The sequence below is a fragment of the Parasteatoda tepidariorum genome, chromosome X2 (genome assembly GCF_043381705.1).
Source record: "Parasteatoda tepidariorum isolate YZ-2023 chromosome X2, CAS_Ptep_4.0, whole genome shotgun sequence".
Taxonomy (NCBI): Eukaryota; Metazoa; Arthropoda; class Arachnida; order Araneae; family Theridiidae; genus Parasteatoda; species Parasteatoda tepidariorum.
This window is the reverse complement of record NC_092215.1, coordinates 28,379,835-28,451,923: the sequence shown is the minus strand read 5'-3', so window position 1 is coordinate 28,451,923 and position 72,089 is coordinate 28,379,835. Positions and strand designations below refer to the sequence as shown.

Sequence of the window (72,089 nt, the reverse complement as noted above, 5' to 3'; positions counted from 1 at the left end):
TCTTAATAGTTCTAACATAGTAATCATACATAATAATTGCTTCCCTTCATCTCTCAACAATAACCTAACTTTTGAATAAGTTATTTAATAGCATATTTTTGATTATCGTACATGAAATGTAAACAAATTTCGAAAGATTTCTCTGGGAAAGAAATTAAAATAACTAATGCATAAAGTTGGGCAGAAAAAAGAAATCAAACCATGTCGGAGGAAGGGTGGCGCCAGACTTTGCCTGACAGGGGGTCAAGCACCCCCCGATAGGAAGGTCAAACAAATTCATTCAAAGTATTTAAATTAAAACGCATTTAATACTTCATGCTTTTCTCACATCATTTCTTTCAGAAGTGTGCTTCTAAGAAGTAAAAATCACTAATTTTGATACCATAATGTGCAGATTCACGTTAATGTAAATCTAAATCGTTTTTTTTTTCTTTCTGTTATTAATGTATTCTGTACTGTATGATGCAATTTACCACACACTGTAAGCTTAAAAATTATTTCTGTAATGAAGAAAAATTATTGTCGTAGACTCCGCTCTTTCAGAAAATTTCCACGCTTCGGACTCTCATAACGTAAAAATTATTCGATAATAAAAATTTCAAATTTCACGTACATTTAACGAAACGTTTAAAGGACATTTTGATACGAAAATATTATTAATGCATCGATTGGCATTTGAATCATTTAAATGTTCAGTTTTGCAAATAAAAATACAAGTACATTTTTTGCACCCTCGTATTTAATCTGAAGATATCATGCCCCGTATTGGGAAAACTTTAAAATGGTTTTGCCAATTAAATTGTAAAATTCGTCTTTTTTAATTGCTCCACAGTATACTTTTACTGACAAAAAAAGAGTTATGTTAATTAGGGGGCTCGATGCTAATATGTATGTAAATAAATAGAGAAACTTTTTAAAATTCTTCTTATGATACTTTTTTTTCTTCGAAGATGCTTTTAAAGTGAACATCTGTGTTCGGTAAAACTCTAATTTCTCCATTTGTGAAAAAGAGTGAGTCCATCGGCTTAAAATATAAAATTCAAACAAAATAGCTAAAATTTTTACTAATTTTCCAATTAACAAATTTTAAATTTGCATCCGAGAAACTAATATTAATCAACATACATTTTAAAAAATTTGCCACACATGGCTGCTGTTTGTCTACCTATATCTTCTTTTCTCTGCAGAGCTGAAAACAGACTTTCCACCAAGATTTCTGTTTCGATCTGCAGAACTCCTTCACATATTCATATGCGCCTGCAACGAATAAAATTTCACACATCTAATTAATTACTGTTTACGGCATATCAACGAGAAACATTTCTTCCTCTACGATTTGAATCAACTTTTGCTTATATAAAAAATACTACTTTTTCGAAAATCGATTTCTCAGGAACCATTCTACCAATTTTGCTCAAATTTTGTATTTTGCTATTTAAATGATTTATTAATTTGCAAAATTTTTCATAATTTTCATCAATTTATTAATTTTTTATTAATTGAATTTGAATGCAAAAATTTTTCAATTCGCTTAAAAAATTGTTGGGATATGGTGAAATACGCAAAAAGCAAAATTAACATTAAGGGGTCCAAACTTTGAACTTCTCTCCTGACCAAACTATTAGGACCATACTCCCAGTTTGCAACTACTTCATATATTTTGGGGGTCAGTAATCCGAATCCGTCAAAAAAAAATTATGTTTAATCAGAGAAAGTACATTTTTCTTTCTTATTTCCCAACTTTAGGTATTGTTAGCACTAGTTAATTAGTATAATTGAACGTCACCCTCTCGAACCATTAGCAATGTGGTATTAAGCATTGGAACATCAAAATAATATAAATTGTAGAAAAACGTTTTTGTTAATTCTTATTCAGATGCCAAAATTTGAGTGAAAAGCATTTACCTTTAAAAATAAAATTACATAAAGGTGAATTGTCAAGAAACACCTCACGATCTGTAAATGCAAGGCATAGAAGGAAGAATCATTTGCAAATTACACCTAACCAACTCTATAATCATTTATTGTTACACTTTGAAGAAATTAACTGTAAAACTACATGAGTTCGAGGGATTTTTCAAATTAACAATGTTTGCTTACCGGTCAAATCAGATACAACATACACCAAAACTCCCACAGCACCCAAAAAAACAAAATGCAAAAAGGTTTGAAAGCATTCCCTCAAATTTATCTGATACATTTTCTTAGAAAACCAAAGTATATTTAAAATCATTATAAATAATGAAAATTCAAACTTGTCTATGAAGACAATTTAAAAACCACATAATCAAAGATGAAAGTTGATAGAATTTTCTTTTTTTCTTCTTTTTTATGATAAATCATAAATTAACACCGAAATTTTTGAGAAATTGAAGCAGATTATTCTTTAATGGGCCCCGAGTAGGAGGGGGGAAAGTCAAATATCCTAGTAAACCATTCCAGAAGCAGTTTGCAAAACCGCTTCTAAGCATTCTCCTCCAATTTGAAGTAGCAGTGAAGAGAAAAAGAACTATGAATTGAAGATCAGCAGATGATTTTCAATATTTCCGTTGTAAATTCTTTTAACGTAATAAAATTATTTTCGAAATTCCCTAATTCTTAGTTAAATAAATTTTGAAAGAAAAATATCGCAAATATTTTATAAGTAAACCCTAGTAAACAAAAAGGATGAAATGCTTAATTGGATCTAAGATTTATTATTAAAATCTTTTTTTAATTCCCATATCACGAGAACAAAGCAGCAGATTTGAACTTTTTAATTCTTTTTTAGCATAGTAACATACCACTAGAATACTAAGCATTTGATTTAGTGAAATATTTTCTCTTCTATTTTGTCACAAATGGCAGCAGGATACTGTACTTCCAAGTTTCTTCCTTTCTAATCTCGGTCTCGTTTCTGTCAAGTGACACCGGTGTTTTGTTTAGGTGTGTGTCAAAATTTTTATAGTGGGTATGTTGAAAAATAACTAATTTAATAACTTTTCTTGCAATTAAGTAATGTTTTCTTCCGATTCAGTACTATGACATTTCTTAATTTGCTTTATTGTTTTTTTTCGATTGATGGGATGTGTCATTCTTATGTGATATTCATTGAAAATGTTACATTACATTCTATGAGTGGTTTTGATTTCAATTAAATTACATTAAAGTGTTATTGTGTCATATTGGTTAATTTTTAATATCAATTTGCGTATCTGTGTCCCAAATTTTAAAATAATTTTATGAAATGATACTGAGATTGATCGTAAACTTCAATTATTTACCTATTTATGAAAGAATAACATGAGAAATTAAATTATGATCAAGTTTTACCTTATTGCAAGATATTTACTGTAATTAAAATCATTTTACTTGAAGTGTTCCATAAATTGAATCTGATTATCTACATACCTAAATCGAATCTGAAAGTAATCAGCTAATTTATGTAATAAACAAAAAACATACATGAGCGAGATCTTTTAAAATGTAGTCAAATATTGCATTATTACTTAATAATAATTATGAACAAAAGTATTTTTCAATATACTGTAACTCAAAGCTTATTTCTGAGGATTTATCACTTAGATGATGGTTTTATTTATTTTTAATCTAGCATAGCCTTTCTTTGTATTTTTAAATATGTTGTAACTCAAATTATCCTCATATACCATGACCTGTTCAAATTTATAAAATCATATGTGAAACTCAAAAAACTTAGTTGTTTCCTGTGAAAAGGACATTAGATTTACAGATAAATGAAAAAATGTCATAGTGTTAATAAATTTTTTATATATTTAAGCACGTATTAGCTATGACTAGACTGAAAAAAACTTTTCTTTCATTAAAGTGTTTTGTCATTATAATGTTCCTTTTTATATTTTTGCTGTTCTCTTAATAAAAAAGCTATATCTTATAATATAATAAATTTTAATGAAATTTTCATTAACTTCGTGGATTTTCTATTTCTTACAACATGGAGTTATCAAATTTTCACAATATGTTATGTTTATTTTTAAAATTTTCAGACTTGCTTTATTATAAATGTTAAAATTTTAACACATTTACCTAATACATTGTGCTCATTAGTCAATTTAATATTTTTTCTAATTAAATTTATGATTTCATATTGTGATTCTTTGTAATTTGCTTTATTCTGTTTCAATTGTAGTTTTTATTGAAATATAATATTTTTATTTACAGAAACCCGAGTGAAAACTAGTCTGCAACATGAGTGAGGTAGTAAAGTATTTTGCTTTTATTTTTGTAATCTGTAGTTTATTAAAAAACAAAATATATTTTTATTTAATCATTTATATGAGCAATATATTTACCCATTTAATTTTTATATTTAGCTATTATTATTTATAGATTCTGCTTCTTTCTCTCACAAAATTTTAAGGCATAATGAAAACTCATTTTACTTATTATTAAAATTAGTGTACAGTGTGTAAAAAAGTGAACATCATAATAACTTTTGATCTTATTTGGATTTTCACGTTCTAGGACTAGTTTTTAACAGTTTGAGGACCTAACCTTAAGTATGCTTATTAATTAGTCCAGATAATATTTAAGTTAAGGAATCAGTCACAAAATTATACTCTTTCTTAATAAATTATTTTTATTATTATTTTTAGGAAAAGTTGTACTTCTTGTAAGGGTCACCTCAAAATAGGAAACAATCCTTATTTTTATTCCAAGGACATTTCTGTTTTTCCGGCTAAGGACATGTTATTTAATACACACTGAAAAAATTTAAAAATAAAATGTTAAACACAAAATAACTATTTAATTTTTTGTGATCAAGGTGAAGAAGAAAGTGCTAGTTTTATTTATTTGAGCGAGCTAAGGAAAAAAAAAGCACCATATATAAAGTTATACTGTAGTTCCAGTTCCATGTATAAGATCTTTACTTAGTATTTACAAATTACAACTGTGTTTGGCACAGCATGGTATTTTTTTAATCTTGTTCCAATAAACTCTATATTTTATCAAATCAATCTGGTAGGGAAAAAATTCAAACAAGTTAATCTAATAAAAGTGCTTGTATGAACATTTTTCATGTTTTCTACAATTTTTAAACAGATTAATTTAATAGATATTTTAAATTACTTTCTGTAAATACAAAACTGAATTGTTTATTTTTGAAAAATTAAACTATTTTTAATTAGTAATTTTATTTTTAATTTATTTCAAATAAGCATCTGTGACTATCCAATTTTTTTACATACAATTTATTTTAATCTTAATAGAACCTAAATTTTCTAATTAAATTACATTGATTTCACTTTATTTTTCTCTTTTTATATTATTATAAATCATAAGAAAAAGTGCGTTTATTAAGGTTTCATTTAAGATGGTTAAATATTGTAATAATTGAAATCTAAAATATTACTGAAGCCTAGAAAAACTTAATATAGATATCTGTTATTATTATTATTATTTTATTTATTTTTTTAAAACTCAGTTTCAGAATGGAACAATTTGTTTTATATTCTGTCATTACATAATTCTGTCTGTTCATTACATAATTGCAAATGATATTCTGTTTTCATCTTAAGAATAATGATCTTTTACAATTTTTTCCAATAGGTTCCTATTCAGGTCCTGGCATTTGATGATATGATGAGGTGCAATGTTGAGGACTTTTTGGCACTATCAACTGAACTGGGTGAACCAATGATTGAATTTGTAAGTTTTTATTTATTTTTTTACATAATTTTTAAAGATGCAATAAATATTTAATCAACATATTGAATCTGGCATATCTGGCCACTATATTGGATAATCAGCAATAAATCTGGTCGGAATTTATATTCTTGAAAATAAGATATTCAGAATTCATTAATAGAATTTGATTGCAATTTAATCAGAAATTAAGCTGTTTCCAAGAAGTGGGTCGCTCTGCTTTAACTGTCGACTGGTATAAAAATGTATTTTGGTTATGTAAGAAAATTATTTTGGTGGATTTTAAACCAATTAAATGGAAATTTATTGTAGATTCATGCAGCACTATGCATTGAAGCATTATGGATTTGACTAATTAATATATTTATTTTGAAAAAATAATGCTTCAAATTTTAATATAATTAGTGTGTTACTTTTAGGGATTATTAGAAAAAAAGCTTGTGTTATGCATTTCATGAAATTCTGATATTTATCGTTATGTATTCTAATCATAAGTTGTCTGCTTGTGTGTAAATTTTTTACCCAAAGGATGATTTACCAAGACTAAATTTTTTCTTTATTACTTTTTTTGCAAAACTCCTTGTTTTTATTCAAGTCTTAGTTCTGAAATTTCATAAATTTATATAGCATACTCATACCTGCCAAGTCTCCTGTTTTTTGAAGGAAAGCTCCTGTATTTTACAACTATCTCCTGTTTACCTGTATATTCTCAAATTTCTCCGTATTTGTTGAAGAAATTTGAAAAAAAAAAAATTGGCGATAAAATATCCACTAATAGCAAAAATACTTCTCTTATTCCTCAACAGATGGTGCTATTGCCAGTATTGTAGTATGTTGTGTGTTAATAGTTTAAGTTATTATAAATAAAGGTTTAAAAAAATCTTCTTTAGATTAAGATTTATATAAAAAAATTTTACTTTGCTAAATATAAGTGCTTATATTATTTCCAATTTTGAATTTCTCTTTTTGACTGACATGATTATGCATGATGTATCAAAACTTTACTCGTAGCCTAAAAAATCTGCATTAATGAATGTTTGTAATATAATGAATAACTTTAATATCATGCTGCATTTATGAGATTCTAGTTTAGTTCTGATTTACAATATTAAAATATTTTTTTTTTACTCGCTGAAAATAATAGAATTGTTCTAAGCATCATTTAATGAAGATATGCAAAGCCTATTTTTTGCCAAGTTAATACCATAAAATTTATTGATTTTTGCTTTGAAACTTAAAGATATTAGAATATTTAAATTAAAGAAGAGTAAACTTGGTTCTACATATAAATGAAATCTGAACTACTTCTTAATTATTATAGAAAGTACAATATTTACTAGCGAATTTTTATAAAATATTAAATCTTCCTGTTGAAGAATTTATTTTTTATCATTGTTGTTCATTAAGTATTCAAGTTTGAAACTACCAACAGAAATGCTAGAAATTTTTATATTTATTTTGGTTTTATTTAGGTTTTTCTCTGCACCTCAATTCACAACATACCATTTTAATTTCTTATTATAGTTATAATATTAATACAATGTCTAGGCTTCTATTGCAGAATCACATTATATAATAACTTCATGAAAATTGTTTTTTTTTTGTTTTTTTTCTTTTTTTGAAGATTGTCTCTTATTGTTATGAGATTGGGAAACTTCAACATTCATTTAAAGATAAAAATTTGCATGTTAATATTCAATTACAAATATCAGAACTCATCACTAAATTATAGGAATAAATATTAATGTAATGATTTTTATTGCAGGCCTTTATGGTAAAAGATGCTTTTGACAAGTCCCGAATGTTAATTGAATTTTGCCTCTACAATTCAGCTCCAGAAAATGTAAGACTATTTTCTTTCTGTTTTTTCTTTTCTTTTTTTACAATTAAATAATTTCATTTGTCAGCTTTTTTTTCCTCTTTAGTTTGTAGAAGTACTTACTGTTTCTATACTATTTATCCTATGTTTAATAAATGCCTCTATACTATTATTCGTTGAATGTGAAATTCAGTGAAAAATTGTATTGTACCATTAACCTTGATTAGAGGGTACTCTAAACACCCTGTGGAGAAAAAAGATGAAAAGTATTTTTTTGTAGTTATGTTAAGGTTTTTTTATGATGTTGACTATAAGATGTTCAAACACTTTCTGATGTTGAGTAGGTAATATCAAATTAAATTTTTGATCTATCTTAGGATATAGATAAAAACTGTTCAGTGGCAGTCTAGAAAAGAAGTACTGTGAAATCTTGGTTAAGCAGACCCTCTAAGGACTGAAAAAATTCTCTGTTAATGGAAGGCATGCACTAATTCGAAATTTCCTTTAAGGGAGTATTACTTATCATGTCTTCATGATGCATTTTAAATCATTTAGCATTTTTATGCCAATCTCATCCTTTTTAGATAGATAAAAATACCAAATTGATGTTTTTAATCTTACTTCACTTTCTTCGTTGGTTTCAATCAATAGATCCCTAAACACCTCTACATCGCTTTATAGGAAACATGGCATTATCTCCTTAAATGTAAGTTCTCTTATGTTGTATCGAGAAAACGAACATGACACTAACATTTAATGTGTCATTTCACCTTGTGGGGTCTTGTAACCATCTTCTCTAAATGAAAATATCAAAAGATGTAGCTGTTTGAAATATTTCTCATGAGCAGTATAATTTTCTCTCCTTTTTTTGCAACGACAAAGGATGGTTACAGGAGAATGATTATTTAGTAATGAAATAACTTAACATTGATGACATTATTCAAAATAGTTAACGACAAAATGTTATTGACATACTATACGTTAACCTTTTCTTTCAATTTTTGAAGACTTTATTTGATAATTTCTTTATAAAAAGTTTCTTTTTCTTTGTGAAATTTTTAAAAATGTTTTCTTGATCTGAAATGTATTTTTGATTTTAGGAGAATGAATTTTTTCTATCACAGCCCCTTACCAAAGCCCTTGAAGTTATTCAGGTATAGTTTTTATTTATTACATTATTGTTCTTAATATTTTTTGGTAAAGATATAAAACAATTAAGCTATTTATTAACAAATCTCAGTTTTCTTGCTAGGAAGGATTGTAATTTCTCAAATTAATAACTCTTTTAAACATCAAGCCCATAACATATAACCATTGTAATTTTAAGAGTTTTTTTAAGCTTGGTTGATTTTATTTTTAGCCAATGTCTTACTGTTCACACTGCTCATGCCTAGTATTTTGATATTAATGTAGGGATTTATTTGTATTCTTAGGAAATTGATATAACTATAATAGTGGGCAGTCTCATAAAAAATTTTCATAGTAACATTTAAATTAGTAATGTAGTTCAATTGATATTTATTAATTATTATTTTTAAAATAAAAATTATGTGAAAAATTTTTTAAATCTAAATAGTTTGAATTTTAGAAATATAAATTTTTTTAGATTGTCAAATAATGTTTTAATCTTATATGATAAATTTTTAAAGATATTGCTATAAGTTTTAGATAAATTACAGCCATCACTGCTGACAGTAAGTCTCTAACCTGTGTCGATCATTCTGATCAAGCATTTTTAAATTTGTATCTTGCAAGCAGTCCTTAATTATCTAAAGTGTTTTTTTTTTAAGTGTCAGTGTCTCCGAAGTAACATTTACATTCTGAACATGAACTAATAAACAATTTATAAGATGTTATGCAATGTGTACAAAAAGTAAAGAAATATGTGCATCAAATTAAAAATCAAAACTGAAATTAAGCTTGACCCCTGCCCTAAAATTTGAGGCTAAGGTGACTCCAAAGGATGGGGTAGAGGTCTAGTTTGATGTTATTAGATACATTTTTCAAAATATCACACCAGAATGACCACAAAATTGGAAAATCAGGGATAATGTAAAAAAGTAGGAAAATTTTATAAATCTGGAAAAGTCGTACTTTTTCTGAATGTTATAGCCCCCTTGCAAACAAATTAATCCCGAGTTCCTCTTATTTAAATCATTTTACACCATTTTTAATTTGCAATTATAGCGTCATCTATGAACAAAAAGGCAAAACTCTGTAGGTCAAATTAGGTTACTCTTTACTGATTAATCATAATTTGCATTTATAAATGGGACTACTAGTAAGGATTTTGAAGTTAACCTGCCCTACAGAATTAAGGCTGGAAATTCTAATTTATTGACATTAAAAATAATTCACTAGTATATTTTTGATTTATGATCCAATGCATATTTCTCAAGATATCATATTGTCATTTGATTTTAACAGTTTGATATTTATTGTTGTTTTTCATACAATTTATAGAAATTTCGTGATGCTAACCCCAAAAATTCAGCATTTTACAATCACCTCAGCATGATTAGTGAAAGTATTGTGGCTCTTAATTGGCCTATTATAGTAAGTATAGTATGTTTATTGATTTACTTTTATGAATAAAAGTTTGTTAAATCATTTACATACTTTTATGATTTGACCTGTTTTAATTAAATACAAACCTGTCTTAAATTCTGTTGTACGAGTCACAGTTGTATACATTAATAAACTTCTTACTTCATGTTTTGTAGATCATAAAAATTGCTTGCAGACGCAGACTATACTGGCACTTCTGTTAATCAACAAATAATAAGAATGCCCAAAAACCTATTGTAATCAAAATAGCATCACCTTTTAATTATTTTTCAAGAATTAGTTTTAGCTACATTTCTTGGATTGTATTATATCTTGATCTTTTTAATGACATCTGTTATGCAGCTTACATTCTGTGACACCTATTTCACTAAAGTTTTTGACTCACCTCATACTTTTTTAAGCTTAAAAATAATGTATGACTAAAGAACTTCTCTTACTGTATCGTTCAGGCCGGAGGCCAGCATATTTGTACGTAAATCTAAACTCAGACACTCACGATAAAACAACCATTACTTTAATGAACATAATAACTGCAATTGTAAAGTTTTTGATTATTAATGTCTGCTGCGCACCACTATTCGTGTCGTCAATTGACAATGTTACAATTCATGAATCACTGTTATCAAATATACTAATACTTTTCAATTTGCCAATTTGCTTGTCTTATGATTCTTAAATTTTTTACCCATTGCAGTGCATCTGTGGCATCACCAGAATACTTGGTATAAAGACACTAAAAATCATTCAGTGTTGGAATAAATAATAAATTTAAATTCTACTACAGCAGAAATATTCATATGAATCAGTATTCAATGAATTAACAGAAGTATTAATATGAATCAGATTGGGATAATTAATGTATATTCATTTTTACATGTTTTTAACTTCATAGTGATTGATTAAAAAAAATGTAATGTTAAATATGTGCATGGTTAATAATAGCTGCTGGTATCTGCTAACTGAGAGGTGAATAATTACCTCAACTTTTATTAAATTTACTTAAAAAGAAAACTGCATATGTACTTTACATTGCATATATTATTTTAATTAAAATAATAAGTTAGTTTAACAGAGGAAGTGGCTATTAAAACTACACGCAAAAGTCTTGTAGCTAGATTTATGCTTATAAATGCATTCATAAATGTAATGCCTATAAATGCATATACACGCTTTTAAATATTTGGCAAAATCAGGAAGTAACTATCGAAGTCAAGAATTGTTGCATTAAAATTAGTGAAATCTAATCTTTTTACATGATTTTAATGATCCTGTTTTTTTAACTACCATTTTATTATGGCACAAGTGTCTCTAATTGTGCATTTTAAAAAATCACTTTTTGATGCAATTTATTCGTGCATATTTCATTGTAAATTTTATTTTTTAATTTGTATAAACCTCTAATAAATCAAGAAATGGAAATAATATCTGAAGTGTTATACCAAATGAATATTGAATCTTATTTTGTACTGTAACGGTTTTGTTTTAATTTTTGATTTAGTTTTAAACCTTATAAATTTTCTTTAATTAAAATATATATTATTCATTAAAATTAGTATGTATTTTTTTTACTCTTCCATTCTATGAGCATTACAGTTTTTTGTTATATTTCTTTTCTTTAATATATATATTCATATATATGGATATTGATAAATCAATTATTGATAAAAAGGGAATATATTATAATTCTAATAATTAAAGCAATTTTCTGCAAATCTGTTACATTGTTTACTGATAAAAAATTTAGTGCTTGGAACACTTATGTTTTTATTAAAGTATCATATTTGCCACTTAACTCAGTGGCGCGACAGCCCATAGAGGGCCAAGGCCTACTGTCCCCATCTCAGTTTTCTTGACCATGGGCTCTGGGGTGCAGGAGCAGATGTTCTGGTCAGCCAAACGCGAACCCCCAGTGTTCAGTTCCCAAGCATGCTTGGTACTCTTTTATCAACCCACTGAAGGGATGAAAGGCTGAGTCAACCTTGCCCGGTCCGAGGATCAAACCCAGGACCTGTGGCACGGGAGCGCGAAGCGCTACCATTCAGCCACATTTGCCTGTAATATGACTAAATATGCGTGCGGCTCTTTGTTAGTCAACCTGTTGTGCTAATAGCCCATCACCCAAAAATGGTGTGCACCCCTACTTTAGAATATTGACTTTACTACTTAAGACACTTTTCTTGGGGGTTAAGTACCTATCCTACACTTTGTGAGGAAGAAAAAAACACACCTGGAAATTTTAAGATTTTTACCTGGAAAAATCAGGGAAATTTGAAACCTGATTTGAGAAGCCACCCTGAAAAAAATAATATTTTTCACACCTTAACATTGTTTTCAAGTTGATATATACATAATTTTTTTTACAGAAACGAACGCCAACTCAATTCATTAAAGACATGAAGGAGTCTGGACAGTTCTACGCTAATCGTGTACTTGTTTCTCATAAAGGGTTAGTATTATTTCCATTATAAATGTTTATTATGTTTTTAAATCCTGATTCTAAGCAGACTTATATAAAATAAAATAACTCAAAATATTTTAACATTACTCAACATAACATTTACTCAACATAAAATCTCAAAATATTTTTTGCTAGCAATTTATTGCCTATTGTAACTAGTTTCGATACTGTCGTCATTGCCTAATTTTGATTTAGATTAAAATTTGTTGTTTTCTAATTTTGATTAAAATTGGTTCGAAAATTGCTGATACCAGCATATATTTCTTTAAATTTAGCAGTTTTATAAAGGATAGATATAACACTAGTTTCTGATTTACCTTGCTTTATCTTTTACTTAGATTTCTTTGTATATCTAAAATCATCTCTGGAAGTCGCTCAGAAACATTTCAATGCAAACATGTAACAAATATATATATATTTTTCATGATGAGTAAAACTGAAAGATTTTCCGCGAACAGTGTTCGCGCATTCATATATATCTGATTTTAGAGTAAAAGATGTTACTCTTTTTTTCACTTCAATTTTTTAATCAAGGGGTAGTATTCGTATTCAAGTATTATTTGGTTCTTTTTGTTATTATCTTTTACAATATTTTTTTATTATTCATGTTATTATCATTTGAAATCATTTCAATTTTAAATGCATTAAGGTGCACTTTGTGCTATGGTGACTTTCAAGGTTTCTTTGCTTTTCAACCTTCACTTTCAGAGATTTTGATATTAGGTCACAATCGCCCCTGTAATCGACTTGAGATCAAACATGCTTGTTGAAGTATGTATAAAGTATATCTAAGTATGAGTAATATGCAGAGATGGGCATTTGCCATTCAGAATAATGAATAAAGAATTATGAATAATTATTCAAAATCAATTTCATTTTTTTAATTGTCATGTCATTTACTTAATTCTTTATAATTGAATAATCAATGCTTTATAATTTGGAAAACATGGTAATGGTATATTAAAAAAAGAATTTTTGAGCAGTTAAAATAGTTTACGGTAAATAGTGCAATAAAAATAGTATGATGAACATTATTTAAAATGTTGAAAAAGAGGCATTGAAATGTATTTCTTAGTTTGCGAGAAAAAACCTATATGCAATTGAAAATCCTGAACTTTCTGGATTTATACTAGTCTGAAAAACTGATTTTTCTCTATGATAGATGTTTGAGGTTAAGAAAAATAATAACATACATCGCTCCATAAAAAAATAACCATAACTAACATCAATTTTCATAAAATAATGCTTTATATTTAATTAAATGACATTTAATCCATAAAAAAATAACCATAGTTAACATCAATTTTCATAAAATAATGTTTTATATTTGATTAAATAGCATTTAATTAGTAATGTTTAGTATGAAATTGAATAATAAACTAAGCAAAGGATAACTTTCTTCATAGTTAAAGAGGTTTCTTTTATCTTCCCCCTTCTATCTGTTATGAGGAATTAGTAGTGCTGATTGTCAGATGATAATAGTATTAAAAATCAAGCTTCAAATTCCAATAATAAATCAATCTTGTTTATTAATTAAAAAAGTATTTAACAAGGAAAAGAATTAGAGATTTTTTTGTGAAAATATTTATGCCTTAAACCAGAACAAAGTGTGCCTGCTGTAGACCAAGTAACCTTTCTACTTTTATTTCATCTATTTGAATAGAAATTCTGTAGAACAAAAATATTTTTATTTTCTTTGTGAAATAATTATTATGCAACTTTTAACTTTTGCTGATTTAATAAGAAACGAAGTAAAATGCACAGAATGTTTTATATTTATTCTTTAAAATATAAGACTTTTATTTATATTTTTAATATAGACAATTTTTAATAGTATTTATTGCTTTTTCTCATTTAGCAATGCAAAACACACCAATTGGGTTAATAAATGGGCTCAAATTATGGATGAAGTTGAGCTATATGTTAAACACTACTTTCTAACAGGATTTACATGGGGAGCTGCTCAGGTATGCATTTAAAATTATTGGCATCTTTATAAAAAAAATTTTCTTTGGGTATAATAATAAAATAATAGCCAAAATTAAAGGAATAATATTAAAAATTTAAAATATCAAAAATATTTTACACAGAACGGTAAACTTTAATTCAAACATTTAAAGAATGTAATAAACCTATTAGACCTTTATGAAATTCATTATTTTGTTATAACTTAGAACTGTTAACTGTAAATCTGTTTTATGTTTAAAGATATTTGTAAAACAACATAAAATTTTGTCTTTTTTATGTTCTTTTTAAAAAGCAATGTGCCATTTTAGAATATTATTTTTAAAATATCCTAAGTATTTTTTTAATTTTTATTAAGTAGAAAAAATGCAGCTGGGAAGATTTAAAGAATATGCACATGTAGATGAGTTAAAAAGTTTATACTCTTCTATTTATCTTTCACCAAGAGATTTTATAAAAACGTTTTGAGGAGTTAAAACATATTGTAGCACATTGACATGTTTAAATCATTTTGATGCTGCCAGAGTAATTTTTTCCTGAAATTATCCTTCCAATTCATCAAATGAAAGATAATTGACCCATTTTAGTTTCATTTATGAAAAAAGAATTTTTTTTAATGTTTTAAAGGGTTTCTTGTAAAAGAATTTTTTTCATTATTGGTACAAATTAAATGATTCCAAACAGAGTTATAAAACATCTGTTTGAGTAGGTAGTTTTTTTTTTTTAACCCATTATATAATAATACGAATTAAATATAAAAGAAAAAGGTTGGTAATATTTCAATAAAAACACGACTAAGTTTTGCCACTCCTTATAATAACATGTTTTAAAAAATAAATGCGAAATAAAAATAATAAGTATGAATCTTTTCTTAACTGGGATCCTGTTAAAATTTGAATCTTGAATGAAAGTTCGAAAATTGAGCAACCATATTGTCTGAAAGTCCACCAAATCCAACAAAAAAGTTATAACAAATAGTAATGCATAAATTTAAAAAAAATTTTTTTTCTGGACCAACAATGTGATTACCTGTATTTTGAACTGAAATCTTAAAAAATTAAAAAGAAAAACAATGAAATAGAACTAAGTGTACTGTTTAATATTGAATTTTTAACAATATTCTTTATTTGAACAATTTTTATGTTATTGACATCATAGTAAATTGTTCATCTTGTATTTCTGAGTTCTGTTTTTTATTAAAGGGTGGAATGTTACAACCAAGACTTCCACCACCACCCCCTCCTCCTCCAGCACCTGAGTTCATTAAAGATTTTGAAGCTGGTGATGGTGGTAGTGATGCAAGACAAGCTCTTATCAATGAGCTCAACCAAGGAACTGGCATTACAAGTCGTAAGTTTATTACAGTATTAGTGTAAATTGTGAAAATAATTTGATACATTATATCAGTGTTTAACTCATTAATGCCTAGCCGCAAAGAATGGTTTATTTATGAAAAAAGTGGTAGTGCACAGTTGCTTATACCAAGTAATTATTTCTTACTGTTAACTATCACTTTATTTTAAAGATAACACTGTGCTTTGAATTTCAGGTCCAAATATAATTGTTTTTATTATTAATATATTATGGTAGGTAGAGCTACCTTGTTCCTGAAAAATAAATTCTAATAATGAAACACCTGGCACAAATAAGTGAATAGTAAACTAAAATAGGTTTGAACGCTTGGTCTTTATGACTGTTTTTCTTCTTTTTTTTTCTTTTTTTTAATTATTAAATGCTATACTATTGTACTATTGAAAAAGCGTGAGTTCTTCACAATTGATCCAAGAAATGTGGCTGAACAACTTTTCTCCTTCTATTACTAATGCTATGAACGCTTAAATGGAATTTCAAAAAACTGATAAAAAAATTACTTGAAATAAAATTGAAATTATTATTATTTTGCATTATGTAGCTTACCAAATGCCAAATAATTAAAAATATCAATTTAGAATTTTTGTCGCTTACATAGATTTTTAAATTGCAGGGCAGTATAGTAGTCTATAAATAAATATAAATAAGTTTGGCTATAATTTTTAAACCATTAATTTTACAAATTAATTATTTTTTTTTTTGAAGGATTGAAACCTGTCAACAAAACTGGATCAACTGGAACAAAACTTGAACCTGGTAAAAAATCTGTGGGTGCTGTGAAACCTCAGGCTAAAGTGTATCCTCCTAAATTTGTTCTTGAGGGTAGAAAGTGGGTTATTGTAAGTTTATATGGCATTAATAATCTTAATAAATTATTAATAATTTGTTTCATTCATTTTATATAAAAGGGTAAAGAAAAATCTATTTATGTTCGAGTTCTAGATGTTTATGTTGAAACTTTTTTGAAGTTTGATTTTTACATTGATAAATCTGTGCATGTGACACCAGTAATCAAAATTTAGTGGTCCAATTGGACCACCAAGATTTAGTGCTCCAAAAACTTAATATGATAGACGAATTCGAGAAAAAAAAATTTAACTTAAGAATTACATAATTCATGTAATTCTTACATGATTCATGTAGACATCAAAAATTATTAATAGCCATCTGTCCTGAAACTTATTAAGTTCATTATCCCATAATGATTGAAATATTATTAAAGTACTTATTTATTAGTATTTATTAAAATTAAGTGAAAGAAAAGGTAAAATAATATCAAATAAATTCAACATAGAAATTAAATACTAAATGAATGGGAAAAAGTAAGAACTAACAAAATACACGGGTGATTGTATTCCAGGTTTTTTGCATGATTTTTCCAGATCTAAAAACCAGAAGCATGACCTGTGATTTTCCCATGAAACCCGAAACCATTGGTTTGCAGACTTCTTCAAATTAAAAGTTTTAATCTGATGAAATTTTTAAACTTTGCTGAATTCGGATTATGAGATGTTTACATGCATGTGATTCTTCCGCCAATTTGACTCTTTTGGTTTGGTGGATTTTTGGTGTGCTGGAAACTGTGATTCGTATTCACGCGATCTGAAAATTATGCATCGTGATTCGTATCTATGAAATTTAAAAATTCTATATTGCAACTTGTATTTTTGTCTTTTTAAAATCTAACAGTGCGATTCATATTCACGCTATTTTAATATGCGACTTGCACACTGACACTGCTGAATTGCTGGAAGGACATGGTTTTACAAAAGTGCTTCATATTGCTTGCCAGTAACAGTGCAGGTAACAAGACCTGTAAGTGTGATCTTGAAGAAAAACGGGCTGGTGATAAACTGCCATTATATCGCACCACACCATTGACCTTTTCAGAGTAAAAAGGTAATGACTGTATATGGAACGGATTCTTGGTCGCCCATATCCTGCAATTTTGCGTATTTACAGATTTGCAAATAGAAGTGAGCTTCATCAGACCACAGAATGTTCCATGGCCATTCATTGTCAACTTCTGTCCAGGAAAGCTATCATAGTGCAAACGTGCACATGCTTTCAGGTCAGCAGGTAGCAAGTGCTGCACATGAGCTCTCTTGTATGAGTAACAGCTCAAGATGTTCTTTAGGACTTTACACACCATGCTGATCGGCATATCCAGCATTTGGCCAATTCCCTCTGCACTGCTGATTCCAGCATCACTATTCGCCTGTTCTTATAATGCTGTAGCCTCATCTTCTTCTGCCGAAACTAGTTTCATTCCTCTATCCTGTTTCAGGTCAAATGTCTTTTCGAATTTAGCAATCATTTTTCGCAGACCATTTGGGGTTATTGAACTCTTATTTCATTAATTTTAATGTCCGAAACTTTCTAACAGCTGTAAGTCCATGCACACTCATCGTTCTTATGAAAAAGCTTCAAGAGCAAAACTCTATCCTTTATAGTCAGAGTTTTGATGAAGCATTCAGGCAAAGAGCTGATGCTCTGTATTTTTATGGCAGAGTAATTTTGCATAGCTCCAAAAATCCCAAACAAAATTCCATTGCCTCACGATTGCTCTGTTAAAATATCAGGCCATTCTGATGAGTAGTTTTAAAATGATCAATTTTTGAAATCAGAACTTTAATTATAATCACCCTGTAGTAAAGGAATGTTTATTTGCATTATTTAAATTGAAATAACTGATTAATCAATGTTCGTTTTTTAACTGTCTACTATATAGTTCATTTTTTTTTGTTCTATTGTATTATATTTCAATTGATATATATCAGATTAAATTTTATTCTTCATGCATTTTTCTTTTTATTTTATTAGGAGCATCAAAAGGATAATCCATCACTGACTCTTGACAATCAAATGTCTGAGTCTGTTGCTATGTATAGCTGCCAAAGTTCATTCTTAGAAATTCTAAACAAAATTAACAATATTGTTATCGGTATGTATGCATTTTAAATTTATTATTGAGTTCTATAAAAGAGTAAATTGTTTACTATATGATATGCTTTTTTCTAAAATCAGTTACTGTGTTTAAATGGTTAAGATAAAAGAAATATCACATAAAATTTGTTATTAATGTTTGTTAAAGATCTAAAAGTAATATAAACTTATATACTAAAGAAAGAATTTTTCATAAAGAGTTTTATGATTAAAAGACAATTTTATTTATGTAAATAATTTTGATTTAGTATTTTTGGATTTTTATATTTTAAAAAATTATGGTACATGTAATAAATTTTTGGGTCTATATTTGTCAGTGATTAGCATGGCTGGAAAATTTTTATATTCATATGCTTTCTTTTATATACATTCAAAAAACAATGTTTGGATGTGTAAGAGTTATATTAAGGCATGTAACTTACAAACTCTATCAGATGCTTGCCTAAAATTTTGAAATTTGTTTAGTTCTATTAACTTAAATTTGAATTTTGTAGGATAAAAAGGTTGACTTTTATTTATAGAAATTCTAACCCATCAAGCTGTGAATAAATTTGGTCTTTCTCATTGCTTTTATTTTGATGTTTTGTGAAAATAAATTATGTAACAATAAGTTATGTCACAGAACAATATTTTAAAAGCTCAAATTTTAAACTTATAAATGAATAGGCAATGCAATTTCATGATGAAATTATCAATAGCAGTTAAAGATTTAGCTTCTCTTTCTCTATAAAAAAAATTGTGAATGCGAAAAATTATGCGACAATTTTTCACAGAATTGTGAAAAATTATGAATGAAAATTTTTTAAATGTTTCTTTTTCTACTCTTAGATTCTTCCAAGAAAGTCAGTATTATAATTAGAGGGGATGTCATTTCCTGTGTTGAAATAATAAGATGTGAAGGCCTCAAGATTCAAGTAAATTGCTTTTCACAAATATATTAAATACGTTATTATTTCTTTTTGATTAATTTGTATGTTTGCACCAAAGCTGCTTTATCATTAAAGGAAAATGTTTTTATAGAAGACTTAAAAAAGTTATAAAATATCTCAGAGCCTTTTTTTCCCTTCTCAGCTACAGTCCTGAATCAACTGTTGTGTATCATTTAAAAATATTTGCACTTTAAGTTATACACACTCCTTTCATTCTAGAACCAAACGAGATATTTGCATGCTAAGTTTCCATAAAGTTAACTGACTAGATTTTATTTTTAAAATTTTTAATATAATGTGTTCATTAAATGAATTGTTAGCTGAGATTATACAGAGAATTTAAATAAGTTTTCCTTTTTTTATGATTCTAGTGTGAAGGAGTTGTTCCATTAATTAACTGTGCTAATAGTGACAATATCCAAATATTTGTCAATGAACAGTCAAAGCATGTCCAGTTAATTGCATCCAAGTCTTCTTCTTTAAATATGTGTATGATGCAGCCTGATGGAGATTATGTAAGTAGATAATTCACATTATTAAAAACGTTTAATTATAAATCTTAAATGCATTGTTCATTCATTACAAGTAATTTACTATCACTCGATATTAATGTGGTTACAATGTTCTACACTACAATTTGAACATTTGTTTGGTGCAGTTGTGGTTACATCACACCTATAACTTGATTTATTAATAAGAAAATATTTATTTAATACATATAACATGAGGTTTGATTTAGAAAGCAAGATTTTTTTATGATACTAAGTATAAAATTTTGAAATGTAAAGAATCTTTAGTATAAGAATATTTTTGAGAAGTCTATTTTAAGTGAACTAAATTATAATGGGATCTTTTCTCGTATAAGCCTTTGACATATCAAACTATAATTAGCATATTAAAAGTTTGCTTGACATCGGCTCAAGTTTTCTTCATTGCCAGAACTAATAAGAATGCAATAGAAGAGTCGTAAAGGTTATTTTCTTTTTAACACTTAACTTAAATACATTGGTTAAGTGATTGCAATATTTGAGTACAGTTGGGTATAAGGTAATTAATGAACTTAGATTTTAACTTAAGGGGCTCAATGTGTGTTGTGCACTTATAAATTTGTAGTAAAAATTTTCTTTTGTTTCATTTCTCTTCATTAAATTTGATTGTTTACTTCATAATACTGGACTTCTTAATATTATGCTTCTAAGTAAATTAGCTAATGATTATTACTATGTTTTCATTTTATCAAGTTTTGCTTCTACCTTATTTATGTTTAAACATGATTCAACTGTGTGTGTATATGTTACCGTTAAAGTATGAAATCCGTTATTTTATAGAATACCTAGTTATTCCATGAAATAACTGATCCTGCCCATTAAAGTGTAAAACTGTCTTGAATTTCATGGTTTAACTAGTTATTTCATAGAATAACGATCTGCAGCCCATTAAAGTGTAAAATAATCTATATCGTATATCTCGCACGACAATCTGAAAATTGTGTTTTAATTGTCTATCATTAGTTTATTTATAGAATACCTAGTTATTTCATTTTAGATAAATTGTTTATTTTACACTTTTACTGTCTCTCATTAGTTAATTTATAGAATACCTAGTTATTTCATAGAATAACTAGTTAAAGTGTCAAATTAATAACATATTACACACTTCAACGGACACAATCAGTTATTTCATAGAATAACTAGGTATTCTATGAAATAACAGCATTATATACTTTAACGGTAACATATATATATAAAAAAAAAATTACCATTTAATAAATTTTAATGTAGATAATTATATTTTGCTTTTACTTTCTTTATAGGTGGAATATCCGGTGCCTGAACAAATAATGTCTGTAATAGAAAATGGTAAATTAAAATCCAGTGTGGTGGATAACATTTAATTTCACGTTCGTCATTTTTCATTTGTTTTCCTGTTTTGTATTAAAATGACTTTGCATAGCAGTGGAACTTTTTTACTACATTTTCCGAATATTGCTACCATGTACGAGTTTAATTTAGACTTGATTGCTGTGTTTCATTTTTATTACCTACAAAATTTTTTACTTAATATATTAACCTAATTTGCTGATGTATGATTTTCTGAAACGAATTTTGAATTTCATTATAAATGCATATGTAACTCATTGTCTTTAATAAAACTTTTTGATTAAATTTGGGAATTTTGTGCCTGTAATTCATATATTTAATTAATCGTTTTTTGTTATTCATATGATTTTCTTTGTTAAATTTACAAAAACTATCACAAAAGTGAGATAAGATTTTAAAAGTAAAATAACATTTCATCAAGTAAAATAACATTTCATCATATCAATTTCTTTATCATTGTGATTGAGGAAACTTAGTGTCTCTTTAATTTAGCATCACCCAAAGGGATCACATTTTTGATTAAAAATTAGTTAACGGAAGCAAAACTTTTTTACTACAATTAATAATTTTTTTTTACTTATGAAATCAATTAACGTTTCAAAGCAGATCAGTCTAAATTTTTCTTAAAAAATATTTAACAAATAAAATGTTACAAGAACATCATTATTTAAAATTTCAATAATTAAATCTAATCTTGACCTAGAAAATTGTTAATATGTTTATGTACAGTCAGCAAAAAAAAAAAAGATATCACCCTGAATAACTTTTGTTCTAATGATCGGATTTTCACGTACTAAGTGCAAATCTTAATGGTTCCTGGGGGTGACTTCAAATATGCAAATTATTTAGTGCTAACTATTAATGAAGCTACAATATCGGACACAAAAACGTACTTTTTCTGAATAAACATAAAAATTTCTTAAACGTATTTGGATTCTTAACCTTCAAAATATAAGGGGTAACCGCACTCTGGGAAATATGGTCCCTGTAGTTTGGTCAGGAAAGCGATCCAAAGTTCGCATTCCTTAATGTTAATTTCACTATTTGCTTTTTTAGTCATATTTTTAAAACTAATTAAACAATTCAAAAAGAAATTGCACTCACTTATAAAACTCATTTAGCCAAAGATTATGTCATGCAAAAAATAATTTTTAATTATTTATTATTACTTAATTTAATTGTAGATGAAAAGTTATGAATTATGAGGTATAAATTTTTTTTAGACCATATTAATCTTCGTATTTTTCTATTGCAAAATCTAAAATTTCAACAGTTTTTGTTTGGTAGGAGCCAAGAAAAATTAATATTTACTATTTTTAAAATTAATTTGGTGACAATGAAGAAATATTTAAATGGGGCGATTAATTTTTAAATGTGGTTAACTTACAAGGAACTTGACTTGCGCGTGCATAAAGTAAAATCTCATTCATATTTTTTTCGCTATTAACTGATTGCTAATCCTTTTTTTTTAATTATAAATTTATTTGTAATTTAATAAAGAGATTTGAATAAAGCATTTTATTGAATAAGAACATTTTATTAACGAATGTTGAGTTTTATAATAGCATGTTTCTGATAGAATGTGATTATACGTCAGCTTTTTTAAATTTTATTTGTTAGTTTGTTCTTTCAATATATATTTTATAATTATTAATACGAATATGTAGTCAGCATTTTTAAGCATCTTAAAATTGCTCAACATCTTATATATTGTCTTAATCTTAAAATAAATTTCTTACTTTCCAGTCTACGTGTGTTTCGCAGAATTATTTTTCCAACCATTTAATTAAATTTAACATTTCTTAAGATGTTATTCTTTATGCTACCGTGTATATTATTTTTCCATTAAAATTCTAATCAATTGTTTTAGTACTTTAATTTATGTTTCCCTTTAAACTAAAATTCCTTTTTAAATTATTGTTAATTTTTTATTGAAGGAAAACTTAGAATTTTATCCAGCTAGCTGAGAATTAAATCTTGTTAAGAAGTTAAAAATATTCTGCTGATCAAAATTATTCAATGCAGAACAGCTGAGTATTTACTAAGCCTACTATTGTTTTCGAAAAATGGAGATAAGTTATTGATTGTCTTTTTTATTGTTTCTTATTTGTTTAAATAATGAAAAGTAAATGCACATGTGTGCAGAGCAAAAAAATACACTTTGCTATGTTTTTTTAAATGAACAAAAAACTAAGGACATACAATTTTACTTTGACATTCCAAGTTATTCTTGCCCGCTAACGTTAAGAAAATTCCTTTTCTTTTAAAAATTTGAAAATATTTGTTTAAAAAGTTGTTAATATCCTCAACTTTAGCAATTCAAAAAAATATTGCTACATCAGGAAAATGCTCGATATGTCTCGTTTTGTTAAACAGCTACTAAAATTAAATTTTTTTAAAAAAAGATTCCAAAACCGTGCTATTTTTGTAACATTAGGATTTTTTCTACTTAAATGACCTATGATAATAGTTTTAGCCCTCACTTTGAAGAAATTATGAATACAAATTTTGATCTAATATTTCGTAATAAGGAAACAAGAATATTAATGATTCATAGATAATTGTTACATTGAACCGAAATAGCTAATTTTTTTCGAAACAATTGGCCTTGCAACTACTTAACTTCGATTTTTTGAACTAGGGGTCATTTCATGCATGTCACTCAACTTTACAATTTCAAATATAAAATGCAAAAATTTACACGAATGCATAAGCTGCCTTTAATAATAAAAAGACAAAATCATCGGCAAAAGAAGTTATCTCATGAGAAGAATGTCAAGGATGTGTAAATAACATCCATTTTTAACTGCAAACCAAGTTTACTTAGAATCATTCACAAATCTTCTGAAGTGCAAATTCTTGGACCCCGCGTAGGGTAGTAGAATATTTTATGTATGATTAATAGTTTCAAGAGTGGACTCTTATATAAGTAGGCAGCTAACTTCTTTTAAAATTCTACATTAAAAAATTACTTGTTATTTCAAAATTGTTACAAAGCATCTGTATTTTTTTAAAATGGTTATTCATATAATTTTTACATTGGCCATCAGTTTTCTCTTAATAACGCAAAAACCTTGACCGTGGTAAGCAGCCGAAAATTAAATCATTATGAATTATTATGTTTTAACTTTTTTTAAATTCTCTGACCTTACTATTAAAAAACTATGATCTGCTGCAATATGTTTATTTTGCTTGAGTCAAAATATTGACATTTTTTAAACTTAACATACATCAACATAGTTAAAGATACATATTTAAAGATTTGAAATAATTTTTTCAAAGAGTGCATCTCTAACAATACTTCTGTGAATCATAAAAAGTAATTTATCACTATTTATGAATTTGTTTACCCTCTACATACCCCCTCCCCCAATTTAAAATTAGATACCAAAATTCATGAGTTTTTGTAAAATGAAACTGTTACAAACCAACTGAAATAAAAGAAGTAGACAGGAAAAGATACATAAAAGTTTGCTACACTGCACTAAATAAATTATTTATAATAAATAATCAAAAATATAAATTTATAAAACATTTATTTGTTTTATATGATTTTTAAATTTACAAAAGCTAATTTATGTTTTACAATATTTGCAATGTTCAAAATGCTTAAAAGGTATCCACTTAGATCTTATTTGTAGAAATTCAAACATTTTTATTCTATTTAAAACTAAAACTAAACTCAGCGGCGCGACAGCCCTTGAGGGCCAAGGCCTACTGTGCCCATCTCAGTTTTCTTGACCTTGGGCTCTGGGTTGCAGGAGCAGATGTTCCAGTCAGGTGGTCAGCCGAACGAACCCCCAGTGTTTAGTTCCCAAGCATGCTTGGTACTCATTTATCGACCCACTGAAGGGATGAAAGGCTGAGTCAACCTTGCCCGGCCCGAGGATCGAACCAGGGACCTGTGGCAAGACAGCGCAAAGCCCTACCGCTCAGCCACCAGGCGTCTTTTATTCTATTTATAGTTTATTAATTAAGCCACAGATTATTTAACCAATGAATGTCACTGACTTATTGATCGAGAAGTTAAATTGTTAATTCAACTCAGTAAAACGTAAAAGAGTTATCTACTACGTACACATTTAGTTTCAGATTATTTTATTAAACATTTTTACCTTATATAAGGTGGTGGGAAGAATAGTTCCTACCAACAGGATTAATTTTTAAATATTGTTGCTAAGCTATTTTCCCCCAATAATTTCAGCGACCATCTTCGAACAATTTCAGGAAAAAAAAGAAGAAAAATACCAATAAAAGGATTTTTTTACGTAAATGCTGGAAATAGTAAAGGGTAGTGGGGGGGGGGTCACATTATTTTCTCTAATTCAACAATTTAAACTAGTATAACTCTGATTAAAATTAGCATATCTCTTAATAATCTACAACTGCAAAATACAATGAAGTAAAATTTACTTTGCAATTTATTAGAGACCTCAGGGCATCGACGCCAACTTTTGACAAATTTTAATTTTTTAAAAGATTTAAAACTTTTTTTTTTATTTGAACTTTCATTTAGAAAAATTAAGTTTTTATGCTTGTAGTTGCAAACATCTGTATTTTAATATGTACTTAATAAAGTAAGAAAACTGTAGTATCAGTATTGTAATTATAAAGTTATCGTTAAATTTAAAATTTTGAAACCCAACATTTTGGGACAACAAATTTACGAGTTTTTTAAATTAAATATTGAATGCTGTGGTGAATATAAGTGATTCTCACGAAATATGACAATCGAGCTTTTGCTCCAAGATCTAATACTATACTACTAAAAGAACTTTTTTTTTAAAAAACATTAATAAATAGCATTGCTGTTAGCATTTTAAAATGATTTTGCATTAATATTGACTATTTTGTATATTTAAAAAATTTAATTGAATTTCAAAATGTCATTTTCACAAACAATATTTCCAATAATAACTAGCTTCAAAACTTACCATAAATTTTTCAATATCTAATTTTTTTTATCTCAACCTTTGTAAGCATTTCTAGAATACATGCAGAGGCAGGGGTGATTGTGAGCCTCAGTCAAAATTCCGGAAAATTTCTTGAGTTAAAAAAAAACAAAAAACAGTTTAAATTGAAAAAAATTTAAACAAGGTTTTTTTCCTATATTTCTTAGTTTACTTAAAATATATTCAAAATTTTACACATACCTATACCATTTACACATAGCTAGGATGACCTGGAGAAGTAATTAAAATTTACAAATATGTCTTTCTTTCTTGAGTTTATGATTATAACAACTATTTACTGATAAAAAATGAATATTAATCATGAATATAAGCTTATAAAGTATCTCTCTGGCTCTCCCTTACAAACAAATAAAATAAACTGTGTTTTTAAGTTCCACCTTTGAAAATTTGATTTCCGGAAACTTCTGTGATAAATGATATTTTGAAACGTCTGGAACTTCGATCTCCGGAAACTTCCAGATCACTGTTAGCGAAAATTCCGGAAATCCGGATTTTTTCCGGAGCACAATCACCCCTGCAGAGGGTATTATTTACAAAAACTTAGTTGAAAATAATTTATTATGTCAATAATTTGTCACATGAAAATGTAATTTATAACCAAAATAGATAGGGCCAGCAATCAATATCTTAGGTTAAGAGATTGCATCCTATTAGAACATGTCTTAAGAACCAACATTGGTTCAAAATCTATTTCAAAAAATTTTACAAGGGGAGTAGGTTTTTATGTTGTCATTTTGAAATCATTAACATAAACTACATATATTTACCTGAGTTATTTCAAGAAAACATGTTTTCTGCAGAAAGTAAACATCTTAGGCCAAAATGTTAAAGTTAAATGCTGTAAAATGGCAAATTGTCATTATCCTGGCTTATGAATGCCAGTTACCAGAAAAGTTTTTAAACAGTATAATGTTAAGAAGGAAAGAAAATATTAACCTAATACCCAGTTTATGTAATATTGTAATATGCTTCTATGTAATCAGTTATTTATTGATTTATCATTATACATAAATTTATTCTGTACATATATCAACAACAAAAACATTTTTGATTCTTTCTACAGTGGATAAAAGAATGAATTTAAACAATTCATGGTCCATCTAACGCGAAGGCTTTAGGTTATTTTTTTTTTAAACACATAGTTAAAATATAAAGGATAAGCTAAGAACATCACTGTACTATTTAATTCTGTCATAGTCTTTAAACTCTACATGGGTGTATGTATTAAAGAATGTAATTAAGTTGTAAAATAAAATGATTTGAAATATTTTAAATTTAAATAATATAATAAAAAAAATTTCGGATGTAAATTATTATAATATTAATTTTACTAGGTTATTTTAAAACATGGGGCCTAAAAACAATTGAGGAAAAATGAACTGAGAAAAAAGAAAAAGCTGGGAATGTATGTTCAAAGTGTTCACAATAATTTTTTTTTTTGGAATTTCTTTCTTTGTCTTTTTGAGTTTCTTAAGTTGAGTTACTTACTATTAGCTTAAAATGACTGTTTTCTTAACTTCTAAGCCACTTACCTGGCATTCAAAATTTGGTGAATTTCTATTCTATTTTTTATTTTTTTTGAGCAAATGTCAATAAACTACCCTGCTGTCTGTAAGATATTAATAAATGCAACTAAATATATAAAAAAAATTAAAGTAGTTTGAAGACATTGAATTTGAATAATTTTTTTTTTCAAATTTTGATGTTTCCAAAGAATCACCCATTAACATAATAAAATAAATCTTAGTTTTGCCGCCACATTTTTAATTTCTTAAGGATTTTACAAGGTCTACTTAAAATGAGGCTATCATATCAGATGTCGGTAGTGATGGTGAGAATCGTAAAATAAATTTTTAAATTAAGGATTAAAACAAAGAAACATTAGTAGCCATATTTGGGGATAAATAAGTAACTGATCGCAATCGAAGAGCTTAGTGAAAGAACATGTTTGCAAAAGTCAGTTTTGGAATGTATAGAAACATAAGGATGTTATTTGCAAATCATGCTTACTCACGAAATCCATGTAACCCAAATATTTGTCAAAATTAAATGACCTTTAATAATAATAAAAATACCAGTAAAATTTACTTTTATGTATATATCTAAACGGTTTTAAAATGCCTCAACATTTACTAAGTTTTTTCAATTTTATAGAAAAGAAATACTGTGAATTTTATAAAACCTTCTGAATGTGCATCAGAATCACTATCTTTATCTGGCCCTCCAAATTTTTTGCAGGATCTATTTTTTCTTTTCTTTCTCTTACCTAAAAGACTCGAACTGAGGTGTAAAAGCAATTAGCCTTACAATTTTTCATAAATTTGGTTTTAGTACAAAATTTTCATACAATAACATTAAAACAGCTTTTAAAAAAATTTCAGATAATAAATTCAGCGTTCAGATTCTAAAAATCTTGGAAAGTCATAAATAATTGATTCAAATTTTATTTTCAAAGGATTAAAAAGAAAGCTCTGTTTTTTTTTCCCAGAAAGTAGATCCAAAAATTCAATGGTAGTTTTCAATTGTTTCACTTTCAATGGCGAGGTAATTGGGCATTATTTTTAACTTTCGCCATATACATAAATCTTTATTGCAACCCAATTTTTTCGAAATTTTTGTCTCCCTCCCCCCCCTACCTTAAGGGTCAGGATTCCAAATATGTAAAAAAAAAAAAAAAATGTTTATTCAGAGAAAACAAGTTTTTGTGTCTGATTTTGCAACTTATTAATTAGCCTATTTGAGGTCACCCCCAAGAACCATTAAGATTGTCACTTAGTTCGTAAAAATTCGATCATTAGAACGAAAGTTATTCAGGGTGTTATCTTATTTTTTTGTTTTGCCAACTGTACAAGGACTATTTATGTAAAAATGTTGAATCTTTTTCACAAGTCTTGTTTGTGTAATTTATGAAATTATTTATAAGTAATAAAAACAAATGAAATCATATTCATCAGCATTTACTAATTACAACAATAAAAAATTATCTACATATGAAAAACAGAGTTTTTACAGCAATATGAATTCCAGATTGCAAAATAGCTTGTCTAATTATTAGTGAACTGATTTTGTTCATGAAGAGCACAATACATTAATTCATGCACTTTCAATCAAGTGTCTATTTTTATATGACAAGCCATTTATATACGGAATAAAATTTAATATTTAGTCTGACTAAGAGAAGTAAACTACTCTCTTGCAGACAGCAATTTAAAATCTCTACTATATACAGAAAATAATTCTTTACATAAATTACAGTGCTTCCAAAATTCATAAGTTAAAAGATCTCCCCTGAAGTCTTAAATTTTAAGCATTTTTTTATCACTTATAAAAAGTAATTTGCACTGGGTAATTCACACAGGTGTTTTTTTTTTAATCCTCAAGGAGGAATTGCATCACTTGACAAATATAACAACAATATACAGTATGTAAGGAGATGGAAAGACAGATAAATGCTTAAAAAAAAAATGTACAACAATTTTGCTCAACAAAACGTAAAATGTGTATAACTAATTATTAAAATTAATGATGACCAGCACCCAATAAGTTTTACAATAAATGTCATTGTAAGCATACAATAGAATGTTTCAGAATAGCAATAATTTAATACATGAAAGAGGATAAAATCATATTATATAAATAAATGATTGATTTATAACTATTTTAGAGACAATATGTCTTTTGGTCCTTCTTGCAATGCTAATTATATTTTTCATCATTATACTGTTTCGTAAATTGAAGGCACAAAAATAAAAATATGATTATTAAAATTAAATGAATCAATAGTGTTTTGTAAATAAATTTTAAGCTCATGCTTTCAGATGAATAAATATATACAATCAAAACTACATTATATTTTTAAATACTTAAAATGTAGCATCAAATATTATCAATTGAATGATCAGAAGTACAATAGTTTGATTAGATAATTGAATGCTTTGGTGTATATAAGGAAGGCAAGTTCGAATTAAAAAGAAAAAAATTTTACAACTAACTTTTGACTGTGGACAATATGGCTGTTTGGTTTAGAGAAGGAACAGCGTGCAAATATAACATCAATCCCTTCTGGTATGGAAAGGATGCCTGTTCTCGATTTTAATTTAATTAGGCTCTCGCCAACAATTCTTGAATTTCGACATACGTAATTCTTGAATCTAAATTAGACAACAAAAAAGATCATTGTAAAGAAGAAAAAAAAGGTTTTCTAAGTAATACAACAAATTATTAAATGTTAAGACATTGTTTTTCAAAGTAATTTAAGCACATTAGTGAGACTATGAAGTTCTTCTTTAGGCATCCTTTCACTCGCCAAAATAGTTCAGAATAAAATTTTTTTAAAAAGCAATTGCAAAAATTTTTTTTAGTAATTTCTAATCGTATTTTTGCAAAAACTAAATCAAATTAAAGACATAAGAGATGATAAATAACATTAAAATGAAACATAATTTTTTTTTTAAAAAATAATTATGTAATAAAAATACTTTGAAATTAGCTGCACACAGATACAGGCAAGAATATAATGAAAAAATTTCATAAGAGTATGTAATTTTCTTACATACTTATTCAGTAAAATTTTTTTGTGCCGCATTTATTCCTCCATGCAATTGTTTTTAGATTACTATTAAATACCACTTTTTTTTTAAAAAAGTAATAATAAAAAANGAGACAACATTTCACACAAATTTTATGTACGTGGGAGATTTATGAAGTTGGGTACTTAACAAGTGAAAAATTGTTACATACAATAATTGAAATAAAGCAATTTTTACAAATAAAACTATAGTAAAATTTAATGTTGTACAGATAAAATGATACAATAAGAAAATCCAAGTCTATAAAACTAAACCATTATTAAATTAGTATTTATAATTTTACAATAGCATAATTTTCATTGTACGAAAAGGATGCTTACACACATTGTGGAGTCTTAAGATTTTTTCAGTAATTGTCTAATAAATTACATAAAAGACGAGTGGTCTCTCCATTCCACCAAACGCTTTGAAGCGTGAAGGTAGTGAGTCCAAATCCTGCCTAAACCCTGGATATATCTTTGTGATGTTCTCTAATTTATCTGTTTTTCAATTTATCAAAGGCTTATAAGTCTTATTTTGTAATGAGCACATAAACCTGTATATGTGTGCAGCAATAAATAATTTATTATAGAGATATTATTTGGGAAAATAAGGGCTGTCCACATAGCAACTTTTATTCAATTTTCAATTGATTTGATTAAAGTAGTTAAGGCAACTCTAAATTAGCAATACAAATTTTTTTTTATATAGAACAATTCTTGATTAAAGAATAAAAGTTAACTCTTACATAATGGTTGTATTGCTTTATATTAGGTAATGAAAATATAACCAGCTCTTAAATATTTCTATGCAAAAGAGTCATAAACTTAGTCCTATATTACACTGAGCTACCATTAAAGCTTTATTTATTAAAATATGATAAGTTGATACTTTTTCTGAAAATCTAGAAGGCTTAACTGTCACAAGATTTTTAACCCAAGAATATATTTCATATATTTATATATGTCCTACATGCCAATTTGGTAGTAAAGATTAATGAATCGTGCAATCATTTGTAATGAAGCAATTTGATATCTTTCTCTTGTATTGTACTATTACTTCTGTTGCAAAGAAAATTGTATGTAAAAAAGAAATGTCACAAAGCACAACTTAGATTAAACTACATATTTGAAATTTTTTTGTTACTAAAACTACTTTTTTTCCATGTAGTATTGCTTAATAGTCAGCAATTCATAATATAAGTATCTATCTAAATTTCTTATGGGCCTAATACTCAGAAATTTAGTCAAACTGGCAAATCAATATTGAAAAACAAAGCTTCAAAAACCTGCATATATACTGGCTTTATAATTTTGCACAGAAAAAATTATTAAAAAAAAAAAGCTAAGTGGGATTGAGATAATAAATAGGTAGGAACATTTTCTGTAATAATAAATCCATTAAACATTCCAACATGATTTTAACAAACAACAATATAAAATTTTAAATGTCTCGCCATCTCATTAACATAAAATATTTGAAATAAAACCTTATAAAATTGGCCTTGGGCCTTAATTAAATACACAAATGGACATAGTACATAACAGACGGATTAACACTCAATCCGAATTAACCGGCCAGAGTAATATTTTTATAAGCATGCCTTTACTTTTAAAGTTTCTTTTTAAATATGGTGCAACAATGGAGCTTCACTTCAGTTAAGCAAAAGCCCTTCCCCATAATTTTATAATTCATACACTTTATAAACAACTAGATAATGATTATGACACAGAGCTCCCAAAATTTGAAAAGATGACAGATATTTCTAAAACGACGAGCAGGCATATAATAAAGTTTAAAATAAAATAACTTATGAAAATAAATAAGTGAAACTTGTAAATATAATAAGATAACTATTAGGACAATTTAACAGCAATAAATTTCTTTAAAAATAGATAAAATAATAAACCTATGAAAGTTTGATTTCTAACATAAAAGCATTTCAGTCGCTAAAAAAATACAGTGATCATAAAATAATTTCATTCTACAAGAAGCTTATTCTTACACATAATTGCATATTTATTTCATTGCAAAGCAATGAAAAACAAAGCGCAGACATATACATTAGTAGAGTAATCCCAGCCGCATTATAAACTACAGTAAAATTTTTTCAAATGGAAAATGCAGTTTTTTTTTCTTTTTCTTTTTTTTAACAGGCAACAATATTTTTCACAATGACATATAAAAGCAGTGAAGCCCCAAAGCAATGAATTAACATTAAAAACATATGAAATCATTAGCTGCTTAGGTAGCACCAATGTGATATTTGTCTGCCATTTGTGAGCAATGGAATTTGAGTTTGCTAATCTGTGACTTAGAAAAAGTGTTCAAACACATGTGTGTTCATTTGCTAAGAAATTGGAAGCTGATTACAAACGTCATTTACATCTTCTGAACAATAAAACAAAACATCTGCTATGATTGCTGCCAGTTCTTGATCCATCACCTGGGACATAACAAGAGAAAGAAGACGGGGTTGAAACCTCATGAATAAAGATTGATTCTCAGGAACTAAGGCTAAATTTTTTAGTGTTTTGGCTGCTCTTTGCACCATCCCTGGAGTAGTGCCCATTAGTTCTGGTTTATCCCGGAGTTTTTTTGTACCCTGAGAACTGGCTATTTGGAAAGCATTAGCTTCAGCCTCTTCAATGAAAGAAATTAGATAGGGAATACCACAACCTTGTTCAGCAATAGTCCTAGCTGCAACTGTGTCTGCTTGTGAAATATTTGAGAGCAAAATAAGAGCAAATTCTCTCATAATTTGATCTTGTCCAAAACTTAAACATTTTGTCAAAAAGGCTAATAAGGATTCAATACGAGACCATGGAGGCGTAGCTATAATGAGATCAAGATTATTTGAAAGCACAGAAAGTTTGCAAAGAGCTTCCAAGCATAGTCTTTGAGGCGACAGGACGGAGGATGGTGAACGAGATGGCAAGGGATCTTGAGCATAAGATGATGGGCAAACAACCCAGTGCAATAAACCATCCAAAATAGGAAGGCTTACTTCCTCTGGAAATGGTGACAGATCTAGTTGACCTGATATATTAGATAATATCACCAAAGTATTGTCTCTTAGCACATTAAGGGTGCTCCACCACCATTCTTGTTCATCCTTTAAACTAGTGCATGAATCATTCCACGACATATTTAAATCAATGTCTCTCTCATATTTATGATATGGTTTAGAAGGTTTGTGTTCGTGGTGTAAAAGTAGCAAACGTCCTAAAAGCACTAAAACTCCAGGATTTTTACCCATAACTATATCATTATTTGGAACAAATGAAAGGTTACGCAAGATAGTTGAAACACAAACACAACGTCGAGACAACATTTCTTGAGAATCATTTGTTGTACACAAAGCAGGCTCATCAAAACAATAAGCTTCATCTTCCTTTTCTTCACTAAGAAATCTCTTGCGTGATGAAAGTGATCCTCTCAAGCGAGGATTAGACTCTGATGAGCACAATGATTCCTTAAATTCATTACTATCAGTTTTACATTCTTTATTATTCAATACATCTGCCTCACACTTTGCATCTGTTATTAAAGCATCACCATCTGAAGTCAATAACTGATTAGAAATAATGTCTACAGCTTTAGAAGAACCATCATTAGAATCAACTGAATCTTTTTCGAGATCTTCTTTTTTAGAATTGTCCGTTTTTTTGCTTAAAATAGATGATGAGCTCAATATTGAACAGTTGTCTTCAATATCCATTTCTGAATCTGATTCATTTAAAGAGTTTAGTTTATTAACAAGGAAATTAAACTTTTTAAGAACAACTATTGGCTCTTTATATAAGCAAGATTTTGAAGTGCATTTATCTTTTGATAAAATTTTCCGACTTTTAACTTTTGTTTTCTCATTTATAAGTTCTCGACTAAATTTTATTTTCTTCGATTCACTCGCAAATACAGTCTGTATATGTGAAGTTATATCACCCCCACCTTTCTGCCAATGTTCACTACAAACCTCAAAATCTTCATAAATATCCCACGTTCGTTGAGGATCGATTAGAAACAAAGCTTCATCATATTCTATTTCAACCTTTTTTTTACACCTTGTTTTATAGGTAAAGTTATAGGAGTCTAAAATTTTGACTTTCCCTTCCCAATCATATAAATTATTAGTTCCACCACATTGTAGGTCATTTGATGATTTCTCAGTCTTGTTAATTTCTAAATCTTTAGCTAAATTGAAAATTTTGTTTAAGAAACACCGATAGTAATCCACAAGTACATGTAGAAGACCAGGTAGATGATTTAAGTTGAAATAAATCACGGTACTATTATCAGCAAGCAAAATAGCTAAGGCATCTAGAGCCCATGTTGACTCAACAAGTAGCCCAGATCGCAAAGAGAGCATTAACCTCCAAGGATCAAGTGGACTGATTCTTTTTGCTGGACATCTTCGCCTTTTGACTGCAACTGGCTTAACTGATTCCACAGTGTTAGGAGGAAACTCTAAAGGCTTTTTTATGGGAGAGGGAAGCACTTGAGCTCCTGATACCGAATTATTTTGAGGCTGCAAAACAAAAAATATCATTGTAATTACACGCAATTTCATTCACTAAAATGAGATATTAATCAGGGAGATTTTTCAAAATTATTAACTAAGTATCATATTATTTGAATCAAACAAAGTTTTTTTTTTAACTTCTGTTACTAATTAATTAATACTAACTTTGCTATAACTAACAATAAAAATATTTAGTACCACAAAGGGTAAAAATATTAAACTAATAAAATTTGAGAAATTTATATAAGACACAAATTATTTTTGTTGCTTATAATCCAAAAACATTGCATACTACCAAAATTTTGTAAAAAGTATGCAGTTAAATGGAATAAAGTGAATGCCTAAAGGAATGAGCATAGTATATTTAAAAAAAAAACCAGCTTGTTTTTAAGAGTGATTTGTGTAGCACCATCAATAAGCTAATGTTAAAAATACAAAAACTATATGATTATATTTAGTTAAAAGTTAGATTTCTCAAGGAATGTTAAATATGTCAAAATTTGTCCTAAAATGAAGAAAATTTTTGGAAAAAATTTTTTAAAAAATGTATATTTTTTCATATTTTTTAAAATACACAAGATTAGCGGAATTGTTTTTAATCATTTCTGCATTTGATATGTTGTCATAAATGGGTGGACCATAAGCAACATATAATTTACACATGAAGATTGATTTGATTAATTTTCAAGTTGATACTTTCTTCTATAAATTATGAAAAATATTTGGAACTAAATGACAAAGTATATGAAGTAAAAAAAATTTGGTTTTCACAAACAAGTTTTCCTCAATGAAAAAAAAAAGAAGATCAACAACAAAAAAATAGACTGTTTTTGTAAGGTACAAGAAATTTTAAGAAAGTTTTTAATATTTTTAATATAAACAAAATTTTTAGGAACTATATTGCTATTAGACTACACTTACATATAACAAAATTTGGGGGGGAGGGGACCTACATTTAATCTATACAACTTTCTTCTTATTGTTTGCATAATAATTAAAATTTATTATAATCATGCACTACTTTTATTAAATGAAGTTGATTAAAAAAAGTTTTTTCTTTTACATATTGGAATTATAAAAATATTATATCTGTGTCATTTACTGTTTTCTTCCATGTTATCTTAACTATATTTCCATACACATTCAAAAAATAAATCTTAAAAGAAAATTTCTTTTAAAAAGGTATTGAAATTTTCAAAGAATGAAGGAAATTTAATTTATGAAAAATAGAAATGCAATGCACTAAAAATATAAACATGAGATATACTAAAAGCATGAAGTAAATCCTTTTCAAAACAAAGTGTCTCATAGATTAATGTTAACTTGCAATTCAACTGTAATTCAATTGTAGTTTGTGAAAATACCAACTGCAACTATATAAATTTTTTTAAAGAAAGGATCAATGGAAAACTCTGCAAATGTTGCAAGCGTATAAATTGAATTACTATTAAATACTGATTAAGCCCCATCCAAAGTTTGACAAAAATCGACGAAAAGTGGAGTGAGGTGAGGGGCTAAGCAAGGGAAATTATTTAAGAGTATCTAACATATTTAATAAAGTGGAAATGTTACTCAATTTAATTAAGTATAAAACGAATGTCAGTAAAATTAGATAACTAAAATAAATAAATTGCATTTAAAAAAAATTATTTTTTCCCTTTATGCTTTTCTTTCAAATTATTATGATTGCAATTCAAAGGAAATTTGCGAAAGAGTCAAAATTATTTTATAAAGCATAAACACAAAGAATGAAAGAGTCAATTTAAATGCATTTATATATATGCATTTATAATCGGATTTAGAAAAGCATTAAAATGAATCGCCTGAAATTGCTCATCGTCAAAAGCAATTAACAAGAACGTAAAATATCATTTATTAAGAGTAAACAAAAGTATGACAGATTTTATTTAAACATTATTATTTATAACCATTTCTAATCAAAATTGAAAAAGCATTTAAATGATAAGTCTAAAATCATGCAAATATGAATCAAGATTTTTGATTTTAAAATCATGTGAATACGAATTGCAATATTAGACTTAAGACATGAGAGAATCAATTGTGATATAGAATTTATAGGACATGGGAATACGAGTTACGCCATTTGATTTATAAATCACATGAATTTGAACCATGATATGTAAATTTTAAATCATGTGCATACGAATCCCTATGTGTAACTTTTAAATCATGTATATTTACGTTTGAAAAATCATATGAATATGAATCAGGATATTTTATTTTGAAAGTAATGAAAAGAAATCGCGACATTGCATTTTTAATCCATGTGAATCGGAATCACTATATGTGTTTATTTAACCCAGTTAATAAGAATTACAATATTTGAATTAGAGGAACTCTAACTGCAATATTTGATTTTTTAAATCATGTGAACAATCCTGTTAATTAAAAAAAAATATCTGCAAAATTTCAGAATTTCTATGTGTGTATCTGTGTGTCTATATTATTTAAATCTAGACATGGGAGGTGAGAGGGGGCTCATTTGGCTTTGATTGCTGGTCAATATTTGTATGAAACTATGGTGGGGGCTTAGTTGAATCTGTGGGGCTTGTTCCTCATTTTTTGGCAATTACAAGAATCTATTCTTTGATGAATGATACAATTCCTGCACATGTGCCACAAGTTTAATTTTTTTTATACATGACAAAGGAAAGGAATTTTTAATACATTTATTACATTTGCAACTAGATCAAATGTTAAGCATTTCTCCTAAAATTTGGACTTTAGGTTAAACCAATTTTAACAGGTTTAGATTTCAGTTTTTGTCACAGGAAAGCAGCTAGATCAGTTCAAAAAACTACCACCTAATATTTGGATAGTTAATGCATAAATTAAGTTCGTAGCTAAACTAGAAAATTTAGACATAAACTCAAACTTTAACTACAATATTTTCATGATTGTATATATGCATTCTGCACTTGATATATACAAATTTTTGCAAATATATACCTGAATTTTATTAGAAGATATATTCTGGCTTAGAGCAGAAATGCTTGCAGTAGAATTTTGAAGCTTATTTTGTACTTGAGAGGAATCTCTGAAAGGTACCCAAGCTTTTCTAAGCCTAACATCTGACTGTTTTCCCTCTGATGCATTTAATGGATTCTTCATTTGTGGCCGTTGACCAGGATGCATAGGATATGGATGTTGATTTTGCTCTGGATGCCAAGCTAAAACATTCAATAATCGTTATAAATTAAAATAAAATAATTAGGAAAGCAACAAAAATACATATTTCTTAAGAATTAAGATAGCAAATAAGCAAACACAGATAGCAAAATAAATAAACAATGTCTAATTTTAATCAAATTTAGATTTTGTGTTGCACACACTCAACATTAAATATTAACGTGGATGCTGATTTTGTTCTGAATATTAAACTGAAACATTTAATGCTTTCAAATTTCAAGAAAAAAGAACTAGCTTTGGAAAATAGCAATTTTAAAAATTTGCGCAGAATTTAATTGATGAAATAAGTTACAAATTTCAATTTTGTTCGCATCACATAAAAGTAAATATTTTAACATATTACTTCATAATGTACTCATGTAGTTCAACACACTACATGGTACAAACTTAACACAAATAGTTCAACTGAATCTCAAAATTATTCATTGACACAAAAATACTAGGCATGATATAGTATGTTGTTTTATGATCTGATAAGAAAATATACTCCAAAAAGGGAGGGATAAATGTTTTTAAGTGCAACTTATTTTAATTTAAAAAAATATTTCAAATTTAGATAACAATACATTTCCTTTATATACAGTAAAAACCTTTTTTATTTTTTCACTACATGCTTAACCCTATCACTGCAGTGTTGTCTTCAGATCATAACTAAGGACAAATCTGAAACTGGCACTAATAGCTGCTGAATACAGCTCTAGCGCTTGCTACATTAACATTAAAATCAAACTCAATTCCTTTGGGTACAATAGACCTGGTCCATGTGCCTTGCTCCTCGGAGCTGCCCAACCTCTATGTCTAAGTCAATTCTTTTCTTTCAAAAAATTGTAATTTCATATCGTATCTGTTACGTTACAAAAACAATGTGTGAAGCAAAGTTGTGCAAATCTATGTTAGTAGCAGAGGTTACAGTTGTTATTCTGATGAGTTTGATTGTATGATTTCTAATCTATGTTGATTAACATATTATTCTATGCTTACAAAATTGGTATTAGGTTATAAATGAACTGATGTAATAGCGTTGTAAAACTATTAAACTAAAGAATAAAATTTCAAAATGAAAAAGCTTTCAGAAAAGAAAATAACACACTTAAGATGTTAAGCAACAGTGAACTAATACATTTTACTATTTTGTATAACATTTACTGGGATAAATACATTCAGTTTAGTAAAATACAATAATACATTCTTCTTTAATTGGAGAACGCAGTGTGTCATAGTTTGACATACTTAAAAAGAAATTTAATTTTGCTTGTTAGTAGCCACTCACAAGCCTTTGGTTCAAATGCATAAAAATATTTACCTCTTTGTGGACGAGTATTGTATGGATTACAATAAGCAGTATTATTGAACACATCTTTGCTATGACTTTGTTGAACACCATAGTTATACATATTATTCTTAGAGGAAGAATTGCTGTACTGGTAAACCTTTGAAGGACTTTGAACATTTTCATTGCAAGAAATGACCCTGCTTCTATCCACCTATAAAAATGACACAATTAAATTGCACTCTCTATACTAGATAGAAATTTTGACTAACATACTGAGTGTTAAATAATCACAGATCTTAATACATTTGTTTTTACATTTAACATTATTTAATTTTTTTAGATTATTTTTACATTCCTCTAGAAAATTAAGTATAAAAAAAATATTCAAGGGATGCAAATAAAATTATCAAGAAGGAACAAAACAAAATCAATTGAAATCTGATGAACCACTATTGAGGAAAGTGGAATGAAAACAGAGCACAAGAGTTTTAAATTAAAATATTTCTTTATATTGATGTAATTATTATTAAAAAGTTGATTAAGACAATAGATAAAAATAAAAAAGCTTTAACACGCGTTAAAATATTAAGAGTTTAAAACTAATAATAGCAAAAAACTCACGAGACATTTCTCTAGACAAAATTTTAAAGAATATCATTGAGTTTTAATTTATACAAACATTAACATCTTTTTCAGACTATGACGATAAAATTTCTGTCCAGAAATAGCGAATTTTCTATGCCAATGATATGTTCTCATAAAAAAAAAAAGCATAATGAACTCGTACAAAAAAGACTTTTAAAATATTTTTGTTTGGACTCATAAATTATACAAAAATGCGTAAAAAATACAATATTCAAACATAACTCGTACAATAAACTTTAAAAAAAAGGACAAAATACCTGTATTGCAGGAGGGCCTTCTGAACCTCGATATGACTCATTTTGGGAGTCAGTAAAACGTGCATACTGGTTAGAGTGAACATCCTTGTTAGCAAACTCTCCTTGATAAGGCAACTTTTGATTAGAAAAAGAGCTTTGAGACTGATTAAGGTAAGGACCTTGATTTCTGCCAGTGAATTGAGGAGAAATCTGATGGGGAGTTGAAGGTTGTTCAGGAAAATAATTCATTTCATTAGGTTTAGTCATTTGGCTAAAAAGGAAAATTGAAAATTATCAATGATATTAAATAGGTAATATTAACATAATACAGTATATATATTAAGATGCAAGTATTATTGAGCAACTTAATTTTTTTCTTGTTACCATCCTTTGAGCAACTTAATTTTTCTCTCGTTACTATCCCGTCATCATTCTTACTCCAAAGAATTAAACATCGTGAATTTACAGCTACTGTTTATTTAAGAATCTAGCAACTGGGCTAATATATCTGACCAAAAAATAATTTTTGATACATCGAAGAATGGATTAATCATTTGAATTATAATGAAATCATATTTTTTATCAAGTGACTATTTCATATATGCCAACTTTTACGCATTAGGCGTAAAATTTTATTTTCATATATAAAGTGGTAGTAAATATATGCTAATTTTTCTTTTATAAACCAAATTTTTAAATGATTTTGATCACCACTATTCTTAAAAAAATTAAGCGTATATATTGTTATGCGTTATTATCATTGTAATCAGCTTAAGCTTATTCAAAAACAACGTATTTTTTTTCTTAAAATTTAAATTTTGATTCCTTTTTTATACCACTGGGAAAAATCATAATGGAAAGGATTAAAAGTTGGCATGTATGCTATTATAAAATTAATAGTGGAAATGGAAATAAATTTTAAAAAAACAATAACAAAAACGAAGAAAAAATTTAAAATTTCCCACTTAAAACTTCTTATGGAGCAAAATTAAAGATTATCCTCTCAGTATATATAGTTCTTATTTGTTTTATTCTTTAAATACAGCATGTTTATAGTTATTTCTGTAATTTTTTTCATTTCGTATATATATATATGCATTAAAATACATGTGTACACAGATAAGACCCATTTTTATATTAAGCTCAACGGCCTGTGTGGTGAACTCATGTCAGAAAGATTAAAGTTTCGAAACCTGGTTAGAGGCATGGATGTTCCTTCTTTTGGTACTATCTGTCTTTCTTACTGTGAGGGTATTGTTGGCTCACCTAATATAGTGCCCCCTGAAAGAGTAGTCAAAACATCTGCCTTTCTGATACCCGAATGACGAATGTCAATGTATGAGTGAAAATTGGAAAAAACCTTTTCTATATTAATTGTAGAAGGTATAACAGAAAGACATTAAGTATATATTCCTTACCAGATATTCTTTGTTAAAATTGATGCTTAAGATGTAGGTACATAGTTTGAAAAAATATATATATATTTTGTAATTAGGCTTTTTAAAGTCATAAAGTATTTAATGGCAAGACAGAGTGAAATCAAATATAATTTTTTATGTTCCTAAAAAATTATTTGTTAGCAATGATAAAAAATTATTTGTTAGCATTGATTTTAAGATGTGGCTGCTGAGAATATGTGGCTGCTAATAAAAATATGTTTTGTAATTACTTCACAAGTAAGCTTGTGAAGTTTTTTCTTTACTGGCACACACACATAAATATATATATGTATACATATATATATGGGCGATTCTCACGAAACATGAAATTCACTGTCCCTTGCTCCAAAATCTAATAGTATAATAATAAAAGAACTTTTTTTAAAAAAAATTAGTAAATAGCATTGCTGTTAGTATTTTAAAATGACTAAGCATTTCTGGAACATACGCAGAGGGTATTGTTTACGAAAACTTCGTTTAAAATAATTTTTTCTGTCAATAATTTGTTTGTCCCATGAAAATCTGTCACTTTCCTGGCTACTTTTATTTAGTGATCTATAACCAAAATAGATAGCACCAGAAATCAATATCTTATGTTAAAAGATTGATTAGATACCCTCCTATCTGAACATGTCTTGTTGCATGAATAAAGAACCAATTTTCTGGCTCTAAATCTATTTCAAAAATTTTTTCAAGGACAGTAGGTTTTCATGCTGTCATTTTCCTGGCCTCTTGAAATCATTAATAACAAAAACTACATAGATTAATGTGAGTTATTTTAAGAAATACTGTTGATTTCTGCAGAATATAAACGCCTCCGGCCAAAATATTAAATTAAAGTAAAGTTATATGCTATTAAATAGCAAATTTGTCATTTTCCTGGCTTATGAATGCCTGGACATTGAAGTGTTACCAGAAATTCTTTTTAACTGCTAATACTGTAAAGAGGGAAAGCAAATATTAACATGATANTAGCAAATTTGTCATTATCCTGGCAGTCATTTTCCTGGCTTATGAATGCCTGGACATTGAAGTGTTACCAGAAATTCTTTTTAACTGCTAATACTGTAAAGAGGGAAAGCAAATATTAACCTGATACCAAGTTTATGTATGATTGTAATATGCTTGGACGTAATCAGTTATTTATTTATTTAATTATTGATTATTATACACAATTTTATTCTGTACATATCAGCAACAAAATTTTTTTTGTCTCTTTCTACAGTGGATAAAAAGAATTAATTTAAGCAATTTATGGTCCATCTAACATAAAGGCTTAAGTTGAGTTACTTACTATTAACTTAAACTGACTGTTTTTAAACTTCTAAGGTAATATGTCATTTTCCTGGCGTTCAATATTTGGTGAATTTCTATTTAATTTTTTTTTCTCGAGCAAATGTCAATAAACTACACTGCTGTCTATAAGATATTAATAAGTGTAGCTAAAGAAGTATACAAAAAAGTTTTAGATTATTTTGAAGACTTCGAATTTGAAGAAATTTTTTGGTCCGAATTGTCATGTTTCGTGAGAATCATCCATATAAATATATATATGCACAAATGAATTTTTTAACATTTCTTAATTGCATAAAGTAAAATAAAGCATAATTTAAATAGGTAATTAATATGATTATAATAGAAATAGGCAATTAAGTAATCCTCACTTTTCAGGTATTGTTTGTTGGTAAGTTTGTGCAGCAACAGCAGCTCCAGGTGCGAAACTTTTTTCTACCACAGAGTTCTGATCAGGAGAATTTTTGTTGGCAGAGTAACTAACACTGAAACTCATTTTATCTTGAGAAATTTCAACTGAACTAGAATGAGATGCACTTAAACTAATATTTCCATAATTATCAGGAGTTGGTTTTGAATGTTGCACTCGTTCCGCAGCTTTTCCTGAAGGTCCACCAATTGCATTGGTTGCAGAATAGGGATTAGAATCCTGACTACCCTGATTTGTTGTTGTTGATAACATAGTTTCCATGGAACACCCACGGTTTGGATTATACGCATCAGGAACAGATTGTCCTTGCTGTGATGAATACTGCTGAGGATAAAATCCCGATTCTTGAGGCAGAGGTGTTGAGGTAGCACTTCTTCCGAACTGACAAACATTATTATTCACGTTGTTCGGCACTGTGCTGTTAAAACCAGGGGAAGTTGAATTATTACTTGAATAATATCCATAATTTGATTGAGAGCCATGAGAGTATTGGTTATACTGGTTAGGACCAGCAGGCATATTATGAGAAGCATTATGAGGAGTGTTTGGAGGAAAATGCACGGGATTAGACGAGCATTGGTAATCCATTGCATTATTACACTGATAGCGAGATGACTGATATGAGTTGGAGTATCCAGAATATCGATCCATCACTGGAGAATAGTTTTGATTATAAGGATTTTGATTACCTAAAAAATTAAAATAAAATTTAATAAATGAAATGTAAACCCATGCTAATATTATAACAATGAACAAAAGAAAATATGTAAACTTCGCATGAAGAAATTTTATCACGAATTGGCATATACTTTTTATTCAAAATTAATGCTTACCAAGTATTTTTTAAGAAAAAAATATTATGAAATTTTAAATTTGATTTTAATAATAATTTAAACAAAAGGCAATTCTTAAATATAATAGATAACAAACTATGAAAAAATTACAATTTATTAAAACACTACCGGTTCATAAACAAATTGCAAATATTTTGCACTTTCACGTTGCAACTTGCAGGCATAACATAAGTTATACACAAGCTATGCTGAGAACCAATGTTGTTTTGAGGTAACTGTCCAGCACAAAACTAATGCATAGAATCTTTAAAATCATAATTGAAACAAAAAACTGCACATTTGAAAACACTGTTTTCTAAAATGTATACACTACCAATCGATAACAATGCAACAATACAGTTCTGAAATAAAAATTAGTGATAATAATTCTGCAAACATCACTATTAGTTGCTATAGTAGTCAGGCCTACACAAACTGTACAAAATCAAAGAATATATAAATTTATGGTGATCAATGAAATTTATCTCCTTTCAAAAATATAACTTACTTCATTTCAATTCATTAAATACAAAAATTATGCTCAAATAATGTATATAAAAATTTGAGATTTTCATGAGGTATATTGAAAAGATTTTAGTCACATGCTAATAATATCTCTAACTTATACAATAAAATACAGTTTTCAATTCAACTTATGCTAATTTAAAATTGAAACTTGAGTTTTACTTTTTGTGTGATGCCATTTTGAATACTTTTAAGTTTAGCAGTACACAAGTAAAAACTAAATAGCATTTACTTAGAGAAATATTTTTTGCTCTTACGTGATTAATTTACATTACAACAAAATATTATCCATATTTTTTTTAGCAAAACATTAGAGAAGTTGTGCTTGATGTTTGTCTTGAAAAATTTATTTGTATGAAATATAGTGAAAAATATCTTATACAGTAAAAGATCTATACAACACAATTCTATAAACTGCTATTCTATAAAATATAACTATAATTCTATAAACTGCACTAATTTTACAATCTCTAAAACAAACCAAAACTTAAAAATTTGTTGGATTTTTATTACTAATGCCCTTTATGACTTCAATTTTTTTCTGTCAGTAATAAATAATTTAAGGCATATTTTTATGCTTTAAGAGTATTTTTATTTCAAAATTATTTCAATGCATTAAAAATGATCCCCTGCAGATACATATTGCTATGTTTAGTAGCTCCTCAAAGGCAAAATAATAGATAACTAAACTTATAAATTTTGTGAAGAAAAAACATTAAGTAGATTGAATGATATTACATAAGACTTAAAAAAATTTAGAATTTTAAACAAATTTAATAATTAATATTTATATTATAAACATTATTATATAGAGGCTCCTAACTTATACTAATTATAACTTCATGTCTCAACACATATTCTCACCAAAAAAAAAAATATTATAACTGAACACGCAAGAAGAATAGTAACTAAATTTCAGCAATAATTCAAAAAAAATAAATAAATTCAGTCAGAAATAACTATTTCAATTTATACAGAATTAAATTTGAAAACAAAATTATTAGCAAAGCACATAAACAAATTAAAGGCTTCAAAAATATAATCTAATACATTGATAAAACTTGCTTAATGTTCATTAATGTTTCATTTTCTATACATGCAATAGCAAAATGCACCATAATTTAAAATCATAGATCAAAACTACCATTTAACCAATTTATTATCTGGGTAATAATAACTTACGAAAAAAAAAAGATGACTCCATATGACATATTAAGATAGTACTATTAGTGAAAGTAGAAATAGTAGAAAAATTAGTAATAGTAAATAACAACAGTGAAGAAAGTAGTAGAAAGAATATAAATATCAAGGATGCCACACCTTTTGAGAAAATAAAAAAATTTATGATAATGTTTTAGTTTTTTTAATTGGTGACCTTTTGATACAATGAAACAAACTTTTGTGTTTAAGTATTAAAAAGTGTGTGCTTGAGAATGTTAAAATTTTTTTTTATCCAGTTCTTAGTTAAAATTACCATGATAGAACTTTGAAATTTTTATATAACTGCGACTTTGTCACAGCCAATTATTTCCACAGAAAGCATCTGCAATATTTCGATCATTGAGGCTATAAATGTTTACCCTTTTAATTAATTTTTTTAGTGTAATAGACATATTGCTCAAGTCAAAAAACACAAAAACAAGATGTCACATTTTAAAATCCCAGTTCCACCTTCTTTCTTAGTATTGTTATAGCATGTGCAAAAGAACTGAATAATGCAGACACAATGAAAATTTAAATAATGTTTTTTTTCAAGTCTGTTTAACATCCCCAGTTTTAATACTTACAATATCTTTCTAACTCTATTTTAAGTTTCTCATAGGGACAATCGTGCTTCAATGCAAAAGAACAGGTGTTGCAATTTTAAAATTTCAATGTTTGTCATTCTAATTCAAATTGTGAAGGCTGGACAATCCTATATAACATGATTTTTAGTTATACCCAAGGGGTCATAATTGTGCTAGGTTTTCTTATTATCACCATGTATATAAAATAAAGTACATAGGCGATCTTTCTCATATTAAATCATAATGCAAGGCTTGGAAAAAAAATGAGAAACTAAACTGCACATGAATTGATATTACAAAAATGGTGACTAAACTTCAAAAGAATACACGAGAAAACAAATAAGCTTTATATTTAAGTATATTAACTATTTTTACCATAGGAAGGAGAATTTTTCCCTTTTTTCCTAGAAGAAGCTTCAACCATATTAATGATTGGTTGTGGATCAACACCACCACGATCAAATTTGCATTCAAAAGGCAACAATAGTTTCATGTACTGTTTACGTAACGTGTATGCAGCACTTGAAGATGCACCTACTCCAATAGCTCCAGCAATATCTTTCCAACGTTTCGCATTAGTAACCTAAAACAGAAAATGATCTCAGAAATATGTAATGTATAAGAAAATAAACCAATATTGAAAGCTAAATATTAATACAAAAAAATAACAGAAAATTATTATAGCTCTATTAATATAACTACAAAAAATTTTAATATATGCTTAGTTAAAAAAAAAATAGTAATGAATTTATAATGCATTAAGCTAAATTAATTTTATTACCAAGTAAATATTTTTCAAATTCCATTTCTCTATAAATTTCTGCAACTCGGAAAAGTTTTTATCTTTTAAATTTATTAAGTTTGTTATATACTTGTTCACCCTATAGGCTTTCTTTAACAAAATCAAAAGTTATCAGTACCAAAAATTGCTTACAAAGCTTGTAAAATTCCGCACAAAAAGATGTACTTTAATCTCCGTAACCATATAATTTTACATTAAAGTTTAGTCTTCATGTTACAAGGTGCTTCACCTCATTTCTAAAACACACACATTTAGATATACTCTATCAATTAATAAAAAATTTCATCATTCATAGCAATTTCTATATTTTCATAAAATTGCCTAAATGCGTATTAAAGAAAACTTTTAAAATTATGAAAACATAAATACAGTATTTACTTCCACAAATCCACCACGTTCTTTTACTGTAAGGTACACTCTGAAAACATCTAATGGCTGTTTACTTATTGTAGGACACTGAGTGATTGGACTACCTCTATCTTCATTAAATACAATCAACTTATCCAAAAAATATCGTCGATCAGGTTCATCAGACAGAGTATACAATTTTAACAGGTTTTCTGGGCGCTGAAAATAACATGAAAAAAAATAATTAAATTACTTCAAATATGCATGTATTTAAGAAAATATTACTAATAATTTCATGAAAAAAAGATGGTTTAAAAATAATGCTCCTCTTTATATAGTCATTCAATATATGTTCATGAAAAATGTTTTACAGTTATTATTTTTTTTAATTCTCAGACTGATGTGAATAACTGGTGTGCTTGTAAGTAATATAAGTAACATCTGAATTTTCTACACATCTGCTACGTTGAAAAAAAAAATCATTATTTCAGCCAAATACTTTCCTTGGTGACCCTTGATCTCTCAAAACATTTTTGGTCACCAAAACTCCCCCCCCCCAATTTCTGGAAAATTTATAATGCTTTTTGGAATTCCATTTTTTAAAAGCTTTTCTTGAACAACTTTATCATTTTTTGAAACCTATATAGGAAAGAGATTGCCATGTTTGAAAAAAAAATTGTCTGAATGACCCAGTCTGTAAGAAGAAGACATGCCAGATGTATGTATAGATAAGCCCGTCAGTTCATAACATAAAAAAGAACTTGCTAATTTAATGAAAACAAATTGAAATTTACGAGGAAGCACTTACTGTGTTTCAGTTTATATATTGTGATGGGAAAGAATCAGAATTAATACAAGAGATTACAGAGTCTGATGACTGATCTGAAGAGGAAGATGACAAAATAGAAGAACTTAAAAAAAATGGAAAAGCAAAGATATTGATATTGCTTGAAAAAACTGCCATTATGACATAAAGACTTATAATACAATTTTTAAAATATCAGTAAAGTCATTATTTTACTTTAATTGTTAACAAACATATTTGGTGCTAAATTAAATATTCAATTTTTGATACTAAGAATTTTTTTTCTCCCTTCAAGTTTGAGATATCAAGGTTTCACTGATAAGAAAATATTACTTACCTTAATGTTGGCAAACTCATAGTTATTATTAGCAACCTAAAAACAAAAGCCATACTTAAATTCTATTCACTAAACTATTTAAAAAACATATCCTACATTTTTTTTCTTAAATTTATGAAAGATTTATTTTAAAATTCAATTTTTTTAATTTCTAATATACTCTACAAATTATTTATCGTTAAATAGCTTCCAAGCACACAAAAAATGATATGTAAATGTATCAGTTATTTTGTAAAATTATTTTAATTACAACTTAAGGATATGTTTCATTAAACATAAAAATAAAACTATAAAAGTTTTAAAAAAATTTACTAAAAAATAGTTTAATTAGTTGAAAATCATACAGTAAATGCTTTTAAAGTTTCGTGGATGTTTATTTCCCTTCAACACTTCTGAATCAAATAATAAAAAATTTAAACTGAAAAATTTGAAACTTTACTTGATTTACAATTTAACTAATAGAATTAATTATTAATCTGTTTAAAGTTTCAAGTTCGTTCAGTTAGTCTCTTTGCAACCTGAAAATATTTAAAGGTGTAAAGGGAACAAATAAAATTGATAACTATCTCATAAGTACCTTTAATTGCACTGTTTTAATAATTATTCTTATAAATAAATCAAATAGTCAAAATATCAACTTACAGGACTAGCAGGTGTCTTCGGCCAACCAGGACTAGATATGCACTCTAAATCATCATGAAAAGAAGACATAGAAGCAGCACCAGGTGAAGAAAGCGTATTAGGTGTAGGAGGGTAGGAAAAATTTGGTTTGGAGTTTGTTTTAACATTCTGTTCATCAGGAATGGATGAAGATGCAGAAGCACTTGAAGCCTGACTACCTTCATCTAAATTAGGTGGTGGTTGCAAGGAATTACCAGAATTTCTAGAACCTAATGGTACATTTGACATGGATGATACTGATGACAAATTGTTAGGTAAGTGAGAAACCATACCAGGAAGAGCTAGAAGAGGAATAATGAAAAAAACTGTAAAATGGTTTCAAGTTATAGCGTGAAGCATATCTACCACTACAAAATTACAAATGCAATTCACTAGTATATAAGACATGTTAACTCGACTCTATGTCGGGGTGCCTTTTCATAGATGACGGTTGACATTGTCTATAACTACTAGCCCCACATTGGTGACCCGGACGTGATGTAAACACGCCTATCTTGACAGTAACGCCCACTTCGATCTGGAAACGCCTACTTCAATGGATGGTCCACAATGAACAGTTGACTTGCTACTTGTGACTGCGACATTATCCACCTCCTTGCACGGTTGCTACTCAGTCTTCTCTCGATCAGGCACAACATCGGCTTGCATCCACTTGACTGCTTACGGCAACACAGGAGCGACTACGATCGTGAAGTTGATACACCTCTCACATTGAGCACTAAGAAAGTACGGTGATCTTCATATAACTCTCCCGGCTTCGCACAAAAAATAGCAATGACTCAACTAGTGGTATCCATACATCGAATTCTATCACAGATATAATTCTGGTGGGGGAGTACTGTAGCGTGTCTACCACTACAAAATTATAACTGTAATTCACTAGTATATAAGACATGTTAACTCGACTATGTCTGGGTACCTTTTCATAGATGACGGTTGACATTGTCTACAACTACTAGCCCCACAAATGACTATGATACAATGATGAATAAATACATTTTAATTAGAGACTTCATATTAGTAAGCAAAGAAAATTATTTAAAAAGCAATTAGATTTCAAATATTAAAAAATACCCTTTTTTATTTATATCAATTTTAATAAATACCAATTTTAATTTATTAAATTCTTTCACTAATTATATTAGAGAAACAATAAGTTTAGTTTGTATAGTAGAACAATTTTATTTATAGTATAAATGTTTTTGCTAACTCTATTAACAATTGACCAAAATTGTTCAACAATTAATTTGAATATACAAGCATTAGAAAAACTATTTAACACTTTCAAAACTTATACATTAAAATGTGAAATAGTTCATACTACAAATTAAGATTTAATGCATTAATTCCTGCTGAGTTTCATTTACCTTATCTGACTAAAAAAATATACCTTATTAAGATATATAAAAGTAGAGCATGACAACTGGAAAGGTAAAATAGAATTTTAAAAATACTAGAACAAAATTTTGTAATTACATACCAAATGAAGAATTGGCCATATTCATTTTCATTCCTTCAGACCCATCTGCTGAAACATTGTCCACAGAGGTCATGGTATCATGAGGAAGAGATGAAGTTTCTGGGGGAGTTGGGATTGATGATACCTGGGATACTTGATTTTGTGGTACTACATTCACTGAATGAATAGATGCTGCATCGTGAACTGATAAATTTGTTGTTGACTGTGCCATAGTTTGAGGCAACATATAAGATTGTTCATTTTCGTTCCCTGAATGGCTAGAATAATTTGAAACAAACACATTTTGCACTGGAAAACTGCTATGATCTGCATATTGAGGCATTTGTGGCATTGGAGTAGTAGGACGAGAAACCTGAGAGCTCTGAGGTACAGCAGAAGTGGCTTGTGGGTGCCCAAGGCTTGAATTTGTAAATTTCTTTGGTGCATGAACTAGGTTATTTGAAGGTATATTTTTAGGTGAATTTATATTGTTATAATACATATTGTTACTACAGTTGTTTTTTATAGTTGATTGATAGCTTTGGGAGGAAGGAACACATGGGTAGTTACTCGGCCTAGCTACAGGATATTGTTGTGAATATGCAACTGAATTGGAGTTTTGATCTTTAGATATCCCTGATGCATACCTACTCATGTCATTTGTCTGAGGAGGGTATGGCGCTAAAAAAAAAGAGGTTATGATATATTTATCACTACGTAAAAATGTATACATTAATATTTATTATACCTAATAAGTTTAGAATTGATGTAAACATTTTGAATAGAGCTAATCATCACAATAAGAAACCTTCATTTTACATAATCTAGCTAAAAAATATACAATTATTAAAAACTCTAACAATATTGAACTTTAGATAAATTTGCCTAAAATTTTTCTTGCTAATTATTACTTTTTCCATATTAATAGCAGAAGATAATCTATGCTCAATTCACATATCAACAACTTTTAAAATAAAAAAACACAATTTTTTATGGTTTTAAAGTCACATTTAAATAAACGAAAGGGTGAGAGGTTAAGGGAAGCACATAATAAGAAGTAAAATTTGAGAATTAGATTCAACTATACTCAAATAGTCAAACTAGAAGTGGCTATACCATGATAAGAACAAATGGCTTAATGTATTCAAGGTAAAAATCCAAACAGTGTTGTTATGAGCTAAGTTTGACAAAATAAATAAATAAAATATAACATTAAAGGAAAAAACGCCTTGAGGTTATATCAGTATTACACTAAAAATAGTAAACCTCTTGAAGCTTAATTTTTGACATTATAAGCCATTAGGTATTTTCACACATCCTCAAACTTTTTAAAGGTTTGTCTTAATAATTTCATTAATAAGTTTTCAATTGTCATAAAACATGACCTTCATTCATGATTTTTTTTTTATTATTATATATTTCTACAGTACAGAATCCGTTATCCGGAAATCATAAAACCAAAAAACCGGGACGAAATTCGATAAAGTTTCCCGCTATTTTTTTTTTTAAAGATGTTTACCTTACCATCATTTTGGAAATAATCATTAGTGTATTACTTCATCGTTTTTTCTTCTTTTTAAGATTATTTCCAAATATTATTTTATTTAGTTGGGTTTAAAAAAAACGGCTTTTTGTAGCAATTCAGAAAACCAGAAAAATCAGTTATCCGGAATAGCGATGGTCCCGATCGTTCTGGATAATCGGCTCCCTACTGTATTACCTTATCCTTTCAAATGTTACAATTAGAAAAAATAACAATAAAAAATGTAGGCATACCTTGATAATATCGACTCATTTGTTGAGAGTACGGATCTACGTTTGTACTTTGAGCAGCAGGACTGTGGCAAACTTTGTTTCCAGTCCACAGGCTTTGCTGCAATTGATGACTGTATCCTGTTTAAAAAAAAGTATAAATAACCAAAAAGCATAAAAGATATGTAAGAAACAGACACAATACAGAGTACACATTTGCTAACAATAAAAGCAACAAATCAAAAAATTGTCATGTTTCAAAATTGTAAAAGAAAAAACTGCTTAAAGGAATTGGCATGAAAGTGGACAATAATAAAAAAAGCTGATTTTTACAACACAGACACTAGCAGGAGGTGGGGAGTGTTCTATTTAATACTGTGATATCAATAAGATATATAAAACATAATTTCTAACTCTGCTGTGAGACTCCTATATTAAAAGTGGCGGAAACATTTAGACAGTGAAATTTAAAGTTTTCTTATATATCATTTTAAAATTCTTTGATAATAAAGAAAATTAAGCAATATATTAGGTTTGGTTTGGTTAGGTTTGGAAATTTTAAATTAAAATAAATAGTCGCTAACTTTCACCTCAATATCTTCTGATAGATTGTTACTAACAGTTTTAGTCACTTTGACTGTTTTATTTTACCAATCAAACTTGAATTTATTTCTTCAGTAGCATTGATCGAACGCACTTTGTGTTTGTCTATCAAATTAACATCCATCGTTTAAATACATTCATTTTACAATGCACCACATGAAAAGGACACTAGCAAAGTCGAGAGAGCTATAATATACGGATGCGCAAATTCAATATGCCTGATACCAAGGAGGAAAACTCTGGATCAAATATTGGTGATGGAAACGAAACTGCATTGTCAAGGCAACAGCGCACCTGTTTAAGCTTCACTTATTTTCTCCTGACGATTATTCTTTCTCAGAAGGCTAAAATTGGGGAAAAAAAGTTTGTTCCAAGTACGGCCATCGTTCAGACAACTTGGGTTTCCGCAGTTACGGAGGCGGGGGGAGTTCTGTAACAATTGGACCCCCCCAAAAAACATTGGGACATTGTCAGAAAAGTAAAAAATTGGGAGAAAAAAAGCGGATTTCCACTTTTTTGCAGAACTCTTTCATCTCTGAAGGAAGCACATGACAAGAAGTAGATAATATTTTATTTGCTGGCACCAAATAAAGATTGTATATGCCTCATCATTATCAATATCTGCCTATTTTATATTTCCTTATATAAAGTATAAAGTAGCATATAGTGAATACAATTTATATTTACTTTTTTTTCTTTTATATTATTTTAAAAGCACTACTAAACCAAATTACACAGAATTTTAATAAATTCGAATTAAGAGAATTTCTTTAACCACCATATATAAATAACATAAACAATTATATAAGATGAGTCACTACTATTCATACATATTCAAGTCACTACTACTGGAAAACATAGTTAACAAAAACCTCAAATTTTGAAGCATTTGTATGTGTGTCTAGAGGAATTTTTGTATCAGTAGAAGATTAATTTTTACAACCGAACAAAAATGTCTGTTAATTGAGTAAGACTTGTAAACTGATTTGAGTTACAGTCAATTGATTTTAAATATGAAAACTGTTTTGTTTATCAGCATGGCTTCAAAAATTAAAATCCTAAAACTAAAATTAGCGATCTAAATCATAATTACAATCCCCTTATTATTTCTTTAAAAATATCTATTGATTCGAGTCATTTTATTAAAAAAAAATATTATGTAATAAGTCTTGTTTTAAAAAGACATTTATTATGCAAGCTTACATAATCAATGCTGCATATCGACCTTTGCTGTCAGTAGAAAAAAGTCAACAAAATTTGGGGTTGCAATATCTTGAGAGCTGAATTTTCAAAAATGGTTGATATTTTGATATCATTTTAAAAATGAGGTTTTATAATTGAAACCAGTCATCTTATAATTTGTATCAAATCTACAAACTCTACACAACAGACATATTTATAAAGCTGTGAAAGCAAAATCTTTTTGCAAGTCACCACAGTAAAAGTACTTGATTAAAAAAAATATTTTAAACTAACAAACTTTATAATTGTAAAGTAGAATCAGGTAAAATAAAAACCGATCCCAAGTTTTATATTGGGAACTGATTTTAATTAAACTGCAATAATTTTAAAATATGTAAGACTTTTTTTCTTAAAATTCCAGATTACAATAACGGATTAGAAAAGTTGAGTAATATTAAATAGGAAAACACTTTATTCTAAAATGAAATGTAAAATTTTTTCCTTCCAGCACTAATTACAGGTGAAAGAAATTGCAGAAATTTCTTTCAAGATCTGTTCGGTCTTAAGCGAAACGCCATCTGTTGTAATTGTTTCGAACTAGTCAGTTGCTCTTGAACTCTTGTTTGAGCCAGTCGTGGCTACCATTGCAATAGTGCAATGATTTTGGTTTGATTATTTACAATTATTAAATAAAGTATTGTTTGTTAAACTTCTAGTATTCAATGAACCAGGGCATTGTCGTACAAGATCTATGAGCACACATTCAAGTTTCTGAAAAGCTAAATATTTCTTAAGTTCAGTTATGCAAATTTCATATTTAAAGTATATTGTAATAAATAACAGAATTTTATTTTTAATTTGAGTTCAAACATGAGGGACAAAGAGCTGATAATGGTATTCTTAATCATCTTAAAACTAAAACGAAAGAAAGTATTAAAGGAAAGAACTATTACAACTCCTTAAAACAACTTAACTTGAAGTACAATTAAGTTATTTTGACTATCCATCAAGTTTCTAAATGAAATATTTAATAAAATTCAAATTTAGTACAGTGAAACCTCCTATTATGGACACTCCTGCAAAACGGACACCTCTCAATACGGACATATTTTTAATTCTTCGGTAATCTTCTATGAATAAACCATTATGTATATTCTCCGCAAAGCTGACACTCCCGTAACTGGATGCGGACAGTCATTTTGGCCCTGAAACGTTATTTTCTTATCTCTTCAAATCGGACACTACTTTTACTAAATTGGGGGGGGGGGAATAAATAAATAAATAACTATTTCTGTTTTAAAGTGCAAGGATAAAAAACTCAACTTTTCACCATTTTTAAAGTATGTAATTTTTTTGCCTTATCCATAACTAAAACTATTGTTAAGCTTTTTCACTACTGAAGAATCAATCTTTCTCCTGTCACATTGCCATATCTTTGTAAAGAAAGGAGAGAAAATAATATTGCTTTCCTAAAATAATTCGGACAGCAGCATCTTTTGATCTTTTCATCTGGACCACACAGGTTATGAGATCCCTCAAGTTGAAATGACATCTTAAATGGTCTCAAAGCTTCTTCCCTATTGAAAATTTCTTTAATTTACTTATCAATTTAAAGACTGTATTTGGGGTAGAAACAGTTGGGGTAGAAAAAGACCACAGTTGGGGTAGAAAAAGAGAACAGAAATATAATCTTTGAGGTTTTCATATAAATTAAACATTTATTCAGAAACTTGATAGCTGATCAATTGTGAATAATCAACTCCATAAGTCCTTATGACTTATAGGTATGCATTGCTTTTTTTCCTGTAAATTGTGGGAGGTTTACTTTCAAGAAGGTATTAACCACGTTCCCTATCAAATGATAGGTAAGTGTAAGGGGATGTAAACCTAATAATTGAATACGACTGAGGACTGGAAGCTCCTATTCGGAATCATATATCTAACTGGAGTATCTATGCTAATAGGAAAATTATATTCATTTATCTGTAGCTACATCAAGAATTATGTATTTATATCAAACTTCTTTATATATTCTTTTTTATCTTTCTTAAAGTTTAAATAAATATTCTTGTAGATAGTTATTGTAGATTATTTAATTATTTCTACATCTTTGAAAATATTCTAAAAACAGTTTAAGGTGTTAAACTTCGTTATTAGGATACCCTTCTCGTAAACGGACAACTCTCATAAACGTACAATTTTTTCGATTTTAAGAAAGTCCGCTGAGTAACTGAGGTTTTACTGCATATATAAGATCCAAAACCTGAAATAATAACAGTAAATGTTTGAAATAGAATAGGAAAAAAAATTATTTACCCTGAGTAGATAGTTGTTGTGAATGTGAGATAGACTGGTTAGAACTATCCATTTTGAATGAAATCTAAATATTGCACAAGGGTAATGAGGAAACCATTTATATGAAATCTGAAATAAAAGCAAGAAATGTATTTTAAAATGGGTATTTATATTATAGATCACTGAGCAATAATTTAAATCTCTTCTCATTTGCAATCTCTCACAAGATCAATATATTGAAAGGTTTTAACTCTACAGTAGATAAAGAACGGTAATTTTGAAACACGGTTGAATCTCAAGAATCCAAATCAAGAAACATACTTGAAATTATACTCAAATTCAAGTTGAACTTCAATACTTTCAGAAGATAAGAACAACTGTCATACAAAAATCTTTGGATTATTTCCTCTAAATTCAATAAATAAATAAAATAGAAGTATTAAGATATTCTTATTTATCATTCTTTACTTTTTAAAAAAATGCAGTTATGACAGTTATAGATTAATCAAGGAATAAGAACAACAAATTCTTAAAAAGTTTATCTTGAAAAAAAAAGTAGTTTTTTTATAACACTGATATATTGTAATAATAAAATAGCATAAAAAAATTAAATACTAACACTATTTATGCAAAATTTTTGTAACAGCAAATTTCTTTGTTCATGACACTTATACTAATCTCTAAAATTTAAAAACTGAACTGTAATTAAAACAATAAATTATACAGAAGAGAAGGCTACTAACAAGAAATACTGAATGTTATAAATATTGATTTTGTTAAAATGTTTTAAAGTATGTCTTCAAAATATAAACTTGTGGCCAAAGATGTTAGTAATTAGAGTAATAAATAGCATATATATACTGCTCTTTTTGGTTATATTTTTAGAAAATTTTTATAAAAATACCTAAACAATATTAAATTTCAATAATTAACTTTTTTTAAACAAGTTGACATGCTTAAAAAAAATAAAAATTAACATGATTAAATATCACTATGCAAATTAACTCATTCATTAAAAAACAACTTATAAATCTTACAGCTGTTAAAAACAATTTCTTAACACTCTTTGCAAAGCCGAAGTGCTCGTGTGTGATTCTAGGTGTTACCAACATGCACTGAAGAGCAACAAAAAAAAAAAAAAAAAAAAAAAAAAAAAAAAAAAAAAAAAAAANAGCCCCCCCCCCGCAAGCACACAGAAGTGCCGCAACATGACGTGGCATGGATTCGATCAATGTGTGAACTAGTGCTGGAGATAATTGACACCATGAATTCTGCAGGGCTGTCCATAAACTAGTGGGAGTAAGAGGTGGTGGGGATATCTTCTGAACATCATGTTGCAAGGCATCCCAAATATGTTCAATAATGTTCATGTCTGGGGATTTTGGTGGATTTCCGATACTCACGGTATACTTGTGAAATGGTCGTACGTGAAAATACTTAAATCTGTATAACCTGGCATTGTAGAAATAGTAACCGATCTAAGAACTGTGCCAGACACTCGTTGTCTTATATACGTGTTGCCGATCGCAGCGCTGTACTTTGATTGGCTCCATACCCCTTTATTTGCATACTCATACCTGTGCCAGTTTTTTTGGCTCTTCAGTGTAGATGTATCAATGATTTGACTGGTCAGGTCATGTGAGATTTACACTGACACCTTAATTCAAAATTAATTTTTATTGGATTAGAAAAAAAGATTACTTTATAAGATAAAAATTCATTTAACATCGCCTTTATTTTAAAATTAATGTTAGCTGCATCAATTTTTTCCCCTCTTTCGTTATGAATTTAAAAGCTGTTTCAGAAACCAAAATAAATTATAACACAATTTCAGAACATAACTATAACCAACCCCAAGACAATAAACTGTAATAACAATCAATTCCTGAATTCAGGATACATAAAAGGCTTATCATGTCACCTTCTCTACATTAATCACTGTTATATTTACAGATATTTTTTAGAAGCATTTGTGATTAATAATAATGGGGAAAATCCTTTTTTGTTTTCTGTTATACAAGTTGTTTTTTTAACAGACCTTAGATACATTTGTATCACTGATTTCAAATTTGCAATCAGTTTCTCTTTCCAAGCTAGACTTTTTAAAATGACATTTTTAGCCCATTTTTAAACAAAATTCTTCTGGAGTTAGGAAACATCAGAATTAATGTAATTGTATAAAAACCCATGCCTGAAAACATCATATGTCATTAGAGGCTCTACTCTATTATAAACCGTTTCCACATGTGCTTCTGAACAGGTACTTCTATTTAATTAATTTATATATATATATATTATACTCAAATAAGTTTAATATTAACAGTTTCTTTTCTTCAATGATCTGAAGAAATAGTCAAGTTAGATAATTTAATGATTTGGCAACATTGACAAGTAAGTCTTCAAATCATTAAATTGCAATAAAGCAGTTAATACTGAACTTATTCAGATGTAATTTTAGTCAATAATTATAAGAAAGCATAAAATTAAGCTAGTTTAGTCAAATAAAAGTACGCATTTATAAACATACAAAGAAACAGTTCATAATAAGGCATTTCTGGGCAAGGATTTCTATGCAATTCTTGTTATACATGTTATTAAATTTTGATATTTTAAGAAAAAAACTGTAGTTTTAGAAGCAAAACTAATTACAGATTAAAATCCCTACAGTGTAATTAGGCCAGTATTTTTATAAATACAGCAAAATATTTTGTTCCTCGAAGAAATTCAATTAACTAATTTTGACAGGAATTTCTTTTTCTCACAGCATTAAAAATTCTAATAGTTTTAATACAAAAATTTAGGTACAAGTATTTTCCCTCCTGGTAAAATTTCAGAAGAGTGAAACACTTCTAAAATGTAAGCGTATGTATGAAATATGAGTCTAGATGTATACTCACGAACTCTAGTCTGGACTGTGATAAAATAAAACAAAATATAAAATTAGCTTAAAAAACATTGGCAGGAATATAACGTACAAAGGAAGACCTATTTGAAAAATTATGTTAACAGATAATCCTAGAAAAGGCCAGCCAAATAAATACTTATTTTAAATTTAAAATATATATATATATGATTCATACTTGCTTAATTTCAGCTTCTTTGACTTTAACGCTTACTCCATATATTTATTTCATCTTCATCTATAGTCCAGATCATGCATTATGAGGCAGTAATTATTTTTGCAGAACATTAAGTATTGGTACATGCTGAAGGGCTTAAAATTTGATATTGATAGTATTTAGAATAGGATCCAAGAAGAAAACTTGCTTATCTATAAAGAGAAAAAAAGCATATTATTTCTAATATTTTAGTGAACTATAATAACATTACAAATAGTGCATAAATACATATGACATATTTTACATATAATAACAATATAGTTAATGATCTAAAGTGTAACATCTAATACAATGACTCTTTCAATGGTGATGTGGTATTCAATTATATAATACAAAGCTTGAGAAGGGGCAATCCCATTAACAACCCTTGAATTACTTACTTGAATATTTCAAACAAAACAATAGAAAATTAGTTTCATTTAATTCTTCAAACGTAATTTCAAACAAAACAATAGCAAATCAGTTTCCTTTAATTCCTCAAACGTTATGCCGAATTCTTTTTTCTTTTAATTTTTATCGGTTTTATCGGTCTATAATTAGGGGGGGGGAATGGAAATTGAATTAAAAATTTTCAAATTATAATGAAGATCCTATTTTTAGGACTAATTTTTTAACAGCTATGGTAAGAATGATTTGAAAGAGTACAATTTTGCTTCAAAAAAGCTTTTAAAAGTTTGGAAATCAAATAATTTAATGCTTAAGAGTAAAATTTAAATTTTTAATTCAATGGTATGGAGTATACTGTTGTATGGGTCAGAAACATGGAAACTAACAATACTTCTGAGTACAAAATTAAATAGTTGGCATAATAGATGTTTGAGAAATATTCTAAAACTATCCTAGCCTCAGACCATATCAAAGTCAGAACTCTACAGTAAAATCAGGCAAGAACAAATCACTATCAGCATAAGAAGAAAAAAGATAGCAATGGATAGGTCACGCATTGAGAATACCTCCTACAAGAATATCATCAGTAGCCTTAACGAGGGCACCATAAGGCAAACGAAAAAAGGGGCAGACCAAAAGGGGATGGACAAGCTCGTCCCAGGCAAACTTTAAGAGGCCTTTACCCTCGGCCTCACTATCTTATATTTTAGGTTAGATTTGTGATTTCTTGATTTTTCTTATACATAACAAACTTTTGATGATATAATACACTGCTCAAAACACTTAAAGGATATTGAGGTTGTGGGTTAATCTTGCACTTAGAGAAATGTTATGAGCATTCATACATTATCGACAGACTTAGTAGGCTATATGAGATAAAAATGATATTTGTTTGGCAGGAAAAAAATGCATTTATTGAGACCGCAAAAGGAAGAAAAAAAAAGCACAATTTGTGTCTAGGTGAAAAACAAATATAAAAAAGGTATTTCCTAAAAAGAAAATCGTTTTTAGCAGGGGGTATAATTTCCCTGGGCGGCCAGCAACATTGAACACTTTTGAGGCTGTCCCACTTCTCCAGAAGAGCTCTTTCCAGTTCTTGGAGAGTTTGTGGGGGTGGTAAACATCCAGCTCTCTAGAATGTCCCAAACATGCTTGATTGGGTTCATGTCTGGAGGACACACTGGACAATTCATTTGTATGATCCCTTCCTTCAAAAAGAAATCATGCACCAAGTTAGCACGATTTAGTCTGCAATTGTCGTCCATTGACATAAAGACATTTCCAAGTGAAGTAGAGTAAGGGACTACAATAGGACTACATGGATCAATGGAGATGCCAGCATCGACCATCACACCCCAACCTCCAAATCGTACAGCTTTGGGCGCAAACGCAGGATTGTTTCTAGTGCCATGTTCCCAACAGACGAAAACACACCTATTCCAATTATCAGGATGAACTGAAAAACAATACTCATCAGAGGAAAGAATATTGTGCCATTCATTTCTCCTCCAGTACACATGCTTTGTTGTCCACTCCCTATGGGCATGACTATGCTTTGCTGTTAACGTGACACACACCATTGGTTGGCGAGCATACAGACTTACAGCCTGAAGGTGATTTCGGGCAATTTGCGTCGAAACTATGGTGCCTCTAGCTGAGAGAAGGTGTTGTTGAAGAGTGGCATTCATACTTCGGTGTCTCAGAGCTGTTAACATTAAATGGTTTACATTAGGCGTTGTTGCACATTTACGCCCTTGATCTGATGTTTGGCCTGCATTTCCAATCTCCAAAAAACGGTGCCAGATCCTGGAAATCACATGTTGTGAAACCCAAATGTCTTCTGCCATTTTGGCTAGTGTTAGGCCCCTTCTAACTGGCCAACAACTCTCCAAGTTTCTGATTTGGTTAAATGACATAGTAGAGACATCACATTCATCGGAACAATGCACTGCCCCAAAAGCGTCGATATAGCATCAGATTTGCGAAAATGAAGCAAAGAATAAAAACATAATGAGAATTTTCAAGCCCTGTCTCCACCACTTCGACAGTTGAGTTTAGTTGAAGATGAAGGGCCTTTTAATTTCCAAATGACTGCAGACATAGAGATTCAATGTCAAGTATTAGCTTAGTAACCCCACAAATAAACAAAATGAGAGGTGTACAAACATACACAGTATAATTCATTAAATATAATGTGCAACAATGTTTTGTTTTAGGCAAATGCATTCCTAAAACTTCTGTGTCTACAAGTATAACTATGCTTAACTATGACACTTCTAAATGAAGCAATGATGGACATTACTATTTCCATAACTACAAGTCTAAGAATCATAATGTTGTATTTCTCAGCAGTTATATTCCTAGAGTTCTATGTAGAGCATTTATCAATCAGTGACACTTAGGTACTACTTGTGTCCATATAAGCCTATACATACATTTAGAGAAATTAATTTGTCCATAGTCAATAAGTGAAATAAGATGAACCATGAACCTCACAGAACAAGAAAAGTGAAACATCAAGAGGCTCATCCATACAAATATATATCCAGTACTTGTGTATAAATATATAAGTATTTATTGGTTATAGTGATCATGAAGCCTAGTTTGTCATGGATATATTTGTATACAGTGCGAAAAAAATAAAATAAACATCCTTCATTCTTCTAAGAGGTGTTGATAAGTTAGAAACAGTTGTCAGTGTGATATAAAATAATAGTAAATTGTAGCAATTCCCAAAAACTACTTTCAACGCTCGTCTAGTAACAAAACAAGGTGCAAATGCTACTAATCTCCGTGGGTTTGTCAATGAACAAAATGAGAATACCTCTGTAGCGGAACTTTCATTAGAATTATATCTGATGCTTAAAAGCAGCAAATATTTTCCATAAAGGATGCTAAATCCTCAAATTTGAATGTACAGTGCAAAAAAAAAACATACGAACCACAATGAATAACTTTTGATTTAATGAACGGATTTTCATGGACTAGGACTCAATTGTAATGATTCGAGGGGGTGACTTTAAATATGCTAATCAGTTAATGCAGACGATATCTTATGTTACAAAACCAGACACAAACATGAACTTTCTCTGAATAAACATACTTTTTTTTGACGAAGTATGATTTCAGACCAACAAAATATAGGGGGTAGCAGTAATCTGGGAAGTAAGGTCCCAATAGGTCGGTCAGGAGAACACTCCAAAGCTTGAACTCCTTAATGTTAATTTTATTTTTTCAATATTTTACTATATCTTCAGAAATAAGATAAGGTCACATGATCCGGGTTGACAAGTTTTTGATAACTGACCCCTTTATCTTGTTTTAACCATCATGCCAAAAAATCCCTTTTGACAATTGACTTAATCCCAAAATTTTGTGTAGAAAATCAATATCTTCCAAAAATGTGAAATAATTAAGAAACAAAATTGCAATTAATCCAATATGTTGTCCTTAAAATATAGTCTGCTGTAGTTAACTAGAATATTTAAGGTAAAGTTTTTAAACCATTCAGATTGAGTCTAGATTTGAAAATCCGATCATTATATAGAAAATAATTTAGCATGCTTTTTTTTAAAATCATTATATGTAAATAAGTATTAGCAACAAATATTGAGAATCAGAAAGAGTTTCACAAGTTGAGATCAGATAATTATTGATGACCACCATAGTTTTATATGAATTATCCCAAGAAACTAAAGCGGTAAGATATAACCTGATTAAATACTTAATTTGCTTCAAGACTATATATAAAAAGGAAAAAACAGTCAACATGTTTCAAGCACTTCAAAAATAGGCGTCTATTTTCAAGACTTGCCAAACAGACGAGAATGAGAAGAAACAAAAGTGTTTTGACTTTTGTTTCCAAATCAATGTCCATGTTGACTGCCACTGAGAAAGGATACATATAAATAAATACATAAAAATAAATATTATATATATATATACACACACACACATCTACAAATACATATTTCCAAATTACACATGTGCGTGTATATAAATATATATTTAGTATATACTAATGTTCATTATGGCCACACCTTACAAAGGTAGTCTCCTGCTTTTCCGAGCATTAGCAACAACTGGAAAAAGCAGTTGCTAACACATGGCCATTATGACAGATAAATAGGAATGTACGATTATTTTAACCGGGAATATTTCTGTAATGCAGGGGTGATTGTGAGTCCAACTCAAAAATCCTGAAAATTTCTTGAGTGAAATCATTAATGACAGCTTTCAAAAAATTAATGTTTTTATAAATTCAAATTTTTGATATTTTTAAAACATGAAATTCTAAATAAATTATAAGCAGCATAATTTAAAAGGATAATTATGCATATTTTTATGTCTAATCACATTTGTTATTATACCAGAAAAAATACTGACTGAGCTGCCAAGTATAAATTCTAGTTTTAATTTTTCTGAATAAAATATACAAGAAATTTAATATATAAATGTGATCGATGATTTCTTGAAATTTCCGAACCTTGGGTTTCCGAAAACTTCCGGATTGTGGAAAGCAAAAAATCCGGATTTTTTCCGGAACACAATCACGCCAACTATAATTGCCAAGGTGCAAAATTGATTTCAAACAGGAAAATTTAAAAAATAACTAAAACATGTAGATCTTTGCCCGGGGATGGCTATGAGTTATGCCCTTCGAGTTGGTCCCTTTCTGTGAAGTTTCATGTGGGCCTCTGCCCGGAAGTTGCCAGAACTTGTTGATTATTTCACCATAGATCAAAATTCGAAAATCTCCCCTTTTAAACTGTAATGCTTTTTCAAGTAAAGTACAGTTGGATACTGCAAGAATAAACAATGTACTCTTATTAGCTCTGCATTCCTTGAGCTTAATGCTTAATTGTACGGAATTTTGACACATCACATGAATGTTGCAATGATGAGTATTTATATTTCTAAAGTAACTCTAAATTATTTCAAATATTCACTCAGTTACGTAAGACTCAAAGTGTTAATTTATTCATATGAAATCACGAAGTTGTTTCCACTGAGATATTACGAATATTTTTTATTTATTTCCAATGAGCTGCACAATCGGTCTTGCCGATGAGCAAACCTAGTGCGTTCTTCAGAGGTGGTACCCACTCTTTCAGGATCACCACAATGGGTGAGATACCGTTGGTCATGTTAATTTGGACGTCTAGTTTCTGCCACACTAGATGGCAGCACAGAGACTATTTGGATGCTAAAGTGCACTAGGAATTTAATTTTGCCGAAAATGCCAAGAGCCAATAAGGCCCTCCAGAGATCTTTAGCTTGCCGCATAATCATACGACATGGCCGCTGAGGATTTTCTGCATTCCGATAATCCGGTGTCTGGGCTGGGGACCGAACCCGCAGACTTGGGCTCAGAAGGCCGACGACAAACCAACTACGCCACCCAGCCACTATTATGAATATGTATTACTAGATAAGTATAATACAATACACGAACCTCTGAACTAATCTGTAATGCTTTTCAAAGTAAAGTACAGTTGGATACAGCAAGAATATACAACATACTCTTCTTAACTGTGTATTCCTTGAGCTTAGTGCTTAATTGTACGCAATTTTGACACATCCAACTTATCTGAATGGTGCAATGATATACACTCAGTTACGTAAGACTCAAAGTATTAATTTATTGCTATGAAATCACAAAATTGTTTCCACTGGAATTTTACGAATATTTATTACCAGATATATATACACAAGAACCCCTGAACGCAGTTCACAGATAATTTGTCACCATCATGAGATATTTTTTACTACTACTAAAAAAAATAAAAAAAAATAAAGGTTAAAAATTCTCTTATCTTAACGTGCAGGTCCATTTTGCAATGATTGATGAAAAATATTTTTCTTTGTGCAGCCGCACTTTTCCCACAAACATATTCCTTGTATTTGACTTAGAACGCTTTTTTAATTTAATAAAAAAATCTACCTCATCAAAGAATGTTAGTTATTTACCAATTCCAGAGATTTAAATATTCGTCTTTATGCTTTTTCCTACCGGTGCAAAAATGATTTAAAAAAACATTCATACGATTTAAAATCACACATCGCAATTCCTATTTACCCGATTTAAAATCATGCACTGTGTTTTGTATTTGTACAATTTATATCAAACATTGTGTTGCATGTACACACAATTTAAAAGTCGCTATTATGCTTTGCATTCAGGTGACTTAAATATTATAAATTAGAATACATATTCACACAATTTTATAATTAAACAACAATATTAGTATTCACGCAATTTCAAAACTAAATATGAATTATTAACTTTTAAAGGCTTTATAACAAAAACTAAAAACATTATTTCAGTTAGTGAAATATAACCAAACATTTACAGTCAATTACCATTGATTTACAGTGAAAAAAATCAATAAAATGAATAAGCAAACAATTAATATAACTTAATTTTGAAAAATGAAGGTAATACTAGTATTTTTCTAAATTAATTTTATTTAGAATATTTTCACAATTTTATTTTTCATATCCTTTGACATAAAATCAATTTTAACAAATTAGATGAAAAAAATATTTATTTTTAAAACAATATCTGAGAAAATAATTCCATAATTATCAAAACTATGTATAGTTATGATTTTTAATTAATAATACAATCATAATTATTTGAAGTTTTTTTTTTTTTCTTTTCATTTTATTATTAGTTTTCTTTTTAATTTTGACGAGAAACATAAAAAAATAGTAGTTACGTTCCTAACTTATTTTTTAATAACTAAAAATATAACAAAAATATATATAAAACACATTTCTACACAAATATTTCGAACATAACTATAGCTAATGATTTTGAAAGCTTATGACAGCATAACGCATTACTATTCAATACTAAAAAATTATTTATGTTTATTGTCGTGAAATTAATTTTAAAGAATGTATTTAATAAATTTGAGTACATTAACAACCAAAAAAGATTTTCTTACAGCGATAAAGATCTGGGTTTGCGAAAAGAGAATTTTTTCTTATAATAAGACAGCGAAACTGATAGCAAGAATTTACGATAGGAACTTGTTTTGATTAGTAGATGCAATAAGCTATTTCACAAAATATACAGAAACATACGGAAATGTTCACGGAATCAATAGTATTCCACAATACTAAGAAATACAGTGCTGTGCTGTAGATTAAAAAAAGTCTTACCACAGGAAAATAAACAGAAATATTCCATAAACACTTAATGAATGTATACATTCCGTACCGCCAAAGTGGAACACACACACTTTAAAAGGGCGAAGGCAGTAAACCTCGCCAACGAGACAGACTCAGAGATCCGGCGTAGAGCCTTCGATCGGTGCTGCACACATACACACGCATTCGAAATATCCATGCTGAACTCAGCCACACATGCCATCCGTTGACACTGAATTTCATGGCAGCCAACGCACATTCGTTTCGCCGGGTTGCCAGTTCCTGTCCTCATCTTTTTTTATGCATTTTTTTGGCGGACTTTAATATATTTTTATGAATTCAGAAGGAAAAAGAGAATTAAGTAAGTATAATGAAAAAAGTAAAAAGAATTAAAAGGAAAATTATGAATGAAATATTTGTAATTTTGTTTCGTCTTCTTGAGAGGAAACAAAAATTTATTAATTAATCGAAGATGGAAAAAAAGTCGTGTGGAAAAAATATAAAGAATAATTTAAATAGAATAAGGGAGAATAGTTATTATTTTTATATATTCAAAAGGGGAAGAGAAGAATTTTGTGAGTATAAAAAACAAGAAAAATTATGAATGAATTTTGTTTCGCCTACTTGGGAGGGGACATAAATTTATTAATTTATTGATGAGAACAAAAAGTCTTGTATAAGATTTATGAAAAATAATTTAAATAAATAAGAGGAGGGGGAGATATAGTTTATAAATAATAGTTTATATATGTTTCTTACTTATTTATGATTTTTTTTAAATTAAAAAGAGAACGAAATGTTTTTGAATTTCTAAACTAAAAAATTTGAAAAAGATTTGGAAAAAATCTATACATTCATATAAACAAACAAATAATGTTAACCTTTATTACTAATATATTTTGAATGAAGGGAGGGAAGTACCAGAGAAGGGCAAAAAAATCTATAACCTCTCTTCTAAATATGTATGCCTTTTAATCGGATAAATCTAATAAATTTTTTTTTTTAAAGAAAAAGAGTTAAATTTTATTCTAGCGAAATGTATAAGTGAACTATAATTATATTCCTTTATAGTCCTCTGGGATCTGATTCTTCGGTGATTAAAAATCACTAAATCATGAACAAGTATGCCTAACATAAAATAATATACAATTTAAATTTAAAAATGTCATAAAAGCACAGAGAAATCTTTTTCGTTACAGTACTATTTGTTTGTAAATTAAACTCGTGAAATAATGACTCATGAAAATTTGAAATGAAAATAAAATGAAAAGCAATAAGTATTTGGTATAAAAAATTTTTAAGAAAAATTCTAAGTTTATTTATAATACTCCAGCAATATATATATAATGCTTTTCAAAGTAAAGTACAGNTATATATATATATATGTTTGGATAAAACATTGTACTTGCCTTTCAATAACTTATCAGTCACAATTGATTTATTCCTCTTTCAATTAAAAATTTTGTCAGCCTTTTTGTTTCAGAAGATGCATCACATCTTTATACAAGAATGAACCAATATCATTCTTGTAGAATTATAAAAAGAATTTATTAAGCACTTAGGAAACAATAAAAGGGAAAATATACAATATTTAGAACAATTTCTTTCTTTGCTGAAATTTTTGTTATCTTTCTAAAAAAATAAAATTAAAAGCGAATTACTCACGAAAATTTTATTGTGGGGTTAAAAAGGAATGAAGAATGATTCGTAGAGTAATAATTTTAAAAATATCACACAAATGTGCATATTTACTCGTATTATTTTTAATGTATTTTTAGAGTATCTATAATATTCCTATTTTTAATACAGATTTTTTTTATAGACAGCATTTTAAAAAACTTAAATTAAAACTCACTGTATATGAGAAATAGCGTGTTTTCACTTTTTATTTTTATTTTTATAAATGATTTTAAAATTAGAAAAATTTAGACCAACAAATATCGATCTGTAGATAATAGGAAAATATATATTCATAACAATTTATTGTTTTTAGCCATTACAGCAATCCTGAATATTGAAATGCGATGCAGTGTTTCGAAACAAAAAATTCTGTCTACAACTTAAAAAGAAATATGCACGAAAAATGAATATTAAAAGTAACTGAGATAATAAATTTGTTTACTATTGGTTCAAAAACCAGACAAAGCAACTTCTGATTTGAAGAATTTAATAATTTAAAGGAATAAATAACTCCTGATAATGGATCGGTAATATACAGGGTGTTTTCTAAACACCGCTCTTGACATGCAAATTAAGAATATTTGTTAGAAAGGAATTAAAAATATTCGACGTTAATAAACACGTATAAATAAATATTTGATATATTTAGCATGAGATACAGTTCAATTCTTTTTCGTTCAGTTTTCTGAAAAGACAAAAAAAAATTTTTACCAAAACATTAGAATTTGGTTTTTGGTGTTTTATAAGATAATCCATATGATTTGTTCATAATCACTTTTAAATAACCTACACTGTCAAAATCATTTCAGTTTTTATGAAAGTTTTTTATATGTATATAGAATATAAAATTGCAAGGATTACTAGAAAATATTTTTAGACTGATTAGTGCTTTTGACTTTGGGTTTATTTCAGATTTTTCTTTTTTTAAATAAGTACTTTGTCTATATCCACTTTCTGTTTATATTTTCTGAGTAATTTGGACTTAGGTTAACTTTTTGTTTGTCTTGTTAACCATTAACTTGACGAAATTTGATGTGGTCAACCTTTCATCAAAGATGGATCATTTCGCGTGCTGCAATTTAGACTGAGGACTGCATTTCTTCTGTTGACAATAATTAGTAAAATAGCGAAAATCATATTTTTGCTTACATATAAAATAATATTTAAAACATGTTAGATTGAATAAGACATATTTGTAATTAAAAACTTTTATAATAGTTATAAAATAATTTGAATGGTAAAAATGAAAGAAATGTTACAATTTAGGTGATAAAATTTTTTTTTATCTTCTAATGCTTTTTTGCAAATAATACTTACTATAAATAACACAGAAAACGTACAAAATGTTTAATCGCAGCGTAAACTTTAACTTGAATAAACTTCATCGATAACCATACCACTCATAAGTTCGCAGTTTTTCTTGTTAATTTAATAACAAAAAATGTTGAAAAAGTGTTTAAGATTTCTGCTTAGTTTAGATAAGGCAGCGGGGCACATAAAATTACAGAAGAAACTGCAAGTGGCCCCACACTGTAAAATATCCAGATCTAATTACAATAAAAAGTACCGGCACTTACCGTAAAAACCATTTTTTCCGAAACATGTTACGGAGCAAATAATCTGATATACCTTATTTTTTTACTGCAATAATTACTGTAAAATCACTCACTCACTCTAATTAAATGAATGTTACTGTAAAAATTACGGTATTATAATTTACGGTAAAAATGGATTTTACAGAAAAATGGATTTTACGCCTTATGCACTCAAAGTGCCGGTACTTTATAACGTAATATGATTCAGAATATTTTACAGTACACGAGCCTCAGAATACCGATCCGTACAATAGAAGGACGAGGACAGTCAATGCTGCTCCTTTTTGACACAGTTGTATTATCTGTTGCTTTGTTTTAAAAATAGTTTATAAACATTTCCTAACTATTGAATTTGTAACTAAACATAATATTTTTGCTTACTTTATTTTAGCTTATTTTAGCTTATTTGCTTACTTTATTCATTGACTTTATTCATCATGAAATAGTTTGACTTGGAATTTTTTTCAATATTAACCCATTAGCGACCACAATCTCTTTTTAAGGACGCCTCTAAATTGGCAACATGAGTTCACAGGAATTATTGAATTGTTA

General features: G+C 28.2%; 2 protein-coding genes across 5 annotated transcripts; one reads left to right on the top strand and one right to left on the bottom strand.

The window, feature by feature from the left end:
* Positions 1-2,742: 2,742 nt before the first annotated feature.
* On the top strand, positions 2,743-21,893 carry LOC107443347 (adenylyl cyclase-associated protein 1). Of its 2 annotated transcripts, none has more exons than XM_016057190.4 (14): positions 2,743-2,950; positions 4,180-4,215; positions 5,569-5,667; positions 7,430-7,507; positions 8,584-8,637; positions 9,947-10,039; positions 12,415-12,497; positions 14,368-14,476; positions 15,677-15,824; positions 16,551-16,684; positions 18,669-18,789; positions 19,620-19,705; positions 20,092-20,235; positions 21,534-21,893. In XM_016057190.4, exons 2-14 carry the CDS (start codon positions 4,207-4,209, stop codon positions 21,612-21,614), a joined length of 1,239 nt encoding a protein of 412 aa, XP_015912676.1. In that variant the 5' UTR covers positions 2,743-2,950; positions 4,180-4,206; the 3' UTR covers positions 21,615-21,893. The 2 variants fall into 2 exon arrangements, with proteins under 2 accessions (XP_015912676.1, XP_015912677.1); XM_016057191.3 differs by having other exon boundaries at positions 2,852-2,925.
* A 10,331-nt stretch (positions 21,894-32,224) lies between these two features.
* LOC107443340 (trithorax group protein osa) lies at positions 32,225-68,496 on the bottom strand. 3 transcript variants are annotated; one of them, XM_016057166.3, is made up of 14 exons: positions 68,275-68,496; positions 60,679-60,869; positions 57,620-57,727; positions 53,543-53,659; positions 51,788-52,447; positions 50,269-50,588; positions 49,627-49,662; positions 48,515-48,703; positions 47,710-47,917; positions 44,131-44,878; positions 41,049-41,298; positions 40,177-40,357; positions 38,634-38,854; positions 32,225-35,669 (listed from the first exon to the last, which is right to left on the bottom strand). In XM_016057166.3, exons 3-14 carry the CDS (start codon positions 57,669-57,671, stop codon positions 33,492-33,494), a joined length of 5,160 nt encoding a protein of 1,719 aa, XP_015912652.1. In that variant the 5' UTR covers positions 57,672-57,727; positions 60,679-60,869; positions 68,275-68,496; the 3' UTR covers positions 32,225-33,491. The 3 variants fall into 3 exon arrangements, with proteins under 3 accessions (XP_015912652.1, XP_071044317.1, XP_071044318.1); XM_071188216.1 differs by having other exon boundaries at positions 68,058-68,277; XM_071188217.1 differs by lacking the exon at positions 49,627-49,662.
* Positions 68,497-72,089: the final 3,593 nt, after the last annotated feature.

Bases quoted from the DNA above. Each gene is read 5' to 3' on its own strand.
- LOC107443347 (XM_016057190.4), top strand. The intron at 10,040-12,414 runs GTAAGTATAGTA...TTTTTTTTACAG, and splicing joins CTCTTAATTGGCCTATTATA to AAACGAACGCCAACTCAATT. The intron at 12,498-14,367 runs GTTAGTATTATT...TTTCTCATTTAG, and splicing joins GTACTTGTTTCTCATAAAGG to CAATGCAAAACACACCAATT.
- LOC107443340 (XM_016057166.3), bottom strand. From the start codon at position 57,671: ATGGATAGTTCTAACCAGTCTATCTCACATTCACAACAACTATCTACT. The intron at 49,663-50,268 runs GTAAGTTGATAT...TTTTGTTTTTAG, and splicing joins CGAAGACACCTGCTAGTCCT to GTTGCTAATAATAACTATGA. The intron at 48,704-49,626 runs GTAAGTAATATT...TGTTATTTTCAG, and splicing joins ATGAGTTTGCCAACATTAAG to CGCCCAGAAAACCTGTTAAA.